Genomic DNA, 72,089 nt, shown 5'->3' on the forward strand with positions numbered 1-72,089 from the left:
ATGGGCAAAGCAATGCGAACAAGTGATCGTAAGCTTCGGTACCATCGGAAATCATAATTAGAGCCACGGAATTTTCGCAAACCTCCACACTGTCACACTGTGTTCGTGATTGAACCGCAGTTATCTGGACACGCCCCTCTACGACCGTGAGACAACGATGTCCAGCTAGGAGAGAAGTAAGCGAATCAGGTAGTGCCAAATAACAAGGATAAAAATGTTCTCGCTAAGAAATCAACCAATGGGAAAGTAAACATGGGTCGAGCACACATATAACTTTGAATTCTATCCTGAGGCCAGAGGAATCCGCGAAATTTCCGGGACTCTAATCATAATTCATTGCTAGAGACCATAAAAATTCGCGATTTCAATGACCTATAGGATGGACTCCATGATCGTCTATGCACTCGGGCGAATAATTGCATCTGCTCATTTTGTTACTGACTCGCAGCACCTGTTAACTGGGATGCTCGTGATTCGCTACTTCTTTTGTTTACATTTTTTTTTCAATGGCCCAAAGTCCTTCAGATTTACCGTGGCCCAATCACCGAAGCAGCAAAACTGCAAACTTTATGGATTCTAGCCTATCGTGAAACGAATGCGCGAATTTTTCAGGTCTCTATTCATTGCTCTATCTGTGTCGATCATCAACAATAGAGCAGTAGTCGGTGTATTTCCGACAGATTTTGTCGAGGGAAGTCATCGAAACCGTGTCGATAGGAGATGTTATGCTTTGGAGAATAATTATGATTTCAGTGTTCTGTACTAACCAAATTAATACAAGAGATAAATATAAAAATCCTGAAGTGTCAGTTAATGTGTGGGTATAAACTAAATAAGAACAATAAGGTGTGCCCTAATCGTGTTAAGTGGGACGTCTGTTCCGGAACTGAATTATTGTAGCGGACTCATCAGGTAGCATACTCTTGCAATGTGTCCATGATCGCACCACAGGTTATTTGGACACGCCCCTCTACGACCGCGAGCCAACGATTCCCAGCTTGGAGAAAAGTAAGCGAATCAGGTGGTGCCTGCTACGGAAAACAAAATGGTTCTCACTTAGAAATCAGCCAACGGAATCAGCTAAATTTAACGGTCCCGATAGCAATTAGTAAGCAAAACAAAACACTAGAATTTTTACATCTTGAAAGTAACGATGCTGTTGGAAGAATCGAAAAAATGACATGGAGTGAGTGTTGTAAAACAAAAACGTTAACAAAACATCAGCAATGAATTGGAATTAATTTCACTACGATGACAAAAAAAAAGTTTTATATCCAGATGGTTAAAGGGGGTGGCGGTCGCTCTCATTTTGACTTCAATGATTAACACGGCAGAGATTACATACACCCACTCCCTAACTTCTTGGCTCAGTGGACACAATGCTTTAATTTCAACGCAAAGGCCGTATCACAATCGGTAGACTTTACAGACACATAATTACACATTCCAGATTTTTTTTTTTACATAAATGATAATAATCTTTCGCGAATTGGTTTTTGTATTCGACGAGTCTTCCAAAACTAAAAAAAGGGAGGAATCCGCCATGTATTAAAATTTTAAATAAATGTATTCATTTTCGACTTATTTTGAAGTTACAAATCTGGCGCCGAAATCAAATGAATATAAAATATTGCAGTTACCCACGATAGTTAGTTTAATAAAGTACTAATATTACACAAATTCTTTGCTGATTTCTTGTTAACACAATTGTTTAACAATAGGCCTACTCACTTCATGGTGGCATTTTTAAGATTCTGCCTAGCGACTTACTTTCAAGCTATTACGACTCTGATTTGATTTCCTAACCAACTGCTAACCGGTTGACTTCAACATTAGAACAGACACCCGCTCCAGAGACAATAACCTCCACGGGAAATTATCCACGGACCAGTTACCTGGCAGTACAATTAAGTACTAATAGTTAAATTCACAGTTAAATTCACAGTTAACTCAATTAAACTCTTTCAGAAACATTAAGGTCCGTTCTAGATAGCTTTAAAACAATTGTAATCAATACCATTCATTTTTCACTTGCGTTTTAATGAATATTTTGGAAAACCCGGCATATGATCTACTCTCATCTTTCATCCTCTTATGTAAATGAATCAATCTATACAGAAAGGGCTTCATTCAATAATCTGGCATTATAGTGTTTGACTTAAAAAAAAAGTCTGAAGGTTAAAAAAATCAAGCAATATGTCTAATGCTCGAAATGCCATGTAGGAAGTTTGGTTGAGAAATAATCCCTTTCTTGTAGTTTTGTTTCTAGATTTAACTTTTACTGATGGCAGCCTTTTCATTATGGACCAATTCAAATGATGTTGCTGTGCGACAAGTCATCTAGAAATCTGCTGAGAAAGGTGTAACATATAAGTTATTTGTAAGGAACCAAAATCTAATGATATCATATGAAATATATATTCTGATATGTATGGTAAATAATTTAAAGATATTAACTCAGGGAAATTGATAAACCTTTAAATTACATTTTATTTTGCTAATCTAACTGGGCGAAGGTACGTCAAAACATGAAAATGTTCACTAATTTTCTGGTAATGGACAGTAATTAGTTCTACTGTTTATTTTAAAGTCTTCAGAAAAACTAATTATTGATATCCAGCATGGTATGGTGACAAGATATAGTATGTCCGTTTTTTTCAGCGCTGTGCTACACAGGTGTAAGTACAACATATTAAGTTAAAGGTAAGGCGAATGCTTATAGTGAAACTTAGGAAATTTATTGAGGATTAGGGATCGTAACATGTATTAAAATTGTTGATAACTATGCCAAGTTAGCGATACTAGATAACCAATAAAAAAGAAAAAAACTCATACATACTTAAGAAGGGTAAAAATTAAATTATTTTTAAACACAAATTCTTGCACCACCCAAGACAATCTAGGAATCTAGGGTTACAGTACTGGAAATTCACTTACCATTTTCTCTGGAGTTGTAAGTGTAACTAATCTCATTCTCGGCTGGATAGAATGTAGTTACGTTTGAGTCTTCACTTTCGTCATCGTTGGTTACAGTGAAAGACCGCTGCATTGTTGTGCCAGGAGTTGGTCGGATGGAGAATCTTGGAGTGTGGAATGAGTCAATCGTATTTTCGGGGTTCCTAGAAGGGAAGCGATCCCACGCTCCAGTTTTGGTAGTCTTGGGGGTGTTGGAAAGTATTCCTCGGTGTGAATTGCTCGATGGCCAAGGAGTACTGCTTGGTTCTGGAGGCCACGAGGATAGAGGGGTTACTACGTAAACTTTCTCTTTGGTGATGGGAGATATTGATACTTGGAGATCTTCCCATGAAGGCGACGATGTCACCTCGGTCACAGTTGTCGTGTCATATGTCGTAGCATCTGTGGTCGTTTCTGTAATTGCTGCTGGACTTGTGGTAGCTGTATGTACATTGTCTTTATTTATAATAGACTCCCAGAACAAAGAATTTTTGAAAAAAATTGATTGTTGATTACTTATGTTGGCTTCTTTTGGTTTAGAGATGTACTGAACTTTCGATGATAAAGAAACCAAGGAATTATTAATGCTGCGAGGAGTTTGAGTCACAAAAATATTATTTTTACCTGCAAGTCTTGGAACAGCTGTCGCAATCGAGTTTTCAGCAGACATAAAGTCATCAAATATGGACGGAGGAGTCGTCAAATATTCTGCTGGAATTTTTTTAGATGGTATCAATTGGTGCGATACAATACTGTTATGTGATTCTGGTGTAACACCAGACTGAACTTCGTTAGCTTTGCTTGTGTTAACTGAAGCATTAAAACTTGAATACTCGGAAGCTGTCCAATCATCAATGTACTTCTGAAGCTGTTTGAGGTCAATGCTATCTGGAATTGTAATATTTTCTTGCTCGCCGCGAAGTAAGTCTTGAATATTGCTTGCAAGAATGTGCTGCTGTGTAACTGTGAATGGCTTTTGTTTGTTACTACCCTCTCGGATCAAGGAATTTAAATTTGTTAAAGTAGCCTGGAAAGGGTTGCTTGTTGCAGAGGCTGTTGCGGTTACTGTTCTAGATTCCTGGTGCTGGTGGTAGTCTTCTTGTTGCTGCCACCACTGGTTCAAGTTTGTACCTGTATTACATTCTGATATTTGTCTTATGTTACTGTTGCTGCAATTCTTTGCGACACTTTCACCTTTTTGCGATCCAGTCATAGGATGCCAGCCTGTAGTTTCTATGTCTAAAGGCCTACCTCTTTGTGGCAGGAATGGGAGTGAGTCTTTACCAGATGTGTAAGGTACAATAATCTGTATTTGTTTTGTGTTCTTGGTTGGAACATTTGTGCGTATATGATGCGGCATGGGTGGTGGTAAAAGCCCTGCGCTATTGATGGTATGGATACTTTGGCCATGAACCGAATCTTGTGGTGGCATAGATGTAGTAGGTTTTTTCCATGCTGGAACAATCGGTGGTCTGGTTGGTATTGGAGCACTGGTCGATCCTGGGGAAGTTGTCCATTTAACGTACTCATCTTGGCCTGGTTGGGGATATTGGTTGAAAATGTGACCTTCATTTTGAGCTGTATTAAAGAAATTTTGTGGTAAATTGTTAATGAAAGGATTATGAACAGAAGCAGAGTTTGTTTGAAGATGCAAGGGACGCTTGATTACACCGATGTAATTAAATGGCGGGGGATACATATTCTCAATGTCACTGAACATGTTCCTGAAAGGTGCAGGGGGTGGACCTTGCTGTTGAATGGTAAATGCCCCCTTAGGATTTTTAATAACACTGTGGGGTGATTCATGACGATAAGATGAGAGAATCTGATCGTGAGCAAAGGAATGATGGTGCTGTTGGTCCAGGTTATTTATCTGACGCACCAATGAGGCATCATGCAAGGCAGTAGTTTGTATTGATGGTTGAATGTACACTGTAACCTTCTGTTGGGGTGATGCAGTAGACAAAGGATTAAAGTACGCTGCTTGCTGACTGGTGACGGTATGACTTTCTTCTTTTAATGTATCTGTGTATTTCTGTGTTGTAGCTTCATACTGAGAGTTATACCATACATTGTTATTCTCAACTGTTAAACGAACATTTGCTTCTTCACTGTTGTTTATATGTGACTTGAAATTATGATGAAAATCCTTACTTGTATTATTCCATACAAAAGAATAGTCTTCAGATCCTCCTGCAAATTCGTTTGAATTTTCACTCAAATAACTCGAGAGATTTTGTCTCAAATTGTAGTCACTAGCATCGAAGGAACTGTAGTTTTGATGTATGTTATAGTTGTCACTGTTTTCGAATTTTTGTTGTTCAAAATTAGGTATGCTATTTTGATACTCGCCACTTGTTGTGTTAAATATATCATAAGCACTACTTTCAAGAGTGATCGGCTTTCCTACAATAATATCAGATGTATCTGGATTAAAGTTTATGTGCGATGCATTTTCTGGTTGAGGAGTTTGATGCAATTCCTTTGTTTCATGAAAGCTTGTGTTTCGGAGACTTTCAATTGATGATGTGGTATTTATGTCTATATATGGTGAATGTACAAACTGTAAAGGATATTCTATGGATGAAATATAATTAGCAACTTGTACACTTTTAATCACCTCTAAATTTGAATCTGTTTGAGATGGAGTGTTTGAGTGGTACTGGCTTCCAACTGGGGTATTGTACTGTTCTTGAGTGTTGAAGAAATTCGTATTAGAGTTTTGATTGTTCTGTGAAGGTGAAATCACTTGGTCTTCTGATGGGTGCAATCCACTAAAACTTGGCTCAGTGATCGTAGTCTGACTCAAATTTTCGTTGAAATGTGTAACTTCAAAATCTTCTGAGACAGGTATAGAAGGAACTACATCAAAAACAGAGCCTCTTACATCCAGTAGTTTTAAATCATTGTCAGTACCATGAGAACTGTGCGAGATTTGATGTTGATGGACATTTTCCTGCTGCTCTGCTGAAAATGCAACATTTCCAACAGAAATTTCTGGAGGTACCAAATTTTCGGGCAAAGATACATTATAATCACCATGAGAAAACGTATGTGCTTCATGCAAGGGAGGAACTGGAAAGAAGTTGGCTGGTTCATAAAACTGAGTCCTGAGACTATGAGCTGATCGATTCTTGAAATAAATTTGTTCAGGTTGTAACTTTGCATTTACATTAACATAATGTGGGGGTCCTTGAGGACTAGTAAATGGTATCGCCTGCTGCACAGATAATGGAGATAGAGTTGGCTCAACAATCTTCTCGTGTTGGCGAGTTGTGTTTGATCTTTGAGGGATGAAAAAAGGAAGACCATAAAAAGTTTCTGTTTTTGAAGATGTTAGCGAAGAGGACAGTGAAGGTAAATATTTATTCTCTCCTGGGAATTGTGATGCAATTGGAGGAGGAACTAAATACCTATACATTGGTCCAGGATTATTATACTGAGGAACATTCTGGTTGGGAGGGCCAGTCGGCGTCCTTTCAGGATGAACCAGTCTAGTATAAACTTTTTTTGGTATCGACGAGCTGTAGGGTGTCACGTAACTGCTTGATTGTGGCCATGGTATAGGTGTTTGTAGAGCTGGAGGAAGATATGTGACACCATCCTTAGGTTTGTTGAATTTTAACCTATCAGAATTATCGGGAAAATTCAGCGAGGAGTCTTTAAATCTTCCAGGACCAATCAGACTGCTTGGTATTCCTAGAGGGGAAATGGGCAGGTCTCTGTGATGGCTGTAATGGCCGACAGAGTCTGAAACAGAGGTATCTATTTGGGAAGCATGGTGTTCGAGCAAAGGAATCCATGGAACTTTGTTGCAGGGATTGCAGTCCTTTGATGATTTATGACCGTGCGAACTTTGTGAAAGGAACTGTTGGTTTGGTGGATACTGCAGTATAGCTCTCTGCCTTTTCGAAGAACCAGCTGTCTCTTGCCTCTGACTCGAATTCAAGGGAAACAGTTTCGTCCTGGTTCCCGACGGTCGAGATGAACCATGGTTCTTCCGGTCTTTTGGAACTGAAAATGTATCTGTAGTGGCTTCTTTGCCGAAATTCCACCTAGGAACCCTTTGCACGCTTGAATCTTCAGCTGATATTTGACTTTTAACTTTCCCAGCTGAAGACAAGCGTAATTTCACAGCTCCCAACTTAGTCGTAGCCGAGTTACTTGGAGTTTTCGCCAATGGTGGCGGCTGAAGATAAGGACTCAGCTGTTTCAGCTTGATTTGTGTTTTTTCTTTGTTTTCAACACACGTTGCCAATAACGCTGCGAGTGAGAGTATTCTCACCACCTGAAAATTAAAAAAAAAAGCTAATTTTAGTTTCAGTTTTAGTGATTGATAAGTGCATTTTAATATATACAAAGAGTAAAAAACATTTATATAAGCACCAGAAACTCTAGATTTTCATTACATGCAGTACAATGACAAATATTTAAAACAGTGAACCTCAGTCCAAAGTGATTTTTTCTCTAAGAGCGCATTATAATTCTTGGCTGTTTGGATGATAACAGTACAGTAACTTCTATTTTTTTGTTGTTGGGGGAAGTGATATTCTTTGTGGAGATAAATATAATAATTGTATAATGACATTAACACAGAGAAAGCATATATATGAGAAATGCATAATATTATGTATATATATACACATATTGAAATTATATATTCACTTCTAATTAATCTTTACACATAATTTATAAACATATATATCTTTAATTAATTATAACTACATACTAACTATAATTAAGTATAACTATGTGACTCTTATGTTCTTGGGAAGTATGTTGCTGTACAATACAGAAGACCTCCACAGAAAATGAATTTAAAACTACTTTTCTTTTTAATTTGAATTTAAAAATATGTTCATTAGAAATGTTAGTAGTTGGTTACTGTAGTAACTATAAAATGTTTATATTATAAGGAACGATGAAGAATGCCACGATTTTTCCTCACAGATTTCGCAAGGGATCACAATTACGTACATCCTGTCTTTTTTGAAAATGCATCCTTAGCACGCAAAGCAAGACCAGTAAAACTGTAACCTACCACTACATATTGTCATGGTTGTAATTCTCAGAGAAGTCGAAATTTAAATTTTTTTTCAACTGTTGAAAAAGCTCTATTTTGAATATATTTGTAGCAGTTTCAACAGTTCTTCCAGAGAAATCTCACTGATTTGAAGTTTTTTTAATTTTTTTTTATTTTTTTTTTAACAGTTTCGCATTGAGAGTGTATAGCTAACGCAGGAATGTCTGCAGTTGAAGTGTAGAGATGCCGGAGATGCCTGTCTTCAGAGTGTTGTTAATTGAGACCAAGTGTTCCCTCCCCCCTCCACTCTCTCCTCACAGTGTACCAGGCCCAGTCACGCTCCCAGAAGAGATCGTTACGCTAGCAGTTTAATGGCGGCTAAAGCTGTGGGCGTGGGAGCGCCTTTAAACTGTCAGCCGGAAAAATACGACTTGGTGTTCGTACACCGGCGGTAGTTCCGCGCCTCCTTGTCTTGCCATTGCGACCCCTAGAGGGGGGAGGGGGGGGGAAAGAGCAGGAACAGTTCTGTAAGAGTTTTCCCATAAGTAGGGTCCATATTGTATGGTGAATTGCGATAAAACCGAGATAACACCGAAAAGAATTTCAAAACACCGCTTGACACAGAAATGTTAGTTATTACACCATGTATCGAAATGCAAGTTATGTATATAATTGAATTAAGTAGCATTTTACCAAGATTTAATTCAAATAAAAAAAAGTATTTTTTTTAAATGTTGGAAATTTAAGAAATATAATTTACGGACAAAATATAGATCACAAAGCAATGAACCAGAAAATAATTTTTAATTTGTTCTACTTTGCATCTATTATTGAATCATTTTTAAGTAAAAAATGCTTGCTTATTTGTTTTTATTGTTTTGAATGTATCTGTTTTAAATAATTTATTACAAATTATTTTTACGTAAAAATGCAGCTACAAATTTTACCACTATTTTTGCGGAGTAATTATTACAAAAATGCTTTTAAAAAAATTTAAAAAAAAACAATAAACAGAAATATTCTGTTTTAAAAACAAAATTGGACTAAAAATAAAACCATAAAATGGTGTCTTTACCCATAAATTGTTCTAAGTATTTTTATTCACGAATATTTCAATGGAATCATTTTAACACAGCACAGGTTTTGGGGTGGTTGTAAAACTATGTTTAATCAATGGTTTAATTTAACATTATCCATACTCAAAGTACTTTCTCTTTTATTTTCAATAAACAAGTGGTTAAGGTCCAACCCTAAAAAAAAAGCAAAGAGCATTGGGTAAACATGTAAAACCATAAGTGTTACATAAGTTTTAAATTTCTTTTTTTTTTTGTGACGAACCTGCAGTCAAAGTTTGTCGGTGGAATTCTGACTCACTGACTGTCAATTATGAATATTGCACCTGCTAACACAGTACAAATTTAGTCTGACATTCATTTTTACATTTTTGTAATAGAGTCCTCAATTGAAAATTCTACCAACTCCCAAACATTTTTTTTTTTCAATTTTGAATGAAATTAATTTATATTCTACGAAATTTGTAACTGTCTACTAGCTAGTTCTTTCGACGAACTAGAAACGTATAGTCTTCCTGAGCATAGACAACGGAATGGGTATTATTAGTATATATTATATTAGTACTATGTAATGCCCAGCATGCGTTGCAATGCCTCATTCATTTTTTTGTTGTAAATTCACATACACAAATCATCTCTCCATCTCTAATTATCCCTCTATCTCTCTCTATTTATATCTCTATGTCACTCTATATATCCCTATAACTCTAACTACATATATATCTACATATCTCTCTATCTTTCTCTATCTCGCTCCTCTATATACATTTATTTAACTCTATGTCTATATGTGCCTATATGTCTATATATCTATATATATCTTAATATATATCCCTCTAGCCCATTCTTTATGCCTCCATCTATATCTCTCTTTATCTCTATATTTCTGTATCTTTCGCTATCTCTCTATTTTTATGTATCTCTCTTTATAATATTAAATTTCTTTTATAGGTATTTAATACAATTCAATTTTGTAATGCGTGAGTACTCACAAACCGAAAACACACGAACTGGCCCTAAACTAAATAAAAATATACATTTTGTTGAAACGATTCGCACGCTAACTGTTGTAAAATGTAGTACTAATACAGAAACCTTCGCGGGAATATGCATACTGGTACCTAACAATAACTCACCAAAGTTTCATCGCAATCGTATGAATGGTATAGAAACAGATTCGGGACAAGCAAACAATACATTAATTTTTATAAGTATAGATTAGCTTTTATACAGCTACGATTTTATTTTTTATCCAATTATTGCTGTGTCTGCGCGGGTCGACCCGGGAGACGTCTGGCGGACGGCGTGCGAACCACGTCCCCGACCGGGCGGACGCTTGACCCGTGTCTGCGCAGGTCGACTCGGGAGACGTCTGGCGGCGGGCGTGCGAACCACGTCCCCGACCGGGCCGACGCTTGACCCGTGTCTGCGCGGGTCGACCCGGGAGACGTCTGGCGGCGGGCGTGCGAACCACGTCCCCGACCGGGCGGACGCTTGGGGAAGCCTACGATTCACTCATCCTTCTGGACATACCCGAAGACTCACGTTGGCAAGCCTTCTTTCAACAGACGAGAGAGCCAAACTCCCGATCGTGCATCTTCGGTTTTTTTTTGTTCATTGTAACTCATGATAACTAATGGTCAATTAGGTTAGGTTAGCTACATTATAAATACTTTAAAACATCGTGGACGGTTGATTTGGTTAGGATAGCTACATTAAAAATACTGTGAAATCATGTAAACGGTTTCCTAGTGCTGGATAGCTACATATTAAAAAGTTATTTGCTAAGCAAACATAAAATGATTTTACAGTAATTTTAATGTAGCTATACTTACCTAATATAACCAACCATCCACAATGTTTTAAAGTATTTATAATTACTTCTTGCTAATTTTAAGAATGACATCTTATAAGTTAAACCCGCGCATTTGGAGAATAAATACTCGCGAATTTCCCCCCCCCCCCCCCAAATAAATACACCTGTTGTGGTACGGAAAAAAAAGCGAGCATGAACTTGGCGAACATCGGGTTTGGCTCTCTCGTATGTGAAAAGAAGGCTTGCCAACGTGAGTATTCGGGTATGTCCAGAAGGATGAGTGAATCGTAGGTTTCCCCGACGCTTGACCCGTGTCTGCGCGGGTCGACCCCGGAGACATCTGGCGGCGGGCGTGCGAACCACGTCCCCGACCGGGCCGACGCTTGACCCGTGTCTGCGCGGGTCGAGCCGGGAGACGTCTGCGGCGCGCGTGTGAATGCTCCCAGGCGGCGAGGGGCGGCCTACTGCGACACTGACCCGGTGCAGCGCGCGGCGGGCACACTTCCCAGCGGGACTGATGTCATAGAGCCACTACTTGCCAGGACATGACATGCCGAGGACGTAGTTCGTCAATTTCCCACCTCATCTTCGCCACGAATCAACACCCAAAAAGTTTTGGGGAACGGTGCTTTGCCACACCTGGTGATGGCGTGCGAGTAAAGATCCGGTTTCCAGTCGTTTCGAGCAGTCAACGCCATAAAATACAGTTCTGTGAAAACTGTTTCTAAACTGCAAGCACTGCAAGTCAACAATGGTTTCTAGTTGTCTTGCATGCATGGCGCGGAACATGCACGCAGAATCCGCGTGGCTACCCAAGGTTTTAATTTTCGAAAATTCAATGGCTTGAAAAAATAGAGTCACGTTAGATATTTAGTAGGTTTTGTGTGTTTTTTTTATTAGTGAACCTTTTATTACTCATAATCATACTCGTGAGTTACAAATCTAATTGGCATCGATTTGGATCAATAACGCTTAGTCTTACGGATTATTCCATTTAAAAAACACCAGAAATATTCTTATTACAAAATAACTAGCAATAATTATCAAATACACGTGAAAATCAATTAATTTTTTTACCTAACTAAATTTAATAACTTAAACGTTGTATGCATAATGTGTGCAACTACAGTTCTGCCGGGGTCCAGGAGCAGGAGGAGACTCCGGCGAGTATGCTCTATCCAGGGCCGTAGCCAGGATTCTGAAAGGAAAAAAGGGGGTGGGGCACTATAACCATTATACCATTTGTTACGAGTAAGTATAATATTATAATGGCATTTTTGGAATTATAAAAAATATAATGATTTGGACCACTAAAATAGCAAGGAATAGAAGACTTTTAATTAACTTTAACGTTTACATATATACATTTTAAGTTATGATTTAGCTTGAGTGGAATTAACCTGGATATTTTATATTTTTGGTTATTTTTATTTAAATGTTTTAATTCTTGGTTTGATTTCGTTAATAAATACGCGAAACACACATGTCAAGTCTCATATGAAAGACATACTTACACATGTGCAAACTGGCATGAAATAGAGACTGTACTTGGAAACACAATTCCTGCTGTTTCTGTGTATGAGGGCTGTAATATGGAATAAATACGTGATACCTTCTTAACTATCACAACAGTATGTCCAAAACGATTTCTTTGTAAACTTATGTAGTTAAATTGCTGTCATTTTCTAAATCTTGTTTCGCATGTTCTTTATTTCTGTTAAATTCCGTAAGGGAGGGGTCGGGACCTTCAGGACTCTCCCCCCCCCCACCCACCCCCCTTCCTGACAATGGTATATTGTCCGGACACTTGGGAAACCCACAGAGCGAGGAAGATCAAGAGTCGCAATTCAATGCTATAACTAACGCTCTTATTTTCTTTGTAAATCAGCGAACTGTGCGGTATTTATCGGCAACCTAACAACCTAAAAGTCGTTAACTTTTAGAAAGAAACTATTGGCCACCTCGATTTTTTTGTTGTCTTTCGCTACTGGTAATATTCACCATAAATGTTTCAGATTACCTATTTTCCAATACGAAAACAACAAACACACTATTTTTAAGTGCTTTTTAGTTTGTTCCAAAACTTAAAAAATGCATAACAGCAAAGTCTGATTCTTGACAATCATAACTTTAGTTTCAATTCATAATTATATATATATGTCACACGAGCACACGCCTGCTAATGGCAGCCATGCTTATTTAATTGCCACCAAGATAATTCAACATTGTCAAATATTTTTCAAAAGTTTGCAATTATACTCAATACGTCACTCTGTTAATACAACATTCCATAAATTCTGAACTAATAATGTCTGTAAAATTACTTTTTTTTATTGAAGTCGTTTTGTTTAACTAAAGTCAATGTTTTCTTTATATTTGAAACTTAAATTTTGATGTTGGTATTTCTGAATTGCGCAACTTTTTTAGTGGCCGTATCCCGCCCTGGGGAAACCACCCGCGCGGGGAGCGGCTCTAACAGTACTCGCCAGTGATGTGTAGACATAACCTCACTTATATAAATACACTCGAAAATAGACTCGAAAAGTTTTTGAACACAATTCTACCACTTATATTCACAAGAAATAAATGTTTTTAATTATATGGTCCAGTACTCAATATCAATCACTAAAGTATATGATTTAAAAGCACATGTATGATTTTTATTCGTATTTAGCCTTTTTACAGCCTGTCAATTTTTGTAGCTTTCTGCGCGCGCATAGTAAAAATTTATAATCATAACTTTTTTCATAACGCGCCTAAAGAAGTCAAACTTCAAATAATCGTTCAGATTCGATAAAAAATTACGGGTTCGAAATTTGTGATACTGCTAAATCCGATACGATGGTGTGATCAGTATTTTCATACGTCTGACTGACCACGCTCAAAGTCTCGGCAAGTTTATCAGCGTGGAACTTAAATACAAAATAATGACCTGTAACGGGTCAATAATTTGAAAGAACCCAGTGTGTCCTTCAGAGACGTAATGCATCTGAAAGCACACAAGTTCTGTTGGTGCCGCTCTTTGGCGACATGGCCACCAGCTCAGCGCTCGTAAGGTCGACACTCGCTGGGCAGCTGGGACCGAACCAACGACCAGAGGACCGTCGAGCAGCCTAATGAACCTGACATCCTCGCCGAACGCAAAGCAAAACTGGTCGCGGAACCAGGATCGGCCGTTGCTACAGGACTTTCCACCGATGCGGTATATCAGGGGCGCGGGGGGGAAAGTTCCCCAAGAAGCGAGCCGACGAACGGGGAAGACTCGCACGCCAGTTTCCGAGCCTTCGCGCCTAGAGGCGACGCTGCGTTAAATGATCCAGCGAGCGTCGCCCTTATGAATTTACTTGATTCAACATAAATGTACCTTCTCTTTAATTGGGGTACGTATGCCCTTCAGGCATTCTGGGTTCAATTACAGGCGCGGCCAAACCCTTGATTTTTCACATGCGGAGAACGTGGCGAACATTGTCGTTAGTAAGAGGGTAAACATTGTGTCATGAAAAAAAGGGGGCTGATCTCCCCCTCCCCCCCCCCCCCCATTTGGGACATCATATACCATCGCTGCTTCATTATCAACGCTTCCTACTTCAGTCACAATAGCGTAGCGTTCCACGCATTCGTAGTGTCAGCGTGACAAAAATGGGGGATGGAACAGACTGTCCCGATTATAAATTATTCCTATTTCCGTCGCATCGCGAGCACGATATTACCGACACGAGAGTCAGAATTTGTTTTTCGAAAGATGCATGGGCAATTCTATTATTATTCGTGTGTACGTATTTCGTGTTTTTTTTTTAAACTTATATATGAACAATTTATAATGTGTTCACGCTAAGTGTTTTATTTACAAACAAATGTTTAATTTTAATCACAGAAATTTCTCTCATATATGTCGATTAAAAAAAAAAAAAACTGTAAACTTTAATGTTTGTCACATGCGTAAACGTTAGGAACTGATCATTATTTTGTACGAGCTCTTACTGACAAGTAAAGAGGTAAATTACTGTGATTCATTGTATCGACAAGACTGTAGTCAGGCCATGACTGACCTCGTGGTTCGGAGATGCCTGGTCTAAACGCCTGACATTGAATAACACCTGCTTAAATGTTCGTCGAGTATCGAAGAAAAATATATCTCGGTTCTGAGACGCTTGGCCTAAGCGCATGATTTTGTACATGAACTGTTTAAAATGCTCGCCGGTTATCGGAGAAAAATACCTCTTAGCTACTGACTGGATGTGTTTGGCGGGTCGTTACCACAACGCCGAAATACCATAACGCCGAATGTCAAAATTGACCACAACGCCGACAGCTAGAAAACTGCTGTGTACCACAACGCCGAAATAACAACTGAATGAATTTGTGTGTGTTTCTTAAATGTACCTTAACGCCGAAATACTACAATCACAACCTAACCTTACTTAACCTAAACTAACCTAACCTAGCGTAATATAACCTAACCTAACTTAACCTAGCCTATCCCAGCCTAGCCTAACCTAACCTAGCCTAACCTCACCTAGTCTAACCTAACCTAGTCTAACCTAACATAGTCCAACCTAACCTAACCTTTGTGGCAGTCATGCAATGGCATTTTTCGGCGTTAGTGTATTTCGGCGTTGAGGTGATTCGGCGTTGTGGTACACAGCAGTTTTCTAGCTGTTGGCATTGTGGTCAATTTGGCATTTCGGCGTTGTGGTGCGTCCCCGTGAATGACTCGCTGGCGTTTTTTTTTTTTTTTTTTTACTTAACTCATCAGGAAAATATAATTATTTCGTTGTTGGAAGTGAAAACTCGCAGGGTATCTCTTCTCCTCTTTCACATAAAAGAATCTCCCGTCTTTTTACGCGCGTGAATCCAGGCCGCGGTCGATAAACTCACGAGGTTTCTCGTGGATCGATGTCAGTGATTCATCGACCTCTTTCCACGCAGTCTTCGGTGCTAACGTCTCTTACGACGACAGACTCTCACTCCCAATCAAAATACTAATTACATTGACTCGTAAATCTTACTTCTCGCTAAGTTCTATGTCACGTTGGTTAATTGATTTTACTGTGTTCACTGTTTCTTGAAGGCTTTTCCTGCGCTCTTATCAAGGTAGCACTCTTACATATTGCGCTTAGACTCAAAATTTCTCAGCATATATTTACTAAATATTATACAATATAAAGTAAAGGTGCTTGACCTTTTGCAGATCCAAACAAAGCGATTAGTAAATAACTAGTGAGAAAATTTGTGACAAAAAAAAAGACAGAAAAAATTACAAACGTTTAAAAATTTAATTTTCAACGCTTGAAAAATAAATCTAAAATCGCAACGCTCCTTTAAAGCCAGTGCAGGCCTTATCTTAGATGGCCGATATGACATAAAAATACTGAATTCACCATCGTATCGGATTTCCGGTCTTGTGACTTTTCGTCGCATCTATAACCTCAGATAGAGTCACCTTTAGATAAAGGGAAAGATTTCACTTTTTTTTTCCGCGTAATGTTTTGATAATTTTTCACACCTAACGGACAGCTGCAGTATTTAAACTCGGCAGGCTTTTCTACGTTGCAAACATAAAGTAAAATTTTGGTCCTATAATAGTTTGTCAAATGTTTTCACCAATCTTTTTTTCTTTCGATTTTTTAAAATAAAAATACTTCGGTAGTTAAAAGAATAGCCTACTCGAGCAAGATGATACGCTTACCGCAGATGAAACAACGTTAATCTATCCCCGCTTGCTTATTCGTCCTTCATTGTTCAGGATTATCAACGTTGGCCCCCTTTCCTTGGTTATTTATATTACGAATACGCGCGCGGTTTTCCACTGCCAAAATTATTTTTTTTAACTCCTTGATATGCACGGGATCACTAACTAGAGAGTACTGCCTAATTTCCGAATCCAAGTTATCAACGACAAGCTCTACCAATTCTGATGCAGTTATGGACTACCTAAGACAACCACGTACTTCATATCACTCATGTATGCTACCGCTGTTTCATCTTTCCTTTGCGCATGGCAAAGAAGAATGATTACAAAAAAATATTCTTTAACTTTCGTGTTACTACTAAAAACCAAACATTTTTCTTTCGTTGCTTCCCACGTTACCATATCTACAATAGTATTGAAGTGATTGTATGAAAAATACCATAGCTTTTATTTCACTCGAGAAAAGACTAACTTATGCTACTCAGAATGATTCTGAGAAATCAATTCTTATACAACTGGAAAACGTAGGTAAACACTAAGGAAGGACTTTTGAAATTACATCCCCTAAGGGAGTTGAATAGGGGATGAAAGTTTGTGTGTGTCATAGACATACAACGTAACAGACGTACAAACAGTGTCATTTCTTATATGTCCGCCATGCAATAGCTGTGAAGCCATTACGTTTTGCTATTGTACCGATTAAAGTGGATAAAAATGAAAGCTCTTGATCGTTTTTCGTCGCCATATTTGGTGCAATTGTCATTATTAATTTGTACTTTCTTGTTTAATGTCATCATTAAAATAAATTACCACAGAAAATTAGCACAGAAATGCAACATATTATTTCTAAAGCAAATTACACACTAGCCCGCACACAGCGGCACACTTACTTTTATAGACTAACTTTTTCAAACTTTGCACACTTTCGCACACTTTCACACACTTCATTTAATTTATAATTTTCAAAAGTTTTTAACTTTTAATTTCTTTTAAATGTAACTGACAGTGGAGAAAGAGATTTAGAGATATTTAAGTTAAAATGAAAATATGCAATATGGTAATTAATATTCTTATTCAAAAAAATAAATAACATTTTATAATTGCCAATAGATTTTTTTCGTGCTAATCGCACACCTATAAACATATTGTTTCGCATATTTTGTGCAGATTCCGTGAATCAAGGATGTATTGGCTACCAAGTCTGGACTCAAAATGTGGTATATCGTGAAGTCCTGTAGGCGATTCTTTAATGTGTGCGGTCTAATTTTCCATTGCAGGGTTACAATGATAGTTTATTAAATTTTTTTTTAATCATTATTTGTTTGTGCTGAACTAATTCATTGCCACGACCAAATGGTAAAAAAAAAAAAAAAAAAAAAAAAAACGCATAGGCACAGAGCAGGTTACTCAAAAACTGTAACATTGGAGAAAAGTCGGACGGTTGCTGAGACGTTGCCGATGAGGAATCCTGAAGAACTGATCTGATGTGTAATGATGTATATAGCCCGGGAAATGCCGGATACTTCAGCGAGTACGTAATAAAACTCTAACACTGACTGACAGTCAACCCACAGCTTAAACCGGTGAATCTATAAGCATGCAATTTTACACAGGAGTTCCTTATACAACGTAAGTGAGCACTAAGAAATTATTTTTGTAAATTCGTCACCTAAGGGGATTAAATAGGGAATGTAATTTTTGTATAGAAAAGTATCACTTTTGAAGTTATAAATCTGTAAATTGGTTTAGGCTAATATTTATAAAAAAAAAAGTCAGTTGAATAAGCTATTTTGGTAGGTAATTCATAAAAAATAAGGATAAAACACTTTTGAGAAATCCGTAAAGGAAACGAGTAGAGGAAATTCACATTTCATGGTTTTTCTTCTTATTTAAGAAAACAAAATTCCTGAAAATCATATTTCTCAGTATTGTGTTCATGTATTTCTCAATTATGCCGGTTTGAAACCCGGCAGATAAGCTAGGTTTTGTTTTTAATTTCAATTACCATCGGGAACATGGTGAGTTATATATATATATATAAATTAGTACTTCGTAACCTTGAAATTCTATCTCAATGGTTGTCATATGTTACGTTTCCGTGCACTATGGAAGCAGCAGAGGCGATAGTTAAATGTCCCGGGAGATACGTCTACGTTTACTCGATCCATCTCCCGTTTCCGTGCCTACGTATCTGCACGCGGCTTGCGTGATACGTGTCTGTACGGCCCTTTGGTAAACAATGTCCTTCTTCCACAACCGTGCTCAATAACCTGTTCATTGTGAGGTATTACCCATTTGTAAAATTTATCAGTCAAATTTGAGAATAGGTAGGGGGCACCTGTATTTCGCGAATACATTTCGGGTCAAGGCATTTCACAAAACTTACTAGCTTTTTTTTTTTTTTTTTTTAGAGTAATGGCGAATTGTGAGCGTGCAGTAATTGGCGTGCCTGTTTTTTTCATTGGCGGGTAAACACCTTTCACCGACTACAGCCAATAAGTATAGCATAAAGCTACAGTGTTTTGTGAAATACCTTGACGCTAAATGTATCCGCGGAATACAGATGTCCCTAGCAATATGGTTCTAAATTTCATTTGGTTTATGAAATATAATCAATGGGCCCGAATAGCTCAGTCGGTAGAGCATTAGGCTTTTAACCTAAGAGTCCAGGGTTCAAATCCCTGTTCGGGCGTAATTTTCTTCTTGTTAGTTTTAATTTACTCTTGAAACTTGCATTTATTTAAATATAATTGTCTGAATTGTTAGTGTATATATACATATAAATTAAATCATGATTTTGTTTATTTTAAATGTTTGTAAGTAAATAAGCAATATAAAACCTGAAACATTTGATTTTGGCTCCAAATGAAATAAGCAACACGGCGTGTGCGTCGCGGTGAAACGTGAATATCATCCTGTATCACACTCGCAAAGGCAGGAGGAACAGGGAACAACCAACCCAGTTCGCAAGGAACCCGCTGAGAAAGGGGCACATGGCAGACGGCGCACGGGAATTAGTTAAGGTAATTGCTGCGCGCGCAGCTGTTGACACAAGGAACACGGCGACCCCCTCTTGTCTTGCGTCTGTGAGTCTCGCCTGGGGACGCACCACAACGCCGAAATATCGCAACGCCGAACGTACAATAACGCCGAAAACCATAACGCCGAATGCCAAATGGACTACAACGCCAACAGCTAGAAAACTACTGTGTACCACAACGCCGAATTACCACAACGCCGAAATACATTAACCCCGAAAAAAGTCATTGCAGGACTGCCACAAAAGTTAGGTTAGGTAAGGTTAGCACACAAATTCATTCAGTTGTTTTTCATTTTGCTCCTGCCCCCCCCCCCCTCCCCACAGCAAAATTTTTCGGCGTTACTGTATTTCGGCGTTGTGGTATTTCGGCTTTGTGGTATTTCAGCGTTGTTGTACAGTATTTCGGCGTTGTGGTAACGACCCGTCTCGCCCGCCTTATAAGTGTGTGTGCGCGCGCGCGCGTGTGTGTGTGTGTGTGTGTATTTGCGAGCCGAACTGCGAGCCAACTCGTTTGCGAATCGTTCGTTGAAATAATCTGCACGACGAACTTCCCAGGAAAAGGAAGTAAACCATTCGCAAACCACCAGCAGTCATTTGTCAGCGACCGGTATGAGTTCTCAAGTCATGTCTTCGCGTGAGGAAAATTACGCGATTTTGGTCGCAGATATATTCAACTCAGCACCTTTTCCCCTCATGGCATTTTAATTTAATTTTTTTTATATTGTACCTATGTTTAGGATGCCAGGGGAAATATATGGTTTTGTAAATATTATTATCAGTCTCAGTTAATATTCCTGCAGACCACTTCATGATTATATAAGAAAACTGTGGAACAAAACTAATAGGCACGTCATCAAATACACAATGTTTCCCGGAGGTTCGCGAGCAGTTAGTTCGGCGCTACATGGTATAAATATATTTTTTGTAAATGGAAAATAAATATAGATTTAAAATTACAGATAATTGTAGTTTTTAACATTTACCTGAAAACAACTCTATCATTACAAAATAGTGTTTGCGGTTACACTGGGTTCTGTTTCTTACCCGGGTTTGTATTTGCTCATTTCCTACAATAGTTAAAGTTATTTGTAGAATGTCCCCTGAATAGCTCCCCAGTGTTAAACTGCGCACATAATAAGAATAATACAACAACATATTGTGTAGATTTTTCCCATTAGATTTTTTTTCATGATTAAAAAAAACTATGTTTGAATGAAACATCAATTAAAATATAAAATTGTGTGCCAATTTTCATAGGGAATACCTACTCAGAATTATCTCGAAAAACGTATTTCATAATATAAATATATATATATATATATATATATATATATATATATATATATATATATCCATAGCCAAGTGCTGTACAAAGTTACAATATCTTTGTTGTAGAATTACAAACTATTTTTTTTTTTCGCAATTTGTTTCCAAAGGAATCTTTTGTAAAATTAGAACATTTCATTATACAACAAATATTATTGTAATTTAAAATTAATCATGTTTAAAAATTTAAAAATGCATGAATATAATACAAGTTAAAAAAAATAATTCCATCGAGAACTGTGATATATGATATAATTTCATAATTTAAAAAAAAATTGAAAAGTTTGAGATAGCTGATATCAAAATTAAACTTTGTTCTTCCCTCTGTGTGATCACGTTCATTGTAACGACGTTTCTCGGCCGCGTGGGGAAAGGAGGAGGGAACGCACAGCAGCCAGCGATCGCACTCGGGGGCGGTTAGACACGCGCAGTTCACCCCCGTCGCCTGATGGCGGGGGGGGGGGGGGGGGGGGAGAGGAAGTTCGTCGTGCCTGGAGGACGTTCCGCACGGCGAGGGGAGAGCGACAGCGAGATCACTTAGGCCCCGCGGTGACAAGAGGAAAGTGAAAGGCTCGAGCAATTAGACGACAAGGCGGCAGTTTCCGCGAGCGCCGGGAGACTTGGACGCACGAGTAGAACAGTATCGCTCCCGGAGAAGGGGACCCCCCGTTGTGCACAGAGAGGCAGAGAGCGCGCGGTGGCCTCGAAGCTAACGTAAACCTAACAGTGCAATTTGAGCGGGGCTTACCTTGAACTTACCTTTAAGGCCCTATCACACTGTTTATCTCCAAAATATTTAACAGCATAGTTGGAGGGAAAGTATTGGATGGAAAATGGCTTTCAATTTTCTCTGTCAAATATGTTTGGACGAATAACCTCTAATATGTTTTAAGTCAAGTCACACTATCAAAGTTTATTTTTGATCTCAGCTATCTCAAACTTTTCAATTTTTTTTTAAATTATGAAATCATATCACATATTTTTAACTTGTTTTATATTCATGCATTTTTAAAATTTTTAAACATGATTTATTCTAAATTACAATAACATTTGCTGTATAATGAAATAAATTTTCATATATTTATTTTATAGCAAGATTATTTCAATTTTACGCATAACATGCTTTCGCGTACGACATTAAAATTAATATTAATTTAGTTATTTAACTTATTTTCTCTTCGCCAGAATCGTTAAGACGAAAACGGATGTCATTTTTATTGGTCGATTGCATCCACCAACCAACTTATTTCAGAACCCGTCCTACATGAAAAATATTTTATGGAAATATTTTATGAAAATTTTTATTCATCCAAATTGTCAAAAAAACATAGCTGAGCTAGCGACCTTTTCGGTGACGTCATAACCCTCTAACTTCATTTGACATAACATACAGGAAGGTGTTAGCAGCGGAAATTTGACAGTGTTGCCGGGTATTTAGACAGATAAACTTACACGTGTTCCGTCACGAGCGCAACTTGAGGCTTGGGCTCACACGCCAAGCTGGACTGTGATATTCTTGTATTTTTAACAACATGGCGGTCGCTATATCCACTCAATGCTTTCCGATGTAAAAAAAAACAAACAAACAGAGAATCAGCTGTAACTACCACCCCTCTAAAATCCGGCTTTATGCTCTCCATGATTCGGACAGCCCTGGTCCATACAGCGGAAGAAAAATAATAAACAAAGAATTTTCGTGAGAAATTCAATACATTAACAAAGATTTTACGAATTATTAGGGGCACGTATTTTTCGCGAAATAATCTGCTCGAACATTAGACTATTAAAAGGTATGCCCGTGCTAGCGATTGTTCCCTTGTGATTGGCGGCCGTCTGCAAGAGGAACCAATTAGGTACCCTATTTGGTCGTGTCATTCAGGACGCGTTTACTTACACACTAGATGGCTGTGATTGGTGTGCTGACAGCATACACGTGCCTTAAATAAACCCAGCCAACCACGAAACACAGACAACGCTACATAGTTTTAAACACACAGCTGGTCTGGAAAACTTTTCGCAAAAGTACGTGGCCCTGCGAATATTACTGGAACTGAACAAACCTTAACAACTATTTCATTTTAGTTATGATCACATAGAGGCACTAATACCAACCCTACTTAAAAAAATTACAATAAAGAAGGAATTTTTGTGAGAATTTGATTTGAGTAACTCACTTACCCTAACCAAGAGTTTACGTTTCAAAGCAGGGAAGAAAAAAAAAAGAAGTAGCTTGAACGCAGATTTTTTCAAATGTTTGATCGGGGTCAATGTATAGCATGGGATTAGATCCCCATAGAAGCCAGGGGGGCCCGGGTCCCCTTGGAATTAAGAAGACCCTCGCTAAGGGGGGGGAGCGTGCTTGCATTTGTAAAAGCGTGACTATGAATCGGGTTTGATGTCAAAACTATGTCTTATGGAAAACTTTCTGTGCTTTTATTTAAGTTTTCTGCTTATTGCGTGCGTGTAGGTCAAAAAATGGGCGGTGTACAGCATACAAGCTCCGTATCCAGAGATGACTTGTCGGTTAAGGCCCCCGCCTACCCCGGGCACGCACACGATGCGCAGAGATACAGCAGGATAAACAACGCGATCTTGAAAACTACTCAAGATATCCTAGTGGGTTCTGTTTACGAAAAAAACATTTAAGAAATAGCCGAGGGCCGACAAGTAGTTTTGTTTACGGATTATGTTTTTAGACTGCAATTTTAGAAGTGTTAAAATGGCTAAAAGGTGTGTTTTCGGGGTAGTTTTTTTTTTTTAGGCATAAAACAACCAGTACAGAATTTTGAAAGCATTTAAGGGACTTGCATTGCACATTTGTCTTAACTTCTCCGCCATATAATGATACGATCACCGCTCAAATTTTAAAGTTGCCCTACGCATCGACGAGTAGACTGCGCGCCAGCTCAGAGGAGACACCGCGCTAGAAGCACCAGCGAGCGTCGGGCTTATCATCCCGCCTCACTGACACAGATACATACCTGACTAGGCGGACCTCTGACCCCACCTTCAGAACTATCGGTCCGCAAGGGCCACCCCCTGGAAACTTCCCGGCCCCCCCCCCCCCTCCTTGCGAATCCTACAGGTCTGCACCCTTGGTGTGTACCTACTGTGTTTCACCCTGGGGTATATAGCACGCACAGAGTTGAGGAGCTGACGGGAAACGGGCTTGTGGCGACGTGGGTGAAGCAACTTCCTTCCCTTCACCATCGGCGTATTGCAACGCCAGAAACATTGCGGTGACGGTGACCACGCCCGATTATGGTTGACGAGTTATGAATTAGAATTACCGTCCCGGTGATGTGGCCGTCCGACTGGGGAAGAACTCCATGTACAAACCGCTCAAGATTTCTTGAAAGTTCTATGGTTTCGTCTCTAACGTGTATTTCATTGACAGTGGAAAAAGAATAAAACGGGTGTTTTAACGGGCGTTTTTTTAGGCGTGAAAAATCTCAAACTAAGTACTGCAAATGGTACAGGGAAGAGCAGCGATATATAGAGACCTACAAAATTCACGATTTCAAATCCCTAAAGGATAGACTCCATGATCCTCTATGCACTCGTGCAAATCACATCTACTGATTGGTTACCGACTCGTAACACCTGTTGACTGGAATGATCGTGATTCGCTAATTCTTCTGTTAAAGATGTTTCATTGGCCCAGAGTCCTTCAGATAAACTGTGGCCCAATCACTGAAGCAAAATAATGTCAAAAGCATTAGGACTCTATCCTATCGCGAAATGAATCCGCGAATTTTACAGGTCTCTAGCGATATATTGTCTTTAATTTGATATCATAAAAAACATTGTCGCCGCTTTAGAGTCCCAAAGAGGCGCGTTACGTGTGGACTGCACGTGTGGAGGCGAAGAGACGTGTGGTGAACTAGCCATTGTCACCCTTAAGGTGCCAGCCTAGTCAGGAGTGTGTCTATGTCAGTGAGGCGGGATGATAAGCGCGAGGTAAACTGGTGCTTCTAGCGAGGCGTCGCCTCTGAACTGACGCGCACAGGGCAGCCATGAGATCTGAGTGGCAACCATAACATTATATGACGGAGTAAAGGTGTAATGCAAAGTCCTTAATTGTTTTCAAAAAAAATGTACCAAACGTTTCATGCCTGAAAATGTATTCCGAAAGTACGCGTTTTACCATTTTCTCTCATTCAAAATTACGGTTTAAAATTGAAATACGGAAACATAATTATCTCATCCGCCCTCACACTGAAAGGAAGGTTTGTTTGGTTATGGTTATGGTGAAATAAATATATTTTGTTAATTTAAACCAAAAAAAATGTTATAGTAGGAAAGATTATGTTGACCCAGCAAAATGATGTCGTCAAATCAACGGTATATTGTGTTAGGCGTAACGAAAAAAATTGGTTACTTACCAAATATTGCTTGGCCAACAAAATGTTTTTTCACCAAAAGTTAATTATTGTTTCACCACATATTAACAAATATTTGTTTATTTCAAACAAACTCTTTTCCATGCTGCAGGGATAGGCGGGTCGCGCCGGTTGGATCACGCCTGCGCATGTCGCCACACACGGCTTGGGGCAGACGTTATTGTTGTGCACCGCGCCACGGGAGTATATTCGCAAGGAAATGGCGTTCTTACAAGTACGTATTATTTTAATTACTAGTGTAAATCAGTATATTTAAACAGTGTTGTATGAGTATTGTTTTAGCTGTGTAACTAAATATTTATTGCTAGTATGATACTTTTCACGCTTTAGTTTGACATTGGTAATTATTTGTCATGAGTTATTATTCGATCAACTAAATCACACACAGTAATATAGTTATGAGCCCACGAACGTGTAAATATTTCGAGTCCAACAGAGAATATGCTAGTTAAAAGAAATTCAAACAAATATCGTGCGTAGAATATTATTAATTTATAACATCTGAAACAATCTTGTTTCCAATATGGCCTCGTGGCCTCGTGGCCGTGCGGTTAGCGTCGCTGATTACCGATCTAACGATTGACGGATCGAATCCCGGCCGCTACAATATCATCATTTTTGTACTTGTAAAAATAAATACGGCGCGCGCGACACTACAAAAGTAATAAATATATTTGAATTAATGAATGCAAATAAAAGTAAATTTATCAATTAAATTGTAGATTTCATTTCACTCCTTATTTGTATCCTTAAAAAATAGTGATAATTCAATAAAAATGATTCAATTTTATTCATAAAAGTATGCAGAGGTAGATTTTATCATACAAAAGATAGAAACATTTTAAAAAAAATTCTTCTTCAAAGAATATAATATTTTTAATGCCTAAATGGTTTGGTTGCAGAAACATTACGGCTCAGTCTCAGGCCGAATATATTTCATTTTCTTCTGGATCAATCATTTCATCAATGTTTTGTTATGACGTCACGTTAAACTATCGTCCGTAAACCTACTTTACAGACAACCAATTTTTTTTTTATTTCTGCAGACATTTTTTTATGAAATGTAAATTTTTGTAAACAGACACCTCTGTGATGGACTGAGCATACTTCAGATCACGTGGTTTCTTCTGCATCTCCGTGTGCCCGGGCAGAGACGCAGTGTTCTGGCCGTCCCGGATGCACGGCGCGGACCGTCACGTCAGCGGGACGAGGAGCGGGCTTCGCGTCCTAGAGGAGGACGTCTTCGTCTTCGCGCCGACACTTTCCTCACTTAGAGCCCGGACCGAGCTCCGCGGCGAGGTGGTGGGGACGAATCCAGGTCGAGGGACCGGAAGAAGTCCCCGCGCGGCGTGCCGGCGGGAAACGTGCGGCCGCAGCCTCCCGAGGTGCTGGGGGCCGGGGATACGCGGCGGCCATCTTGGATTCCCGCCATTTTGTTTCCTAGAACTTCCCACCATTTGCGAATCGAAACCACCCACCCCTGTGCATTGTTGCACGCTTTTCGTAAAAGTGACATCGTCATAATATGGTTTCGGTTTTTTTTTTTGAGACAGCCATCTTGTTTTCGTCTGGTGGAGACCGCCATCTTTCTTTCAATCTGATGGACGTCGCCGTCTTTGTTTCTTGGTTCCCTCCGCAAGCCTCTTCATCGCGCACCCTTGGGTTTACTCACTGGACTGTGTCTTCACTTGAGCTCCTTCGAACGCACTTGCTACTAACACCCGCCAGCTCCATGCTAGCAAAACAGGATGAGAGTGGAAAAAAATAACCTAGCGGAAAGAGGTTAACTACAGGATTATTTCATGGACAAAATTTTGAATGATATATTATATTGTCTGGTGTCAACATTGATTAATTTCTTTTTAAGGAATTTGAAGATCTATAGATTTATTCCTCCCCATAAATCTGAATAATACTCTTAAAAAAGTTTTTTTTTACAAGTGAAAAGAAAGTTATTCTAGTTGTTGTAATGTTGGTACCATGTGTACTAAACAGATACAATAATCATACTGGGCATACTTTCTGCCATCTGCAGGACTGGCGTGACAACAACGCCAGGTTTTCACACAAAATTCTTGTAGCTCTCCGGAATTAGTCAGTCTCTAGTGCATTTGGTTAACGGCTCGGGTCTCACACATGTTGATTTTATTTCCTCGTATCACTACCTGGGCATACATACTGTGTGCAGAGATTAAGAAAATAAAATAAAAAAATCACGTGATTTGAAAATGGCTTGAGATATCAGAGTGGGGTCTGCTTAAGCTAAGGGCGGATGATTATTGTTCTGTTTCCGTTTTTAGTTTTTTAACGGTAATATTTGAAGAGTGAAAATGGTTAACATTCGTGTTTTTATAATAATATTTAGGTATGAAATATCCCGATCAGACTCTTAAAAAAACCACTCAATGGACTTGCATTACACCTTTATCTTTATTTCTCCGCCATATAGCGTTACGGTCACCGCTCAGATCTCACAGTTGCCATATGCACGACGAGAAGACTGCGTGGCAGTTTCAGAGCCAATACAGCGCTAGAAGCACCAGCGAGCGTCGCGCTTATCATCCCGCCTCACTGACACAGATACATACCTGACTACGCGGGCCTCTTAAGGGTTAAAGAATGAAATTTCAACACGACACATCTGTTACAAATATTTTCAACAGATATTCACTCAGTATAAGATAATGGGAGCGTAAAAAAAAGTTGCCCAAATTATAATCACAAAAAAAAACTTGCACGACCTTTTACATCCATCCTACAACACTTGTGTGTATACATTTGATAGGACTACGAATGCAAGGAAGGCATCGAGTTTAAATATACGTTTTTAGCCCTTAAATAATAGTAATGACGAGAAGATAAAAAAATCCAGGATGTTGTGTAAGACCAATTTGGTTAGTCTTAAATTTTGTCAAAACATATTTACCAAATATTTTTAAGTAGTCAGCCCACTTGGTTTAGCGGCTAGCGTGTCTGACTGGTGGACCAAGGGACCCGGGTTCGATTCTAGACCGGGGAGGCTACCTGAAAGGAAAACACCGTAGCATCGTCTGTGTTTCGTGACTGGTTGAGTTTCTATCCGGTACAGGCCTACTGTTAGAACACCAATCACAGTAATTCAGCGCGGAAGCAAAGGTATCCTGAGTGGCCCGGCCGAATAAGACAATAGTTTCTCTTGCCACAGACGGCAGCCAATCACAAGGAAGAAACTGGCTGGCACGGGCATACCTTATTGTAGTCTAATGGGCGTTCTAATATTTTCCAATGCATGGCCCTACTTTTCACCCCAACAGTAATATAAAATCATAAATTAAAGGTACCGTAAATAATGAATATTTTACAACACAAGCTTTAATTAAATTTACTGAAAAGTAAAAAATAAATAAAAATAACCCTAGGAGTAACTGACATCCGAAAATGTTGGGAAACTCCCCAAAAACATATATTTTTATGAGTAAATTCTAACTAGCCTATATATGGCTTTTAGTTTGGTGTGTTTCTTCAGCAATAGTAGGAAGTAACATTAAAAAAATTAATCATTAAGTTGACGTTGGATGCGATTCAAAAAGCTTGTCGCGAGAAGTTAACTAGGTTATATTTTAAGTAAATCTTGACTAAAGTAATTTAATCTTATATTTAGTTCTCATAAATAGTGCTTATTTAATTTTATGTAATTTAAAAAAATTACTCGCTAGCTCACTTACTTATATATGTTTTCAAAAATGTAACTAAAAATTTATTTCATAACGAAATTACAAAAATAAAATAAAAAATTTAATGAAAATACAAGTTCTTGATTTTTGTACAAGAATTAAAAATGTTATTAAATAAAAAATAAATTTTCATTAAAATATAAATCATTGATTGTTACTAGATATTCTTGATTTTTCACAAAAAACAAAATTCCATGGCAAAAAAAGAACCCTTTGATATTTTTACTCGGAATTCTTGTACATTTTTAATCGAATTTCCACTGTGCCCTTATTTTTGCACGTATACTTGCAACTGAAAAATGCCAATGCGCGGTGAATGTTACATATGTAGCAATAAGACGATTAAAAAAACAAAAAAACAAAGCGACCAAACGACAGTGAATGCCTGTCTCCCCCGCCCGCACCCCCTGGCTCGTTACGTGTCCCGAAGAGAAACGAGACACTTCGCCATCAGCATGCGCGCCGCGCGTACGGGACGTGTTCCGACACGGACTTACGAGCGTACGGCCGCTCCAAGTATCACGGAGAAAGCTGCCGTCCGCGCCTGGACAGCGGGGCAGGGACGGACGAACACAGACCCCCACTCCCCCCACCCCCACCACACCGGAGGTGCTCTCTGTACACCGCGTCCTGGCAGTTGTTTGGAGAGCAAACATTTGTCTTGCCCGCTCTCTCTCTCTCTCTCTTTGTCACTCTCTCTGGGCGTTTCTGTAGTCAGACCCTCGTCTGGAGTTGGGAATCTCCATGGAACATCCCTGGGGCTCGGGCACCATAAAAAAAATTGGGAAGGGGGGGAAGTCAATTGAGTTTCAAAAGCAGGATCGTAAGCATAATTATATTTGGGGGGTTGGGGGGGGGGTGGGGGCAAGAACCACTTTGCCCGATGTATGTTTACGAATTCTTTACATTTATTGATGTGAATAATAGAGTTTTACGATTTCACAAAAATGTGGGGGATATATCCCTCCTCCCCCTCCCCACCCCCTTTTGGGTACGCCCCTGGCTGAAAGATGTACGAAATAAAAAAAAAAATATTGCTAATAGAGAAGTTATGCATTGCGCTCAGTTTACATTTACAGTTATGACCACGGTAACGTTTACAGTTTTTAATTATATTTTTTTAAATTGCCTCATTTGAAAAATTGTACATTACATAAGTAAAAGTGAGGGTCCAGATAAAATTATTTCTCCCTGAGCTCTTAGTTTCTTTCGAAGGAGTGCGTGTATGGGAAAACAAAAAGTAGCTGCGTAGATGATAAAAGCTAGATAATAGCTTGGAAATAACTCGCTAGGAATAAAAGTAAAAAAATACCAACATGAAGTCAGTATTGTTAAACAAGATGTCAACAAGACATCAGCAAGGACTTAAGAGTGCTATCTAGATGGGGAAAAGGTATAGGGGTCATTCATTGGCTTTTGACTTCAATTATTAACATGGCAAAGATTGCGCGCGCGCACACACACACACACACACACTGACTTCGTATCTCCGCAGGAATCTTCAGGCCCTTACTTTGCTTCACCTTTACTTAGCGAACACGATCGTATGATTGGTAAAGTTCACGAACAGTAATCCTGCGTGAAATTTTTCCAGTTAAAATGAAGACTATCTTGCTTCACAGCAATGTAGAGGTAAAATAATTGGAAATAGAGCACAATATTTGAGGGGCCTATTTACGGATGTATCTGGGTTAGTGAGGCGGGATGATAAGTTCGACGCTCGCTGGTGCTTCTAGCGCGGTACTGGCTCTGAACTGGCGCGCAGTCTTCTCGTCGTGCAACTATGATATTTGAGTGGTAACCATAACACATGACTAGAGACCTGTAAAATTCGCGATTTCAAATCCCTAAAGGATATACTCCATGATCCTCTATGCACTCGTGCAAATTACATCTGCTGATTGGTTACCGACTCGTAACACCTGTTGACTGGAATGATCGTGATTCGCTAATTCTTCTGTTAAAGATTTTTCATTGGCCCAGAGTCCTTCAGATAAACTGTGGCCCAATCACTGAAGCAAAATAATGTCAAAAGTATTTGGACTCTATCCTATCGCGAAATGAACCCGCGAATTTTACAGGTCTCTACACATGACGTAGAATTGAAGATAAAGGTGTAACGGAAAGCACATGAATCCTTTCAAGAATCTCTACCGGATGTTTCATACCTAAAAATTACTCTGATAATAGACTTTTTAGTCATTTTCACACTACTAAAAATAAAATTCAAAAACGAAATCCATAAAGAAACCTACTCATACGTCCTCAGCTTAATCTTAAATGCTTTTCGTAGACTCCACTCTGACATCTTGAACTGGAAACAAATATATCGACAGATAAAGGAGTTAACTAAATGCAAATGCAATGATGTTAATTTTTGAGATATCAACAAAAACTGAATGAATGTAACTTCATAGCGGAAGTGTGAAAATAAATAATAAATACATTGTAATAATATAAAATTATTAATCATAACTAGGGACCGGAAAATTTCGCGGGTTGAATGACCTCTAGGATGTACTCCACAGTTCTACGTACACTCGGTCAAATGTCACCCACTCATTGGCTGCTGTATTGTGAGACGTCCCAACGTAGCAGCCTGTGATTCGATAAAGCTTTGGTTGGGTGTTTCTCATTGGCCCAGAGTCATCCAGGTGAGTTGTGAGCCAATAACAGAGGCAGCACTGAGGTATAACTATTTGTATTTTAGCCTATCGCGAAATGAACCCGCGAATTTTTCCGGTCTCTAATCATAACGTAAAATCGAACGGACACGTATCTTTCGCCTTTTGAACCACACTTTCTCATTCATTCCTTCGTCACACTGGGTCTTTTACAAAAAAGGAAGAAAAAAACAGGTGTAAACTGTATGTGTATAACCGCATGGAGCGGGGGAAAGCTGCAGAACAGCAATAAAAAGAGTCAGAAAGGGAGACGTCGGTAGTACAGAAACTCGCTTTACTTACAATGCTCCGCGACAACAGGAACTACAAAAAGCCGGGTCGCTCCTGCGCCATTGTTGCGCTAATGGCTCGAGTTACAATGGACTCCGCGCTATTAAAAACTCTCCGCTAGAAGGTAAGAGAATGCGTTACAACCTGAAGGCGGGCCATTTCCCCTTGCTACGACAATAACCGTGATGGATAGGTATGTTATGACTTGGCACGAAAAAAGCTCGTAAAAATAAAATCATCAATTTTTTTTAACCTATCTGGTATCTATGGAAAAATCCAATAACAGAACAAAAAGAAGTGGCAAAAAAAAGGTAAAGATTTTTTTTCATGACATGATCCAACAATAACCACGAACTACTTAAAGTAAAAAAATATATATATTTTTAAAGTATAGATTATGTCAACAGAGTTATTAAACAAATATTCATTTCTCATCAAAGTGAAAACTCTCTAAAACTTTCTGCACGTCTTAGATTTTTTTTTATTTTTTAAACTAGTATAACAAAATTGACGACGTGAAGAGAAGCCAGATCCGGCCACATGAGTCAGAGCTGGGACGAGTCGCGACTCTCCAGCGACAAGCAGTCGAAAAACACAATTTTCTAACGTTTATCACGCTCGACATTGTTTTAAATATTTATACTTTAAATTTCGTGTCCGAGTTTCGTATTATATATTTATTTGCAATATGAGAACACACATGAATTTGCTCGTTACCGAGGTTGGGTGTTTACACATCACTGGCGAGTACTGAAGGACTTGTGCGCATTTCATTTTGTCCGTTCTTTATGTTTTCTCTGTGGCACAGTGTAAACTAGCAATGGCGTATGTCCAACGTAATGTTTTATATGAAAATAAGTTAATTTTGAAACAGTCTTCAACCAGCTTCCTTCCGACGGGTTTTGTTAGCCTTTCGCCTCGCTAGTCGCAGACTGCGGATGCCCCAGGTGACGAGCGCTGTGGTGGGAACTGGGTGAAAAATCTCGTGAACCAGAGTCACGCGCCGAAAGTCTCTGCCTCGCACCTTCCCCCGCCCCTACTCCTCGTTCTACACCCACCAGGTCTTTGGAGCGCTAAATCAAGTTATTGAAAACAATATGGCCACCAAACAAGAAAATGCACAGGAGCTGCAGAAAAATGGAACAAGTGCCAAATCCACATTATGAGCACCTAAACAACACTTTAAGTTTAAACAGGTGCATCATATTCACAAAAAAAAAAAACACAAGTCCAACAGATACTACACACACTATCAAAGTTATTATCATCAAAAATTCAAACTCTACTGGCCATTTCATAATTACAACCCTACCAATACTTAGCTCTCCACAACACCTTTCTTGCTGTCGATCTCTCTCTCTCTCTCTCTCTCTCTCTTTCTCTCTCTCATGCCTCATGATGTTGAAGGTTCCCCCGCCCCTACTCCTCGTCATACACCCACAATCATTTCTCCTCAACCGTTAATCTTTCGAAACGACCAACCTTGCGCTGCGATGCACATGCTTGTCTGCATCAGCCGATTGTGACGGTTTCGTGGTGAAATCGCAGACAAATGACAGCCATCCAATGCGCACGAGAAAATAATCTGTCTATTTCGTCATAAGTCCAACATTTCGAAGCCATTTCCAAGCTTGATTTTTTTCCCCCCATGCTTTAAAGTGGGCACTCTAATAAGAGTCAAACTACTTACCACTGACTCAACAGCAGTCTAGCTAGTTTTTACTAATATTTTTCCACCATAAATGTAAGGACAATTGGAGTAAATCCTAAACATGTCACCTTAAATAATCATGTTTTTGATTTGATTTTCTTGTTGCAATGATATTTATGAGCGCTTTAAAAATTTTCAAAAAATTTTTACCGACGATTAATTTTTTTCCATAATAATACAAAAAATTTATTATTAATGAAAATGTACTACTCACTTAAATTTATTGTGGAATTATGTTAGTTAAAATTTTCCTACGATACTTTCATCAAGGAAACGGAGACCTCCGTGGCCGTTCAACAGAAGAACGTTACGCTCATGCGGCGAGAGTCGTCGGTTCGTTCCCAACATCCCGACACGACTGAAATTCATGAGCGCCGATTCGGTACTCGAGCAATAAATTAGGAGCTCACTAACAATCCTGGAGATACCATAGCCTTAAGCCTCTATGCGTAGCCGTGCACATAAAAAAAAAAATCACGAGAGACTTGAATGGTTGAACAGAAAAGTAACTCATTTGCGTTTTTATTATCCGCTGGGAGATTGATTCAAGCGGGGAGATGAAGGTTCCTTTCACCTTGCTTTTCAAGTCATTACTAAAATAAAAATAAAAAATAAAAAAATAAAAAAAGGAAAATATTCTTCCTTTCCTTTTTTTTTTTTTGTGTTCTTTCGTGAGCTTTCGGATCCGCTACTGTTTATCTGAAGATGTTTCTCTTTCTCGGCGGGAGGTCAGAGCGCCCATGTCGCGGTGTACTTTCGCTGTGTCCCACTCGGGCATGCGCAGTGCGTCAGGAGGGACGTGCGCCGACGGCGACTCTCGCGCGCATGCGCGCTGGGTGCGGCGCGCGGACCCTCCTCCAAGGGACCCCCTTTGGCCGGGCGCCGCGGGGGTTTCTCTTTCCGCGGAGGCATCCCCCGTCGGCGCCGGGTCCTGCGACCTTGCCCGACACGCAGCCTCAGCGGACCGCTTACGCCCAGGCCATTTCTACTACCCGAAGCTGCATTCATTTAAAATGCTTGACATTAACTTTAAATTAATATTACACTAAAATATTTCATCATAGTTTTTTACGAGAAAAAACTCTCCGCATTCAAGAACAAGTTGGACGTGAAAACGTTTTACTAAAAAGTTTATTTTTTTCAAAATTTTTCGGAGGAGTGTCTCTGTACACCTCTGCCTCTGGGGGGACTGTTTTAAACCTGCCCAGGCCTCCATTAAGGCCCCTCGCAAAAGTAAATGGCCCAGGGCCCGGAAAAATTTAGGGCCGCCTCTCTAGAACTAAAAAAAAAAAAAAAAACCCTTAAAAGATTTTTAAAAAATTCTAGGGCACCCCTGATCTTTGAAGACGATAAACTTTTTTTTTTTGAAAAAACGTGCTTTTTTACAGTTTTTTTTAGTGCTACTATACTATATGCAGCTTTTTTTTTAAAGATTGAGTGGTTTGAAAAAAATTCGTATTCCAACCATAGTTTTGATTGTGGTTTTTTCAAGACTTCAAAAATGCGCAAAAAGAGCTTTTTAAAGTGCTACTATTTTTTAAAAAACAATTTGGGAATCCCCATTTGACTAGAATATATTCTATACCATTCAGAACCTCAAATCGTTGGTTTTCCATTCCCCCCCCCCCTTTTCCCTCCTGAAATTACAACCTAGGTCCGCCACTGCTCCGAACATGCATCAGTGCTGTCAGTCACTGATATATTTCTCGTCGATGCTCAAACGCGAAACTGGTAAAGTCTGTGTCACGTAACTAATTTAGAACTTGGCATTTCTCGAAAGTGGTACCAGTGATTACCTGTCGCTTGCATCCAAAGCAAAATGCTACAGAATTGATTTATCTTTTCATTTTTATCAATAACTTTCTTATTAAACTAGTTTGATAGATTATATATATATATATATATATATATATTCAACTGAGACAAAGGATCCAGCATATCTTAACATTATAGTAATGCCCATTATTCTTAAATACTTAGTGAAATATAACTAGCGCACTTTTTTTCTTTCAATTTATAGGGCCGCAGTTGCTATGAATAATGCATTCATCCATGAATAATATATGGAAACTTTTTACTAACAAACGTAGATGTTCAATTACAGAGTTATTTTTTCTGTTCATATTATTTATTTTTACTATAGCCTAAGTAGCAAAAAAAGGACTACGTAGTATGAAAAAACTAAACCAACAGACAGATCTATGTATTAAAAGTTATTATAGCAATCAGATATACCTACACAAAATTAAAAAAAAATTATAAAGCATTTTGCTTAAAATAAAAATTTTATGCTGCAATATTAATTTATATAAAAAATGAAAAAAAAATCATTGATTATATTTGAACCAAATAAAAAAGAACTGCAATATTTCTGTGCAAAAGTGGCGCAACATTGACAGACGAATACGTACACTACTGTTACTACTTTTTGAGAACTGTCTAACCGGAGACAAGTTTCAAAAGACAGAATATAGAACGCGTTGGAAATGAATACCTGGAATGGGAGATAAATGGAAAAAAGTTTTCCTTCCAGCTAATTAAAAATATATGCATATTATTTTGGGTATTACGACTCCCGAACAGCGAGATCACCAAAGTCGGTATAGAAACACGGACGAAAACCTCAGGCCAGGGATATTGGGAAAGAAAAACACGGCCCATCAACTCAGATCAAGGAACCATTTCCAGCATTCGCGCGGAGTTATTAAAGGGAAAGCGTGGAAAATCTAAAATAACGTGGACAGGCCGGAACTCGAACCCGTGTCCTCAGATATGCTGCGCACTGCGACAACACGCCCAAGGCCTTGCAGCTGTCGTCCGTACATTTCGGAACACCAGTGAGTGTAGACGTGTGTGTCAAGAAGGGAATGTAATGTAGAACTCGCTCTTGCCCCTGTCACGTCTTGTCAGTTGGACCTGGAGTAAGGTGGTCTATGCCAAATACCATCGGGTTAATCAGCAAACCTATTAAATCCCTGATATAAATTTTACAGGAGAGAGAGAAAAAAATTGGCGTGTGTATTTCTGTACGCGCGTTAGAAGTCTTAATTACTTGGCGTGATAAGCTCCCAGCTTTGGATCAGATTTTAGACAAAGAATTTTAATAAAATACCGTCCATCTTTTTAAGATTCATTATTCATTTGTCTCTATGAACTTAAGTTCGCGCCATCCGTGGTTACACATTTCCGTTCCATTCAACGATATAACTCCGAACAAATGCCGTATACCGAGAGCTAAGACGCTTAAACATCAAAAAGACGAATACATAAACACATAGGATAAACAAGCCAAAAATCAACTGATGTCAAACGTTAAATGCATATATAGCACAGACAATATTCCGTATAGAAGGAATTTGTCAGAACAATACGACAGACAAGCATACGAACACAGTGGGCCGACAGCGACGGGACATTTGCAACAATATCGACAAATGAAGACAAATTAATACCTTGGACAACACGGCGACAGAGGAACCCAAAGAAAATTCAAAACAACACAACGACAATACAGTGAAGCAAATGCGAACCCAATGATAGAATTAAAAATACATAGGCCCTACTGTGCGACAAAACGAAAACAGTAGTATGCTTCTTAAGACACACCAGTTACGACGTTGGCGTAACATACAGCAATGGTGTATATATATATAAATGTTTTAAATTAATTTTCTTTATTGCAAGAATTATTAAAACAAAACAAAAATTCAACTGGTATAATCTGTGTCGTGTGACTTGTCTCAAATTTGACCGTTCTCGAAAAGTAGTAGGCCTACCAACCAATGGACTTCGCATTCTTCTGCCACTGTGTGTTCTTACAACGATGTTTGTAAACAATTATCCACCCACGGTTCAGCCATGGCGCCCTTTTCTTTTTGTCTAGCTGATTGTCTGCGCCATGTCTGCCGGACGACAGAACACAGACTTGTTCGAGTGTAGTGTTTCCGGGTGTCCCGCAAACAAAGCGCAGACTATCGACTGGGGAAAAAAAAAAAAAAAAAAGAAGCTGTTTCACCTAGTACCCACGTAGTAAAGCGTGCGTTCCACCTCATGACTGGGCGATCTTTTCCCCCCCCCCCCTTCTCTTCTATCCTCGGCCGCTCTGCTTGGCCGGCCAAGCGACAAAATGGCGCCCGCCGGCACGGGCCACTTGCCGCGACACTTGCGCTGCCTGGCGCGCTGGCCGGAAAGCTCGGCGCGCTCCGAGGCGAACGTAAACACACGCGGGCGAATCTTGGGACTACGCAGCAGTGTAACCAAGTCTGGGCCTCGTCAGTCCAAGTGAAATATATATATATTTATTTAAATTCTTTGATTATTAAGACGAAGCTTTCCTTAAATGAGACTGTAAGCGTTATGCATATAGGAAGGGACTGGAAAAATTCGCGTATTCATTTCACGATAGGCTAGAATTCAAAAAAGTTAGCATTTTTGCTGCTTCGGTGATTGGGCCACGGTGTATCTGAAGGACTTTGGGCCAATGAAAAAAATGTAAACAAAAGAAGTAGCGAATCACGAGCATCCCAGTTAACAGGTGCTGCGAGTCAGCAACCAATGAGCAGATGTAATTCGCCCGAGTGCATAGAGGATCATGGAGTCCATCCTATAGGTCATTGAAATCGCGAATTTTTCTTGTCTCTACATATAGGGCCGTGTACGTTTCGCGACGAGATTTACATAAAAACTGTGTGTTAAAACTGTGGTTGGCTGGGTTTATTTCAGGTGCCCATGTCTACTATCAGTAGGGATACGGAAATTTCGCGCATTCACTAAGTCGTAAGTTAGAATGTAAACCTTCACACTCTCGAACTGTGTTCATGATTGGACCGCAGTTATTTGGACACGCCCCTCTACGACCGTGAGCCAACGACGCCCAGCTAGGAGAGAAGTAAGCGAATCAAGTAGTGACAATTAACAAGGATAAACATATTCTCGCTAAGATATCAACCAATGGGAAAGAAACCATTAGTTGAGTACACCTATGACTTTGAATTCTACCCTTAAGGCCAGACGAATCCGCGAATTTTCCGGGTTTCTATCGCGGAAACAAACGCGTGCGGGCATACCTTATTGCAGTCTAATGAGAACTCAGATTATTTAACTAAAAATACGTGCCCCTAGGTATGCACCACGCAGCTTTAAAAACAAGGACAGTGACCTTCTATATATAGAGGAAAATCCAAGGAGGAGCCACTTTACGTATTTGTTAGGAAAAAAACTATAGTTTCATAACACATTCCCCCTCCCCCCTTTCACAAGCTTTTGGATCTGTCATTGGGTGTGACCATGACGCAATTAAAAAAAAGTTATGAATAGGGTTTACATAACTGATGTTATACCAATAATAAATACTAGCAGCATATTTTTTTTTTTTTTTTGCGTAAAAATGAGGAAGAATTAAAAGCGGGAACATTATGGCTAAATTAGTTTATATTTATCTTGATTGATGTTCAAACTATTTAAAAAAAACGCTTAAAAGTGTATTATTAAAAATTTTAAAATCAAACCGCAAAAGAAAAAGATATTTAACTGTAGCAACTGAGATGATACTGTTACTAGCGTGCTGGAGCAAGGCCGCTACCTGAGTGGGCCTTACAGCTGTGGTCTGGCCCGGCGAGACCCCGCGGCGACGCACGGCCACTGACGTCACTCGCGCATACTTCTGGGGATTATGGTGGTCCGACCTCGCCACTCCCCTGCCCCCGCTCCCTCCCTGCCCGTCAGTGACCTGGGGGTTCTGCGGGCTTAAGGTGGGTTTACGATTGAAAATTAAGAATTACGAATTAAGACTTAGTCGTGTACTTACCATATGACTCTATGTAAACTAGTGGATGGTTTATGATTGTCGTGTGTGAATTTTGACGGGTCGTGTGCGAACCATATGATGACTTAAGACTTAACAGAAATGGTTATATTTTATATTTTTCGTTAAGACTTAAGGGAAGCGACCAATCACAACAAACCGGAACCTTTCAACCGGAAGTTTATGTCTTATTATTGGACCGAGCGAGGCAGTATTTTGGGTTAGAATTCGTATATTTGTAATTTGTAATCATCATCCATTTCGAAAAATAGATATCCCATTTGTCAATAACCTATTTCAAACCTGCTTCTCCATTTCGAACAATGGCCGACCATGTGTTTTGTGCTGTGATTGGTTAGAATTAACGACTTCTATGTCAATCAAAAACTGGAAAATGTAGTTTTGACTTAATCGTGTGCTCGATGTTAAGTTATAATTCTTAAGGAAATCAATCGTAAACCCAGCTTTACAGGGGCCGCCGCGTGGAGTCACGTGACTCCAACGCTGTCCAAGATGCTTCGAGAGTCGCGTCGAAGCGACACGTCATCAGCGTGCGAGGCCGTTCCAATGGCGGCTCCAGGAAGACCTCTCAGGCAGGGCTCTCACACACAGGAGGATGCAATTAATAATCATGACACTGCCCTTGGGGATATTCACAAAATATAATGGTCTCAAATACTGAAATTTAGTATTTTCGTACAACATTTTTATTGAAAGAAGAGTTTAGCACATTAACGAAAGTATTTAAGTTAACATTAACATTCCATGCAAAGAAATAAGAAGTAAAATTTGGGCTCGGAAGGGGCTATCGCCCCCTGCACCCTTCCTCTGGAGCCGCGCTTCGGCCCAGGGCCGGATTTAGAGGTCTGGAGGCCTCGGGGCAACAGAGGAGCGGAGGCCCCCTGGCCCCAAATTATTTTACAAATAAAATGAACAATTTTTTTCAGTCTAATTTTCCAATAAATAATTTATTGTGAAATGAAGTAGATTCTCTTAGTATTTAAAAAAAAAAACATACATAAATATAATCGGAGACAAAAATTACATGAAATTAAATTTTAGTGTTAATGAATATTTCTGTTAATATTTAACAATAATATAATCATGTATGTACAAAGTACTGTAGGTAAAGGTAAAACAGCGAAAAAATAATATCAAAGGAAAAGATGTTTACTAGTGTTTACTTGTCGGAATTTGAAAGTTTTTTTTTACGAAGTCTCTATTGTGGGGGGGCCCTCCGTTTGTGGAGGCCCCGGGGCTTTCGCCCTGGTTGCCCTCCCCTAAATCGTTCCAGAAGCACGGCCGAGGACTGTAGAAGCAGCGAGAGAGTGCGGTACCGGCGAGTGAAGGCCTGGCGAGCGAGTGGGCCGTGACGAGTGGCGCGAGACCCGTGTGTCGACCAGAGTGCGAGGTCAGAGGCGGCCAGCGAGAGCCACTGTCCAGTGGGGGAGTGTGAACTGCGGACTGACACAAAAACAGATTGACTGTGATCAAAGATCTCGAGTGCAGTAACTTGCGTGATGGTGTAGTCATATAGTAATAAATAAAACTGAATTTAATTAATTCGGCTATCCTTTACGAACCCACTTTTCTCCCCCACATTTCCGTAACAATACTATAGGCCTACTGTATATGAATATGCGTGAAAACTGAGTGTCCCAGATCGTCTTCAACAATTATAACTATAACATAAGAGCGAAATGCCTCCAAGGTGAAGAAAAGTCTCAGTGGAGACGTGGATCGACCTTGTTGTCATACTCGTCGGTAGAAGGTCGTGCCAGACTCCCAAAAACAGCCATGTGTTATTCTCGAAATGATTTCGAGGCTAACTATTTGTTGAAACACTATAAAATCAACTGTATTTCGTAATTCGTTGAGTTTCTTTTAGACACGTGTACAGCATCCGGAATCACAGAAGTTCAGTGCGGGAGCAAACGCGTCCTGAATGGTCTGGTAACATAAGGCAATCGATGGCGTCTCTTTCTCTCAAGCCAGAAACCGCTGGAGCGGGCTTACTTTATTACTGTCTAATAGGTAGAGACCGGAAAAATTCGCGGGTTCAATGACCTCCAGGATAGACTCTACTACACTCTACACACTCGGGCAAATGCCACCTGTTCATTGGCTGTTGACTTGTGAGTCGTCTCGACTGGGTGGCCTAGTGATTCGACACTTCTATGAGTGAGGGTCTCTAATTGGCACTCATTACTCCAGATTAACAGTTAACCAGTGGTAGAAGCAGCGCTAAGGTATAATTATTTGAATTGTAGCATATCACGAAATGAATCCGCGAATTTTGCAGGTCTCTACTAATAGGCGTTCAGGATTTTTTTTTTTTTCGCGAAAAATACCATCCTCATACTTATCAGCAGACAGGATAAATTCGCGGATTCATTTTGCGGTGAATTATAATCCATCGACAGGATTGGACAGGAGTCCGGCCTGGAGTGGAATGAACTCGGGAAATGATCGCGGCGCTGGCCAGGGGGATCCCTCGCGCCGCAAGAGTTCCTCGGCGGTGCGCGGTAGCGAGCAGCCCTCAGGTCCGCCCCAGAAGGAGGCCTAATTACGCCGGGTCGCGGCGGCGAGAACCCGCGAACACAGGGGCCGTCGCCGGATATACCCCCCCTCCCCACCCCCACCTCCACCCTCATCGCGGGCTGTGAGAACAAAGACCCTTCCCACCGCTGCGGGATCTCATCGCGTTTCCCGCGGGCACACGCCCTCGCACGAGGCCGCATTTCTTCCGAGCGTTCCGTTTTCCGAGCAGCGGCGCCTGCAGGATCCTCGTTGCGTTTGCCTTCCCTTTGCGTTTATTACTTCTTGGTTATATTTCAAAGCGAAACTTCATCGCACGTACGAAGTGTGGGGCGACTGAAATGCTGCCCCTTAGAAGGGCAGCCCTTCAGGATTTTTCTGACAGTAGTGTTTTTGAAAGGTTGTATGAATTGTTGCCCCTTGGATGGGCAGCCCTTCAGGATTTTTCTGACAGTGGTTAGTTTGTAAAGTGGCCTAACCTAACCTAACCTAACCTAACCTAAACTAACCACTGTCAGAAAAATCCTTATGGGCTGCCCTTCCAAGGGTCTAGTTTTCAGGATTATTTAAACACTTAAAGAAACATGTTTTCAGAATTTTGGATGGGCTGCCCTTCCAGTCGCTGTACAAACAAACCATTGCCAGAAAATTCCTGAAGGGCTGCCCTTCCAAGGGGCAACAATTCAGCTCCACCCGAAGTGTGACCAGAAAATACGGCGAACGAATTTTTTTACAGCAGTAACTGCTGACGCTAAATCTGTTCGAAGAAATAAGCCCGATATACTGATCCGATGAAAAAGTCAGTGTCAAGTTTGAACAAGTTGTGACTTGTCAGTCGGCTTCCAGAGTTAGGTTCTATTTACCAAGTCTATCGCGCGTCATGGAAATGACCCGGAAATTTCGCGGATTCGTCTGGCCTCAGGGTAGAATATTCAAATGTCATAGGTGTGCTCGACCCATGCTTGCTTTCCCATTGGTTGATTTCTTAGCGAGAACATTTTTATCATTGTTAAATGAAACTACCTGATTCGCTTACTTCTCTCCTAGCTGGGCATCGTTGGCTCATGGCGTGTCCAAACAACTGACGGGCCAATCATGAACACAGCGCGAGAGTGTGAAGGTTTGCATTCTAGCTTGCGACTTAATGAATACGCGAAATTTCCGTATCCCTAATAATTATAAACAGGAAATATTCGCAGATTCATTTCGTGATATGCTGAACTAAAAATACGTATACCTTTGCTTCTACTGTTGGCTCTCATGAATGTGAAGCGCTCTGGGCCAATAAGAAACCCACAAATAAAGAAGTTCCGAACTACAAGTTATCCAGTCGAGACGTTTAACAAATCATCAGCCAAAGAACAGGTGACACACGAGTATTTAGAGGATCGTAGAGAGTCTAACCCGGAGGTCATTGAAACCGCGAATTTTTCCAGTACCTACCTACTAATCATGGATTTCAAACAAAGCGTAAAAATTAAGTTTTCTTTGCGAAACGGAGAAAGAAAAACGGGTCGTGCTGAAAGGAAAAAGGTTTTGTCGCCATTCCCGACATTGAGAGCGCCATGACGGAGCAACTGAAGACCCCTCCGAAAACCTTCCATAAAATGCTTCCAATCATAGGATCGACATTGGGATGAGTGCGCATCGCTAGCTATGGAGATTTTTTTTTTTTAAAGAGATTAGTTCAAATTTGATGCAAGCTTATTACTTTGTTCGTAATTTTCGCGAGAAAAAAACCCATCTGATCGCTCTTTAGACTGAAATGAGTTATGCCTGAGCTAGGGATTGCTCCTTTGTGACTAAAGGCCGTCTGCAAGTGAAGCCATCGCCCTGTTCGGCCGGGCCATTCAGGACGCGTTTGCTTCCGCACTGGATGGCTGTGATTGGTGTATTGACAGTAGGCAACCAACCACGAAACACGGACAATAACACTCAGCTGGTCTGAAAATCTTTTCGCAAAAATTTTATGACTTTACTCGTAAATAATGTAACTAAAAGTGCAACTCTCTAAATGGCTGAAGAGGGTTAGCGAGATGTAAAATAACGAAAAGGTAAATAGGAACCGGAAAAATTCGCGGGTTCAATGACCTCTAGGATACTCTCCACTGTAGGTACTCTGTGCACTCGGGCGAAACCTCCTTTCCCCTCCTCGCATTCTTATAATTATAATCACTTGAATTTAGCAGGAAAAAATTAATAATGCACATCTATTGTTTCTCTATTTGTTACGTTATTTAATGTTTTTTAATAGTTTTTGTAGTATACCCCATAGTACACAGAAAAAAATCTATATATAAGAGATTCCTTTGGAAACCAGTTGCCAAGAAATAGTTTTTAATAATACAAGAAAGATAAGATATTGTAACACTGTACCCAATAGCCTATGGTTATTTTTGCATACATAATATATGTTTTTCGAGATATTACTGAGTCTTTCTTACGAACAATTAGCCCATAATTTTACATTTTAATTAATGTTTCACTCAAGCATATATATTTTTAAACCATTGGAAAGTTAATGAGATTATTCAATAATTTTATTTTATTTTGTTTTCTTATGCTTATTAATGTGTGCAGTTAACACTGGAAAGCTATTCAGGGAACGGTTTACAAATAACTTTAACTATTGGAGGTACTGGGACAACACAAATGCCCGGTTAAGAATACGAACCCATAATTACTGCGAACAAATTTTTTATAGTTTTTGTCTGGATGTAAATGTACAAATTTACATATACCTATCGGCTAATTTAAATAAATATTTATGTTCCATTTACAAAAAAAATATATGGTGCTTTAATTTTTTTTTTACCTCCCACAGTTAGGGGCGCTGTGGCAATTCTTTTGGGAATGCTGTGAGATATGAAATTTTAACATTTTGGCGTAAGCAATTTAATTTGAAAATTTTACGGTACGGTGTAATAAGTGTAAATAAACTTAAGGCCTAAGCCAGTAACAGGTACGTATGTTAACTGTGTTGTATGTAAATAAAAAACAATTTAACATAATCTTATTGTTTGCAATTATTGCTAGTATTGTGTGTTCATAGTTTCTGGGTGCACCGTATTTAAAATATGTAATTATTCACAACAGGCACGCTTACTCTCTATAGCCTGTGCCACGTTACTTGTCCCAAATTTGACATCCTCAAAAGTAGTACCGGTGGTACCCATTTCCCCAACTGTCACTAGCGAAGAAACACGTGTTGGAGTTGCTTGGCTTCTGGGTTGTACTCCCGCGTCGAAGGCGAAGATATCACCGACGTTTTTTACCGACGTTGCAGTCGCCATCATCAGGATAGCAATTACCTACAAAGGATATTGCAAGTTCTCCGGTCTCCCCTGAGAGGGCAGTGTTTACCGAATAGCTGCAGCTGTGGGCCAATCAGAGCCTTCCTTTCTTCTGGTCGGCCACCCTCAGGCGAGAGTGTTAAAAGGGCAAGAGAACTGCAATAACCTCAGCAGGTAACTGCTACCCTGACGATGGTGACTGCAACATCGACCGAAACGTCGGCGATATCTTCGCCGGCTACAACCCACAAGCCGCGCAACTCCGCACAATGGGCGCGAAAGCCGGTGATATTTATTAACACGTGACGAAGTTAGTTTGTGAACACTACCGATGACATGACGTTGTATACAAATACTCTTTGCAGAACAACGGTGGTAGAATAATACGTAGACCATTGGTACTATATTTGAGAACTGCCAAATCGAGACAATTTTATGACACAGACTATAGTAAGCAAGCGTGTCATTAAAAAAAATTGGTGCGTGTACTTATTTACCAACATTATAAGTTATTCTTATTTGGCGTAATAAAAACTAACTTTAAATTTGCATGCAAATGATTAATATAAATAAAATAACTGAAGTTTTTTGGATACGGTTGGTAAAGTATAAATTCAATTAAGATAAAATTTAAATAAATACTCAGTTATCAATATTTATATAAAACGTTATAAAACTAATTTTTTAATCTAATAAAATAACCAAGATAAATATTAATTAATAATGAAAATAAATAAATATGATGCCTTTTTAAATTTGTTAATTTTAATTTTTTAAATAATAATGTAATAATTTTATAATGCAAATATATTGTGCATACGGGAATATAATCTCACAAACACTCCCATGAAAACTGCCAGGGGACTACTAAACCTTCCACAGACACTCTCTGACAGCGACAATGGAAGCTTACAATTAGATGGACCAGTATTCAATGCTATACATTCAAGTATATCTTAAAGGCACATATATAATTTTTATTTGTATGTAGCCTTTTGTTCACCCTGCGAAAATTTCGTTGCATTATGCGCGCACATCATAAAAATTCACTCTCGTCATTTTTTTTTTCACAACGCGACTAAAAAAAGTTTAACTTCAAAAATATTGGTGTGATTTTGATCCAGTTGATATGAAATCCCACCACCCTCGGAAAAAAATATTAGCAGTCATAAGGGGTAACATGGAAGACGTGAGGGGAAGCTGGGACTTTATGGACAGTCACGTGAAAATGAAGAGGAGGAGGGGGAGGAGGAGGAGAAGGAAACAGAAACAATTCTCTCCATCCCCTTCCCCATCACATATGAACGTGAAGGAGTGTCTGCTACACAACGGGCTACTGGGAAAAAAAAAAGTACAAACTTTTCTTTTGTAGTGATGGCAGTTTCATTATGAGTGGTCACTGGCTTTTGCTATATCCGTAAATATCCACAAAGTTTACCAAAAAAAAAAATTTTTCTTTTTTCATTTAGAAATTAAACGTATCCTGCCCAAAAAAAAAACTAAGTTATTTTGTGACTCGTTCCTCTAAACGCAGAAATATTAATTTTTTATTATAGTTTTCCTTTGTTCGTCGATTGCAATTTCATTAATACAGAGAAATACAACTTGTTCTGTTATGAAATGTGACAAATGTTTAAGACTTAATAATTTGTATAAACATTGCATATTTATGAATATATATAAAAAATAATTACCTATATTACTATGGTGGCAATTACCTTCGAATCAATACTCTGTTTTACAAAAAATAATCGTGTTAGTATTGATGTTAGGTTGTTTCCGGATGTAACAAAATTCAGTTCTTAGCCTAAAATTCTGGGTAGCGGTACCAAAACAGTATGTGCGTTGAGGAAATGGGTGGTTAGACGTGACGAGAGACAGGCCTGGCAGTCGGACCACGAGGCCCGAACAGAAAGCATGTTTCTGTACTTTTACAAAAAGATTCACTTGGAAATCAGTTGCCAAGAATTAGTTTTTAATATTACAAAAAAAAAAATTGTAACTTTGTACAACACTTGGCTATGGTTATCATTCAATATATGAAATACGTTTTTTCTGCTCGAGATAATACTGAGATTTTCTCACGAAAATTGGCGCATAATTATAGATTTTAACTGATGTTTCATTAAAACATAATTTTTTAAAGCCATGGCAAATATAATCAAATATTCAATAGTTGAATTTGTTGGTTTCATTATGCTTATTAATGTGCGCAGTTACAATTTCAAGAAACAGTTTACAAATAACTTTAACAACCGCAGGTACTGGGACAACACAAAGCACGAATGTCTAGGTAAGAATTCTAACCCAGTGTTACTGCGAGCACTATTTTGCAGTGATACAGTTTTCTTTTATGCAAATGTACAAATTACAAAAATTCATAAAAATTTTCATGAATATTTTTGTTCCGTTTAGAAAAATAAATTACAGTATGCTACCGATGTGATGATAACACAGTTTGCGACTCACACTGTCCAAGTGATATCTAAGCAACTGGTCTGGAACACCCCCCCCCCCCCCCCCTCCAACACCTCTCCAACTAAACGTTATAACTAGTGACATGCATATTTCGCGAAAAGATTCCGCGACTAGCTGAAAGTTAAAACACTGTAGCATCATCTGAGTTTCGTGGTTGGGTGAGTTTATTTCAGTTTCACGTCGATTGTTAGAATACCAATAACAGTAGTTCAGTGCGGAAGCAAATGAGTTCTGAGTGTCCCAGTCAAATAAGGCAACGACTTCTCTCGCAGACGGCCGCCAATCACAAGGAAGAAACTGCTGGTGCGGGTATACCTTGTTGCAGTCTAATAGGCGTTCCGATTTATTCGCGAAAAATGCCTGCCCCTAGTTATAAATCTGCAGGCTTGGAGTCAAATGCGGCGGGCTCTTCAAAATAACCGACACGTCATGTCTTTGCACATCTTGGAGCCGGTCGCCGCACGTTTCAAGTTTTCGCGAAGGATCACACTTAATTAGTCTCGAAGTGAAATGAACTTATTCGTAGGAGCAGGTATTTATTCGCGGATAATATCTGGACGCTGGCTAGAGCACGATATGGTATGCACACGCCAACAGTTTCTTCCTTGTGATTGGCGACCGTCTGCTAGAGAAGTCGTTTTTCCTTATTTGGCCGGGCCACTCAGGACGCGTTTGCTACCGGTTATTACCTAGAGACCGGAAAAATTCGCGAATTAATTTCGCGATAGGCTAAAATACAAATAGTTATACCTCAATGCTTCCTCTGTTATTGGCTCACAACTCACCTGGATGAATCTGGGCCAACGAGAAACACCCAGACCAAAGCTGTATCGAATCACAGGCTGCTACGTTGGGACGTCTCACAATACAGCAACCAATGAGTGGGTGGCATTTGACCGAGTGTACGTAGAACTATGGAGTTCATCCTGGAGGTCATTGAACCCGCGAATTTTTCCGGTCCCTACTGATCGGTGTGCTGACAATAGACTTGAACATGAAGGAAACTCACCCAATAACGAAACACAGACGATGCTACAATGTATTAACTTTCAGCTACCCTACTCTCAAAATCTTTTCGCGAAAAATTGCATGGCCCTACTTATCCGCATTTACAATAACATCACAGCCCTTTTTATATTAATCTTACATTAGTAAGTTTTGGTCTCTTCTAACAGTTCTGAAAGTCTTGAGTATTTAATTTTTTTTTTTACGACCGGTGAAATGTTTTGAAAACATATCGTCTAAAAAAAATATCGTCTAATCTGCTATAGTTTCATCGCAAAGTAGATTTTTTCTAGTTATTGACAATCGTGAACAAAAATTAGGTGGTTTTATATAAAAAAAAAAAAAGGAGAGGTATTTACTAGAAAATAAACCACAGTGATTTTTTTTTGTCTTTTAAGATAGGGCTACAATATACTTTTAGATCGCAAAGTTTCAAAAATAAAACGACTGTAAACAATCAAATAAATCACTTCAATTATATGTTACAATCACCCAATCTAAGTAAATTACGTTAAAGGGGCACTTTATCTTGTTTCTATGACTTTTTTTTATTATTGCCAGTGATTTTAAATGGATTAAATAAAGCTCTATATTTGAAGGTTTATGAATGGTTTGATCAGATCAAGTAAATGTTGATTTAGTAATTTAAAAAATTTAATCATAATTATATTTATATTTAATTATTAATTAATAACATGAAATCGAGTGGTATACAGTTTCAAATAAACAGTTTGTATGTATAAATTGACTTAGAATATTTTTATTTGTTGAGAATCACTAATTAATGATAGCTTAGTTTATCTAAAAACATTGAAAATTCCGTTTCTATGATTTGGGGATTCTAAATGATTATTGATTTATTAGTTACATCTTACAAATAAATATGTTTACGACAAACGCTACATACAAACGGCTAATTCTAAACTCTACATAACACGATACCACTCTTCTAATTCATGCTAGGATTAAAATATAAATTGGCCTTCAAGTTTTTTTTAAAATAATTAGATAAACACTTATTCATAGGCATATGATGAATGTATTTACAATTGTGAGCCAAAAAAAACACCAAAATATAGAAACAAAATAAAGTAGAACACTACCCTCATTAAGGGAACAATATCTTAAATTATGTTTCTTCTAATATATCCATGTTTGGGTACAGTAACTTAAATAAATCTATAGTATAAAAACATTTTATTGTTTAAAAAATATTTGTTGTACTGGACAAGTCCTTATTTAATGATTTTTTTTTTATTAACTTAAAGGCAAATCTTTATGTCAGTCCTAGCATGTACTGAAAGCAATAAACAATGTGGTTTACAGTTAAGATTAGGCGTGCGTGTGTAACCTTCATCTTAAAACTTTTTTTTTTAATATATCATTAAAAAAATTGATAAATATCAGGTTTTCCAAAAAAAAAACATTGAAATCTTAGTTTTTCAGTGTTTTTTTTTTTTTTTGGAGAACCTAGTTTTTATTTATTTATTGAATGATACACTTTTAAGACGCTGGATACATACAAACTGTTAGTTTAAAAAATTGTATACCACACGATTTCAAGATTTAAGTACCAGCGACACAATTTATTTGATTTTATAAAAAACCGTTGAACAAGGGTTTTTCGATCTTTGAACGGTTTCTTTCAACGAATTGCTTATTTCCGAAAACGACATCTCGACTGAAACAAGGACTTGTTCTGTATAAGAACTATATTAAGTGTTTTAAGTGTAATTGATGTTTGTATTAAATAGTAATTTTTTATTGAGAATAATGAATAATGAATAAGTGTTAAATTAACTATTTTATTTATGCCAGATCTTATTGTTAAATGTATGAAAACATTTTTAAGTGTTAAATGTACAACTGTAATGCTATTACCTGCGAAACTTATTATATCTGTATGAATTGTGTTATGAAAAATTATGTGTCATATTTAGAGACCGGAAAAATTCGCGGTTTCAATGACCTCTAGATAGACTCCATGATACTCTTATGTACTGGGACAAATTGCACCTGCTCATTGGATACTGACTCGTGACACCCGTCAACTGGGATGCTTGTGATTTTGATAAGTCTTTTGTAGAAGGTTTTTCATAGGCTTAGAGTCCTTCAGATAAACGGTGGTCCAATCGCTGACTCAGCATAAAGTTTTACGAGTTTGGAGTCCAGCCTATCGCGAAATGAACCCGCGAATTTTTTCCGGTCTCTAGTCATATTATGCCAAAGTGACGTGCGTAGTTCCAAAACAGAGCCATGCTCTCCGGAACATTGTAATAAAATAAATGAATAAATAAAGTAAGGACGGGCCGCCTCACCTTGGTGCTCATGGCGACGTCTTCGTGCGACGCGCGGCTGTCAGGACGAGGACATGCCGCCCCCGAGATCCTCCGGCGAGCCGGCCACGCGAGAGGCAGGACGAACAACAAACAAGCAGCCTGGTCAGCCCCGCTGGGTTCTCACACGCGACTGGAGCCCGCCAAGGTCGCCCGTCGCCTCGCTCCACTGGACAGACCACTACTACCTCTCCCCCCGCCGGGCGCTAGGGCTTTATACCCACTGACCCAGTTCCTGCGGCGCTGCCTCCCCGCCGCCTGGTACCTGCCCGGGTCGTCTGCGAGCCGCTTCTTCTCCCGTGTCTCCTCCTCGAGTCTTCTCTTCCCCCCACCACCGACACAAGTCATCCCCTCCCCTTTCATCTGCTGCGGGCTCGCCGGCCAGTTTTCACCCGGCGCCGGCGGGGGGGGGGGGGGGGGGTTGCTGTCATAACTTAGAAACACAACTTAGAACTTAGAAACACATAACTTAGAATTTTCTAAGTTATGACTTTCTACGTTATGACGTTTCTAAGTTGTGTGGTTCTGCGTTGTGTGTTTCTAAGTTATGATATTTCTAAGTTGTGTGTTTCTAAGTTACGTGGTTTTTTCCAAGTTTTCTAAGTTATGACAGTTCTAAGTTGTGACTTTCTAAGTTATGTGGTGTTCCCGCCGAAGAGCGAGTAAGTTTTTTCTTCGGCACATCGCGACCATTCTCGACACGGATGTAGTGTCTGTGGGAGGGACAATATCCAACCCCTACCCTTCCTACTTTACCCAACAACTCCCGTAAATTTCACTCATTCATTTTAATTAGCGGAATGGAAAAAAAAATCGGTTCTAGGTTGAAAAAGACCCTATTCAAATCGAAACCTGCGTTACTCTTAAGTCGTTTAGCATGTTTTGTGTGGTGTGTGTTGTGTTGGCAAAATTTTCCCTTTGCGGTGACTTTTTTTTTTTCTTTTCTCTACACTGTGAAATACGCGGTAATTTATTTTATTTTATTTTTAGCAAATGTAACAGAAATATTCATGTTAAATTAGATATATTTGTAAATTTGAAACTGCAAAATCTGTTCATAGTAATACTGGGGTCGGATTCTTACCCGGACATTTATGTTTTTGTTATCCCAGTACCTCCGATTGTTAATGTTATTTGTAAACCTTTCCCTGACTAGCTTTCCAGTATTAACTGCGCACGTAATAAGAACGATACTTCAAAATAATGTATAATTATTCAGTATTAGAATATCTTTTCAATGACAGAAAATTATGCTTGAAATAAATTCAATTAAAACGTAAAATTATGCTCCCAATTTTCGTAAGAAATGCTTAGTATTAACTCGAAAAACGTATTTCGTGTATGCAGAGACGTAACTAGACTAGATTCTACCCGGAGCAAGAACAACCAACCAAACCAAAACCTTTACAGACGACACCATATCGCCACCACATATTCATTCCAACATAATACATATTCTTTATTTAACTTAGATGGTAAATAAATATATTTATTTGCTGTAATTTTATTTTTAATACATCTCAGGTTGGATAGTAGTCAAAAAATTACCAGTTTTTAAATATTTGACGATATACATAAAAGTATCCTTCAATGCAAATAATTCAGTTCAACTGCCCTCCAACCTTTTTATGTTCTAACACTGCGATATTCAAGTAAATATCTGTAGTTAAGATTACTCTGCCAGTTTAGTGTAACCCCCCCCCCCCCTAATGCGTCACCCGGGGCACAAACCCCTTTTGACCACCTCTAGTTATGTCCCTGCATGTATGCAAAAATAACCATAGCCATGTGTTGTACAGTGTAACAATATATATTCTTGTAGCATTAAAAACTACTTCTTGCAACGGGTTTCCACAGGAATCTTTTGTAAAAGTGTATTTCTGCGTATTTTGATGACTTTTTGACGTGACGTCTAATAAATCGATGAACGCCGGCTGCTAGCACGAAAAAGTGTCCCATTACACACATTATCCCGTTACGCTGTGTCCCGTTACGCTCATTGTACGCTTGCGCCGCATCTATCTCTCTTCCACTTGATTGGAACAACCATCGATTTGACTTTTTCCAGGCACATTAAACTTGAAACACTCCCATTCGTTTCCTACTTTTCCTATCATCGTCCTATCCTTAACAGAATAACACAGATTGAAAGAAGTTAAATAGCAAACATGTATAAAAGTTATAGTTAAAATAATCTCTTCGTTAAAGTAATAAACATATTTGAATTAATGAGTGCAAATAAAAGTAAATTTATCAATTAAATTGTAGATTTCATTTCACTCCTCCTTTGTATCCAAACAAAATAGTGATAATTCAATAAAAATGAATCAATTTTATTCATAAAAGTATGCAATCATTTCATCAATGTTTTGTTATGACGTTGTCACGTTAAACTATCGTCCGTAAACCGACTTTACAGACAACTAATTTTTTCATTATGTCCATTTAAATATCAAAATTAAGCCATAATACCGAAAATTAAAACATTTAAATGGATGTAGTTTACGTGACCAACAAATAAACTACTTTTTGAGTAGATGTTATTCATCAACATTTCTGACCCCCATTCACTTGACTTTGGAGTGTTCCATTCCCCATACCCAACCCCTCCAGTCATTACGCCATTGGTCCTGGGTAGCCGTGATCGCTAAGGCGTCGACACTCGCGGACGAGTTTACATGGACTTTACAAAACGATGTGTTGCCGTTTCTGAGAATCACATAAATAATTAGGGTCCGGAAAAATTCGCGGGTTCAATGACCTGTAGGATGAACTCCATAGTTCTCTACGTACACGCGGTTAAATGTCACTCATGGTTGCTGTCTTGTGAGACATCCCAACGTAGCAGCCTGTGATTCGATATAGCTTTGGTTGGGTGTTTCTCATTGGTCCAGAGTCATCCAGGTGAATTGTGAGCCAATAGCAGAGCCAGCACTGAGGTATAACTATTTGTGTTTTAGCCTAACGCGAAATGAATTCGCAAATTTTTCCGGTCTCTATAAATAATTAAATATTCGGAAAACATCTATTTGAGGATAATAACACCTCTTTAATACAGGTATTTGTTTTATGAAACAGTGCTATGCGGTGTTGCACGTCTACGTACGAAACCCCGAGCACTCTGAAGACCCGTGTACACTCGCATGCTTTTTCTACGTTCTGCCTTCGAATACAATCTACCTCAATTAACAAGCTTTTCCTTGCATAGCCATAGATTTTTTTTTTAAATCAACAACAAAGCTGGAAAATAATGACACATAACGTCATCGCAATGAAATATAACAACATTTATAGCCCTCAAATTATTGCAAAAGGCCACGAAATGTGCTGGGTATACAAGCCAGCCTACCAACCCAGTACAAGTGAAGACATTCGCACGACATAAACGTCAAATGCAATTTAAGAACAATGATATACCGTCAAACAAATTGCAGTGAATACAACCAACTACCATTAAACGTTTTGTTCCCAAAGAGCATTAATGCCAAACTGTTAAGGGGCCCGCCTCATCAGGGGTGTATGTGTGTTAGTGAGACGGGATGATAAGCGCGACGCTCGCTGGTGCTTCCACTGCGGTATAGCCTCTAAGCGCAAGGCTCTGAACTGGCGCGCATTCGTCTCGTCGTCACAGGATAACTGTGAAATTTGAGCGGTGACCGTAACATTATATGGCGGAGAAATGAAGATAAAGGTGTTATGCAAGCCCCTTAAGGCTTTCAAGAATCTGTACTGATTGTTTTATGCCTAAAAATTACTCTGAAAACACGTGTTTTAGGCATTTTAACGCTTCTAAAAATACTGTTTAAAAACTTAATCCGAAATTAAAAGTACTTTTCGGGCCTCAGCGAACTCTTAAATGCTATTCGTAAATAGGCCCCACTCGTATATCTTGAGTAGTTTTGAAATCGCGTTGTTTTTCCTGAAGCTCTGCGCACCGTCTGTGTGACCAGGTAGGCGGGCCCCTTAACAGTTCCAACATTAACATAACGAGACGTGTTCAGGATACAAAATCATTCCATAAAATTACGTGAACGGCCATGCGGTTAATTAACCATGCTATCTTATGATCTTTGGTGAAAATCTGACTTGAGCCCTGAACGAGAGCATGCTTCATTCATTGTTAAATCAGCGTTGGTGACATCTGCAAAATTACGAAAATACTGACGGAAATTCCAAAAGATAATTTCAAAGGGCAGGCCAAAACAAGTTTTGGAAAATATACTCAAAATTTACTTCGTAAGAAATGTAACTTAACGTTATTGCTGCCCACACACCCCAAGGTTCAACACTAATAAATGCCATAATTTAGTACACATTGACTCTTTTACCGCTAACTGTGGAAGAACGATACATCTTCAAGAAATATTAACATAACTGACGAGCGCGGCGCATGCGCGGAGGGGTAGGGACAGCTAAGGGGAAAGGAGGGGAGGGAACCGTAACCATTTGGAAGGGAAAGGAGAAGTCTCTGACCGTAAGGTGACATCACGACGCGGCGGGAATTTCAAGTCCGTGTGCCTCCCTTTCCTGCCAGCACATCATCACTACTTTTATTCAAGGGCTATCTCTGAAATTTAACTCGATACCTCCCTTGCATGTCACAAATACTGTCAACATATATACACTTATTGTAATATCATGGGTGTAAAAGGTCGTGCATAACTTCGTAATTATCATCACTTACGCGACGTTTTTACACCGAATTTCTGTAGAAAATATTTGTGGCAGAACAAAAAAAAAAGCAAGGGAAGTATCGAGTTAAAATTCTAGAAAATGAGTGACGTAAAACTCCACCTTAAGCAATAAACAAGCTGCTCTGGAGTAATTACTGACTTCTGCACACGCAGCAAATCCTGGCTAACGATTGGCATATAGAACTGCCGGCTGATGTAAACAATAACGTTTGCGTTTGGTTAAAACTGTTACTATTACAGACAGGTCCATTTTTTTTACATTATCAAATGTAAAATATTATTTGACACTCTGGCTGTTTTCGAAAATATCCACTTTAGCCTAACGGTTCTTTGAAAATGCATCTTAAAAGATGTCAGGCATTATAGCTGACATCCCGAATAGTTGTAAGAATCCTCGCAGACTCACCGATGAAAAGATGAGTCACGTCTTTTCATGAATACTTGAGGCATTTTATGGGTTGTAATACATAAGTAAAAATAGTCTACTGCTTAGCCAGCCAACTGCTGTCAAATGATTCACTTGAACGAGTAGAAAATGGAAAATTTCGTTAAAATGTGATAATTTTTTTTTAAAAGAAATTAATTCGCTGCCGAAAGAGTATTTACCCGTTGAAACGCCAAGCTGGGTTCATTTCGAAAGATTTCTGGTATCCTTTCATGGCTAAATTCTCACAGAGAGTAGCCTCGACATTGAATGATCTTTTCGCTAATGCTGCATTCTTACAGTTCAGGAAAAATCAACCGATTTTTAAAATAATTTGAAAAACAAACACTTATTGCATTGACATACGAAGTGCTATTACCAATTATTTACAACTTCATAACTTAAACGACGAGATAGCTGCATCCGCCATGACCCAAGTTTTTAACTTTTTTGACTGGAAAATGAGTTTTTAGATTTTTGGGCCTCAACTGTTTTTGCTGCGTAACTTCTATGACGCCGTTCATTGCTGGACTTATGCATAGCTAGTGAAGCCTTAAACAAAGGATCTTTCAAATTCAAGGCTGCATTCGGCAAGAAACCAATCGTGAATCAGTGACGTCACTAGAAAAGGGAAAAAAGGGGGGGGGGGGGAGACGGGGCTAGTTCTCCGGCGCCGCATTTGGATCGGAAAAATGGGGTGCACTAACCTGGAAGTGAAATTTTTACTTTAATTTTTTACTTGAATATCGTAGTGTTGGAACACAAATAAATGTTGAAGGGCAGATGAACTGAATTATTTGTATTGAAAGATACATACATGCATATCGTCAAGTAGGCCTATAAAAATCCTGGTATTTATCTCCTATTATCCAACTTGCAATGCGTTAAAAATGTAATTACTGCAAATAAATCTATTTATTTACCATATTGGTTGAATAAAAAATATGGAATTGTGGAATTAATACGTGGTGGCGGTATGAGGTATTGTCGGGAAAGGGTTTTGGTTTGGTTGGTTTGAAAAAAAAGGACCCGGGGGGGGGGGGGGATGAGTTCCTGCCCCGAGTGGAAACTGGTCTAGTTTCGTCCCTGACCCACGTACTTTCGACGCTAACACAACCTGGTATGTAGAAAGCGAAGTACATGTTTGGCGGGCATTTCTTTGCATTTTCAGATTCTCTGCGATCTATTTCCAAGCAATATATATCTTTTTTACGGGGTTAAAAGTTAGTTAATTCGCGATAATAAACATGGCCAGCAATTGGCTGGTTTAAGTACCGATTATTATATTAATATTCACACAAAGCAAGCACCAAAGACCGTGAAAGGGCTTGAGCTGCAACGGGGCAGGGCAATTTGGGCAATAGCCCCGGGCCCCATGCCTGTGCTTTTCATTTTCATTTATTTTTGCTTGTCTAGTGTTCTGTTCAAAAACATGGAAATTAATGGGAAAGAAATTAAATATTTATAATCTTGTAACTTAATGTGTTGGTAAATACCTATTTCAATTCATGATTTAGAATTAGAGAAAAAAAATTGTCAAAGATTTTATTGCTACGTAGATGCAATACTGGTAATTTGATCTTAAGCATTTATAAAACTGATCCGAGGATAAATTATCAGGAAAGAATATAAAAAATATCCTAAGATAAACTAGCAAAACATCTTACCAGGTTGGGTTAAAAATTAGTTTAAATAGTAATTTTTTAAAATTTTCCAAAAAAAGTAAAAAGCCCCGGTACTCGCAAAGTCCAGGGCTGCTACTGAACACGAGCGAATCGTCCTTTTGTGATAGGCTGCACCGGCGATTCTGTAAGCATCCTTGTAACAACACTATGGAAATCACAGTACATTGATTGAATCGTTAACGAAATATATAACTCAAATAAGTGAAGAGTTCTTCTGAATCTTCGTAAAAACTACGCTTTTTTTTTAGTTTCTGAGTTGTGATTCTTTTCAAACAAAGATAAACACACACATGGACAAAAGAAAATTGTTCTTGGTGTAAACTTGACCAGTTTTCGAATGTTTTGATACTATGCCCCAAAATATTATTATGAATTCACGTTCAAAGTAAGTGAAATCAGCGTTCGTAAATTTACGAAGATCCTTGGGTAATTTGAAACCAGAATTCTTCGTATATCGAAGGTGAAAATTGTTTTAATTGTATCCAAAAGGTCACTGAGGTTATTTACGATGAACTCATCAACGATCCTTCAGGCTGAAGTGCTCTTCAAGAAGGTATTCGGAAACAGCCTTTATCGGCGTTAGTCCACGGCAGCAGAGGACAAAGTGGACGCCGTTCTTATCAGAGGCAGTGGAGACAGTTCACGCATCACCCACTCACATTCTTACGTTCGCTGCACCTCGAAAGGATCAACAGGAAGGATATATTTGACTAACGAACGAATGTGTCAAAGCAAAAATAATTTTATTTTCAAATGCAATCTGGACATTGCACACGCTCTCTTTTTACCACGCTTTTATTAGCTTAACCTGTATGAATGTATGAATGGACTACGTAATAAAAATTTTCCATTCAATTTTACCCACTTTTCGACGTCCGAATGTGTTGAAATTTTGCATACATATAAAGAACATCTGACAATACAATATTATGATAACTTAAGACCTTATTGATAAGGGGAAGTGAGGAGGGTGGTCAGAGGGTCAAAAAAAACACAAATTTCGAGCTATGGGTAATAACCATGCTTTTTGTGTATCCACGAGGTCGGGGCATAGTAGAAATTTTCCCCCGGGGTCGACTATACCTTAGAGGGGAGGGGTGAAGGGAAGACCCAACATTTCGAAAATTAAAAAAAATCAATGCTTTTTCGATTTGGAGTGTTTCCGATCCAAAATGGTGAAAAATGTGCCGGTGGAGGTGTTAAAGCCCTAAAATCATTAACGCTCTCGTAACCCGCCTTGGAGGCTGATTTCAGGAAAACTCCGTGCTCAGTGAATGTGTATGTAATATAAAGAACACCCCTGCCGAATTTCAAGTCTGTAGACATATACTTGAAAGACGGTCAAGACCTTTAATTTTACTTAGAACTCACAAATTTAGATCAGTCTTCCTTTAAATTATTTAAAAAAAAATGTTTGTTCAAACAAAACAAGAAGACAATACATTTATTGACATTATAAACTCTTCAACAGTTGTAGAAATGACCTCTGAGAAACTTACAATACTTTTAGGAAAGGTTTCTACAGATGTACTAATAAATTCTCGATTGAGAAAGCATTAAGAATTTACTAACTAACGATCAAGCGGACAATCACAATCATAAAATACTCCACTATTTTCAGAAAAAAAGGGAAAAATTTATATACTATAAAAGCACAAGGCTAGATTGCTGATGCTACACGAAATTTAGGTAACAATATTGTGGATTCGGTTATACCCGATGGTATCAACAATAAAACAGGACTTCCTAAGCTATTAAGCATTTTTGTTGGAGATAAAGTAATGTTAAAGTCGAATATTGATGGGGGAAAGATCTCGTAAATGGTAATATGGGTACTATATATATAATATGTATATATATATATATACATATTTGGCCACGGTGAATATACCAAATCTCGATCTCAGCCAGTTTGCGATGGAAGTTTGCGACAGATCATTCACAAACAGAGTGAAAACCGAAAAATTTACATGTCCGTCACTCAAACATCTTCGGTAAGTTATTCACGTGACTGCTCTATAAAACAAGGAGTGTAATTATATACAAAATGTATGTGGCAGAATAGTCTCAACCGATTAGTGTAATTTTACAACTACATGTGTTGGTGTATTTATACTCTTGTGATCAAGTAAAGAAACCACGAAAAGTGTAAAAGTATAATGCTATGTTTTGGTAAATGAGTAATAGCTGTTGATGTATTTTTACTCCGTGGCATGGGCGCAAATCTGTAGGATTTCCAGGGGGGGCCCGTGAATTCTGTGGTTTAAGAATTTTGCGCTAGAGGTCAACCGAAACAAGTCTTCTCTGGATGATAAGCTCGTATGTTATACACTTTATTTTTACGTAAGTGATATTAACAATAAAGCAGAGCAACATATGTTTTAGTAATTATTAATTAATGATTATAAAAAGTGATCTCTCAAACATGTTTGAATAATTTGATAACCTAAATACATAAAATATCCATGAAAAAATCTATAAAAATAATATACGTGAATGTAATGCAAATAGATAACACCCCACCCATACATTACCATTTTCCAAAGGTGTTTATTCTAATTTCAATTTAAAAATAAATGATTAAATTAAAATAAAACAAATATTTAAGGGGGGCTCCCATACAACAAACGTGAAAACAGAAGAAAATTTCACAAATGATGTATTTATGTTGCCGTTGTTTCTGTTGAACAAGAAATACTAAAACAGAATAAAATAAATATTTAAGTGGGGCTCCCATACAACAGACATGATTTTTTTTTGCCGTTTTTATAGATAATGGTACGGAACCCTTCGTGCGCGAGTTCGACCTGCACTTTGTCGGGTTTTTTTTATGCCAAATCACATAATTACTGCGATTCAAATGCTGTTCGTAAAATTCTTTGTTCACAGTTTTTTATGCGCCCCAAAAACCCAAAATGCCAAAGCTAATAAACGGATCAACATCAAATGAACGATCGAATCATATTAAAACCCTTAAATACTATTTTATTTAGTAAATGCATCAACCAGGTAAAAAAGAAAAAAGACTTAATGACACAAATTAAAATCTCGGAGATAGAACTATGAAATTTATCCTACAGCTAATTGAACCACATACATTTCTCGGCTTATATTTAGTATAATCAGTATTTTGGCAGTGAATTGTTTAGTTAAAATATGCCGCTTGATTAGTTATTAAAGAGACGCGTTTGCTTCCATAATAACTTAAATACGGATGTGTAACGTTTAAATACTTCTTTCTCACTCTTACTTCTGTTTACTCGTGCAGTGTTGATCAAATAACAAATGTTATAAAGTGATTATGGGCCATGAATTGTGAAAATTATCGTTTGATAATAAAATGGGAGTGATTTTAAATTCCATATTGACGAGGAAAAAAAAAATATTCCCTATATATTCACATGTAACGTACAGAGCAGCTAGCCTTACATAATGGAGATGAGCTAAAAAATTCCAGAACATGGTATATAAGTTCAGTTCGTAAATAAACTAAATTCTGCTATAATTACTGTTAAAGTATTAAGTTGTTTATTTACTGGAAAAAATAACGTTACATAATCACTTAAATAAAAATATATTACCTAAATAATAGTCACTACTTATAAAACAATCAAGCTTACCAGGTGAGAATCAGATTCTGTTTTCCGTTTCTTCCGCGTCACGAACTTATCCATGTTGATGTTTGCCAAGAAAGCAGAAGACTGGCGCACACGAGAGCAAAACCACTTTAAAAACAGACTACCTGAAACTTATAATACTGTCGTTTCAGAGGACAAGGTAGTGTGGGTAACAATGGGGAGGAAATTAACGGAACCCTACCCTAGCTTCGTCCTTTGGAATGAACGGTTTCTAGGAATTAAGGGTTTCAAAGTTCTCACTGGAAAACTCATCCATACCATGGCTTTCGCAGAAGGGGTAAGGGAAAATAACTACGGAACTCGAAGGTAGGAATGTAAAGCATGTCAAAGTGTCTGTCGTCGTTGTAAATAATAATCTGATATATATATAATATATATATCAGATTATATATGTTGTGTACAACATTAACTTTAAAATCACGAAGTGGGGCCCCCCAAGGAGGGGCCCATTAATTCCAGGGGGGGCCCGGGCCCCCCTGGCCCCCCCGGGATCTACGCCCATGCTCCGTGGTATATAAATTTACATGTGCATGTATGTATAAATAGATTAAAAATGCCTGTTAATTTTACTGAACCACTGAGTAAATTTACAGCAACAATGAACATGTTAGTTTATCATTCTTCCAACAATATATATTTTTTATTGTAGCATGTAGCTGTTAGTGAAAAATGCGTACCTACGTTAACATTTATTGTAATCTGAGGGCTCTTCATGAGTAACGAACCCACGATCTAAGGAACACAACCTCGTGTCTTAGTTCTTTTTTTTGCAAATTTACCGTGACAAATATTGTGCAGTTTCCAATGACGTAGGTTTGTATGTACAACTAAAGTGAACTGATAAAAAAATAGACATTGATTATCTTAAGCCTCGTTGTATGAGTAATTTCACATATACATTCAGATGTGTAATTTGACACGCTAGTTATTGAAATAAAATATGCATATTGGCGTGATTTTTCACCAAAGCCTGTAGTAAAATTAGGTTTATTTTTTTTTATTTTTTTTTATTTTTAGAAAAATCTGTATAATTGTTGTACAAACTGAACTAGTTTTTTTTCAATACACCAAAAATATGTTTCTTCACTAAACACTTTTATACATGTAATTTTTTTTTACAATGCACGGTAGTTGAGAGTAGTAAGTAATGAGCATTGCGTGACACGGCAGTTCGTGGCTACAGAAAGCACATACATGCCTTAGTTGTCTTTATTTTGTATGTAACTGACCCAAATAATGACTGTACACATTCAATGACTGAGTAGTAAGAATCTCCTCTTCCGCCCCCCCCCCCCCTCAAAATTACTAGGTTTGCCCCCAAATTTCTCCTAGGAAGGATTCGCTCCTAATCTTCCATTTCTTGGGAGTTTCTCATTCAAAATTTCCCTGGGGAAAAGGGGGAGCGGATATTGGGGAATTCCCTAGAAAAGACTCTGCCTCCAACACACTTATTGTGTTTTATATATAAATATGTACGTGGATGAATAAATTTAATTTTTTACTAACTTAATGAACATTTAGAGTCATAAAATTCGGCAAGCACATTGTCGCATCTATCAGATATAAGCGTGCCAATTTTGATGATTCTAGCTGCACAGTACGTATGAAAACGCACAAGCGAATGTGTTATAATCTTGCTATAACTTAATCTAAGGCATAACCGAAGGAAATATGACAAAAGGTTGTATAATAAAATTATAAGATCTTTGAAAATTATATAGTTTGAAGACTTTAGATTTACAATAAGTGTAAAAAAATGTAAATTAGTTAGTATATTATATATTAGATAAGATGTAAATGTAACTATTTAATACCTGTAGGGCAGCTAGAATCAACCAAATTTGCAGGCATATTTTCATCCTTATTGGCTCACAGTCGTAGAGGGGATTGTCGAGAGAATTGTGATCCAATCATCAAATAAATGCAAAGGTTTGAATTTTTGCAGTCTACGTCAAGACAAAAAAATGTTTTACGCATTTCTCTGATCGAGGCTCTAGTCATTGCTTACGCCAGTTCTACTGCACAGTAATATATATATACACACATACACACAAATATTAATGTAAAATTATAGCTATTTGTGAATTTATACATTTACACGAAAACAACTGTATCACTACTAAATAGTGTTAACAGTAATTCTGGTTTCAGATTCTTACCCGGACATTTATGCTTTATTGTTTTCCCAGTACCTCCAATAGTTAAAATTTATTTGTAAACCGTTCCCTGAATAGATTTCCAGTATTCACTAAGCACATAAAATAAGCACAATAAAACAACATAAAGTCCCAAATATTCAATGTCAATTATATTTTCCAATGTTTTTTTTAGCATAAAATAAAAATAAAAATAAATGATCTCGGGAATCGTATTTTTTTACAAGCTTTCTTGGCAACGGTTTTTCCGAGCTATATATATATATATATATATATATATATATATATATATATATAGTACAGAAACGATTGATTTTATTTTCTAACCTAACTAAAACTAAGTGTATTTTAGAGGGGTCCAGGTTAGGGAGGGACCTAGGTGCGTCACAGGCCGAAGCCTATGCGCCTAGTCATGCTAGGATTAGCCATGCAGGGAGAGGGTCGCATGCATCATGTGCTAGGAGGGGATTGGCCAGCCATGGCAGCGATTGGCGCCATGACTAACTCCCCTCACTCTTAAATCTAGACTATAACTAAAGATAGGTTGGGCCCAGGTAAAACCTGCATAGACACAGGGAAAACCCTGGGCACATTCATGCGGGATGCAAATTGGCATGCATTACGTGTAGGAATTTACAGGAGACAGAGGATGGTCCGGACGAAGTGTTTGACAGAGTAGAAGAGAGTCTACCATGCGGGGGTAGGGCACTTGCGACTACAGAAACCTTTCCTTCTGCGTGGCCGAGCCGTGAGCAGAAGACAAGAATCGGGGCCCGCCGCGTCAGACGGAGAGGAGTCATGGGCGGCCGCGACTCGGCGGAGAGAGGAAAAGGGGGAAAGTGAAGTGTTCGACGGCTGAATCCGCAATGCGGGAGTCGTGTTCCCCGCCGGAGAAGAGCTCTCCCCTTGGGACCGGCGGCTGCCAATAGGATTTCTTCAACCCAGTAGCCTCGTACACGCGTCGCCACGCGCAGTCCCGCAGCCTGGAATACCTCCGCGGTCTCTCCTTGGCCGCGCATGCGCGGGAAGCCTGCAGCCCTCGGGCTACCAGACACACGCCCCGAACGGTCCCGAAGTACTCCGAGGTTTGCCGAACACCACATAGCAAGCATTTATATATATATTTTAAGGTCATTGATAGGGACCGGGAAAATTCGCGGGTTCAACGACCTGTAGGATGAACTCCATAGTTCTGCGTACACTCGGTCAAATGTCACCCACTCATTGGCTGCTGTCTTGTGAGACGTTCCAGCGTAGCAACCTGTGATTCGATAAAGCTTTGGTCGGGTGTTTCTCATTGGCCCAGAGTCATCCAGGTGAGTTTTCAGCCAATAGCAGAGGCAGCACTGAGGTAAAACGATTTGTATTTTAGCCTATCGCGAAATTAATTCGCGATTTTTTCCGGTCTCTAGTCATTGAGTATTTCAAATAACGCTAACCTGAAGTAAACAACATCTCATTTTAAGTTACGGTAACTTAACCTACTAAAAAAAAAAAAAAAAACTTTCATTTATTACACCTACCGAACCGGGTCTGAAAAGAACAATATTTTAGGTAATAATTTTCGCAAGGCTGTCACGGCCATTGCCTGAAGTAGCTTGGCTTCTGGGTTGTAACCGTGTCCTTGGCGATAAATTCACCGACGTTTCGGTCGATATTGCAGTCGCCATCATCAGGGAGAAGTTACCTACTGAGGTTAACTGCTTCTTGATGATGGCGACTGCAATATCGACCGAAACGTCGATGAATTTATCGCCAAGGACACGGCTACAACCCAGAAGCCAAGCTACTTCTTAATATTTTAGGTAACTAATTAGCATTGAACCTCCATTTTGTGATTTATAATTATGATCGAGAATTCTAAGTGTATTTGACTTCTGCGTCAACCTCCTCTCTTCGTCGTGTGAGAGGGGCCTGGGCAGGAGCGTGGACGCATTCCTCGGCTTGCGCCGCGGAGACCCCCCCCCCCCCCCAGAGGGCCACCCGGGAGGCGACGAGGCTGCTACCTGCGCCAGGTATCCGAGGGAGAGTCGCCGACACCTCCCCCGTCTCGCCCGGCGACCCCCGCGTACACTCGCGTCCCGAGGGCAACGGCGCAGTGCTGTGCGGCCCGCCTCGTCAGGGGTGTGTGTGTTTGGGGTGCTGTCATAACTTACAAACACACAACTTAGAAACACACAACGTAGACACACATAGCATTTTCTAAGTTATGACAGTTCTAAGTTATGTCTTTCTACGTTACGACGTTTCTAAGTTGTGACTTTCTACGTTATGACGTTTCTAAGTTGTGTGGTTCTGCGTTGCGTGTTTCTAAGTTATGACAGTTCTAAGTTGTGTGTTTCTAAGTTGTGATAGTTCTAAGATATGATTTTCTACGTTACGACGTTTCTAAGTTGTGTGGTTCTGCGTTGTGTATTTCTAAGTTACGTGGATTTTCCCAAGTTTTCTAAGTTATGACAGTTCTAAGTCGTGACTTTCTAAGTTATGTGGTGTTCCCTGTGTGTTTGTGTTGGTGAGGCGGGATGATAGGCGCGACGCTGGCTGGTGCTTCTAGCGCGGTATTGGCTCTGAACTGGCGCGCAATCTTCTCGTCGTGCATATGGCAACTGTGAGATCTGAGCGGTGACCGTAACGCTATATGGCGAAGAAACGAAGATGAAGGTGTAATGCAAGTCCCTTACGCGTTTTCAAGTATCTGTACTGGTTGAAAACTCTGAAAACATGCGGTTTAGCCATTTCAACTCATATAAAAATACAATTAAAAAACTTAATCCAAAATCAAAAGTACTTTTCGGTCCTCAGAAAACTCTTAAATGCTTTTCGTAAGCAGACCCCACTCGGATATATAAAGTGGTTTTGAAATCGCGTTGTTTTTACTGGAGTACTCTGCACACCGTATAGGCCTATGTGCCCGGGTAGGCGGAGCCCTTATTAAGGGCAAACCTTACATTTCAGATCTTTATTTTATATTTCAGTAAAAACACTGGTTAACACACGTTCTTTAAAAGATTCGCGCAATGTGGAATTTTGATTTAATACAATTTATCGGACATACGTCATTGCAGTTTTGCACTGTTTGTCATGGATGTCAACAGATGCCAGTTCCCGAACGTTGCGACTGTTTTGTCGCGGGAAACTATCTGTGTTCGTCGTTTTGTTGTCCGTAATATCTGTTCATTTTCATCACTGTGTTCGTGTATTTGCTGCGTTCTCCAGGTTTGTTGTCTGTTTGCATTTCCTGTTCTTGTTGAAACTGTCTCGTCGTTCTCAGACCACTGTGTTCGTCTGTGCTGTTATGTTTTCGTGACTCAAATTACTTCCACGGAATTCTTGTGCTGTTTTATATTTTAAGTTGGGATGCGTTCGTATGTGCTTTCGTCGTTGTGTTTAGGTTTATTGTTGGTTACATCTGTTCGACATCATTTAGGCTTGTTCTCTGTGGGTTTATGTTCCCATTTTTGTTTCTCATTTTGCATAAAAAAAAAGTGCAAAACTGCAATGGCGTGTGTCCAAAAAAAAATTGTTTAAATTACTGGTAAACATGTAGACTTTTTCAGTGGTTTTACTTCCAAAAAATTAACCAAATGTACATCGGATACTTTTTGCATAATTAGCTGTTAAAGTTTAGTTTTCATTTTTTTTTGGGGGGGGGGGAGGGGGAAATAAGAATTATCTTAAAATAAAAAGGACTGAAACTTTTGGGTTTAAACGGCAATGCTGCAGGCTACTTCGAGAAACTGTTGGAAATTCTTTCAGAAAATGTTAGTTGATTTTACCTGACCTTACAAAAAAAAATTAAATTTGTGAGGTTTTTTTACAGCGAAGCCTGCCCAGGCGTCGGGTTGGAGTTGAAATAAAAGACGAATATAAAAATATACAATAACATATATACATTATATTTTGATTTTGCTCAGTATCAATAATCATGCTTTCATTGGAAATTATTCCGTTTATATTGTCTGGTACCTTTATTTTGATTATATGTGGGCTTTTTTTTTGGGGGGGGGGGGGAAGGGGAGAAGTGACTGAAAATAATTTGTGCCCCTGTGTGCTCGATGAATGCGTGTGCCGACAATTCAATTCAATTCAATTCAAGAGTTTTTATTTGCATATAGTACACTTTACATGGTTTTGGTACAATACATATATTGCCATGCCAGCACTCTGTGCTTTTTTGCCAAAATTCACATTTGTTAAATTATATTTATATAACATGGATAGAAAACAATAATAATTTAATTTATTAGAAGGAAAATTAAATTTAAAAAAACGGTGGTCGGGACTTCACTCCGGTGCGACTCGAGCGCCCGGCGCGCGGCGGTCAGCGACCTCTGCGGGTCGCGCGCTTTCTTCGGCGGTCCGCCGGAAACCAGATAACGCCTTTGGTGGCTGTCGAGGCCGGGCCCCCTCGGGACTTCTCGCGTGTCTGCGATCCTTCCATCCTCGCACGTCGCTTCTGGAGTCCCGTCGACCGGTCATCGGAGACGCCCGGGGCGCGACCACGCGCGACAAGGATGTCGGGAGAGACGCAACGCGACGGCGAGAGGAACCGAGCCCAGGTCCTCCGGAGCGCGAGTCCAGCGGCCTTCCACTCGAGGCGTGTATTTCCCGCCTCAAATTACGTGGCGTCTAATAAAGCAATGAACGCCGGCTGCACGCACGAAAAAGTGTCCCGTAACGCACATTGTCCCGTTACGCTCAATGTACGCTTGCACCGCATCTATCTCTCTTCACCTCTCGATTTGGAACAACCATCGATTTGACTTTTCTCGAGGCACATTAAACTTGAAACACTCCCATCCGTTTCCTACTTTTCCTATCATCGTCCTATCCTTAACAGAATAACACAGATTGGAAGAAGTTAAATAGCAAACATGTATAAAAGTTACAGTTAAAATAATCTCTTCGTTAAAGTAATAAACATATTTGAATTAATGAGTGCAAATAAAAGTAAAATTATCAATTAAATTATTGTAGATTTAATTTCACTCCTTCTTTGTATTCATACAAAATAGTGATAATTCAATAAAAATGATTCAATTTTATTCATAAAAGTATGCAATCATTTCATCAATGTTTTGTTATGAAGTTGTCACGTTAAATTAACGTCCGTAAACCGACTTTGCAGACAACCAATTTTTTTTAGACTAGGATTTCTTTTTTTGTTGTCATTTGTAATCTTTATTACATTGGGTATTGATTCTGCCTACCGCAGTTGTGTTTCGGTTCCAGTTTGGTAGCGCTAGGTAGGTTGTGTTGGTACTCGTGGGCACCGTGTCTATGGCGCGCCCTGGTTGTTTCGTTCCCTGGCCGCTGCGAGGCGCTGCGATCAGCGCGGCGGACGTCGCGGTACCGTGGGCACTTGGCCACGAGGCGTCGATGAAGAAACTTGGCTTCGGCCGCCTGCTACTGGCTGCTGCCTGATGCGGCGTTTGACTTGGCAGCATGGTCAGCTGCACCGCCCACACGTGGCCACCGCAGACTAGAGGCGTAGATCTCTATCTCTCTGCACGAGTCTGAGGGCGGCGTCACAAATACGCTCGGGCAACTGCATTGTTGGGACACGACCGTAACCTAACCCACGGGCCGTGTTACAGTGTCACAGAATCCCAGCAAGGGAACAGATCGGCAACCGTTTTTATAAACTGTGCCCTGCGCGTGACCAAATACTAGCTCCAACGCATTCTAGCGGATGTTTGGCATTTATCGATAGATTGTTGTGGCAAAAATAGCAGCACAATCGCACAAATAAATGGAACCACCGTTTTGATTTTCTCAAGTAATTTTTAAGATGCTATTATTTATTCTTATGACCATTTAAGTGTATACAATGTATTCCAGGATAGTTTCGCTAACATAAATTTTCGTTTGTCCAACAAACACGTTTGATATGTTCCCCCATGTTCAAGAAAGTGGCTATATACGAATGAATAGTGTCAGACGCAGTTCCACCAAATGGACGAAATCACCGAGAACGAAAGCTCTGCGCATGCGCGGAATTTGGACTACGTATAGGTCGCAGAAAGGACACCAAAATCCGTTCACTGAAAATAAGGTACTGACCGTGTCCTTACTAAAGGTTCGGGAGCAACACTTAAACCCTTATTTTTGTGTCTTGGAATATCGGCCTTAACATCATTATGTCACGTGAAAATCTTCAGTAAATATCGTAAAGTCATATTCCTGGAATACTGATAGTGACACCACTCAATCGGAATTTCCACTAAATAAATTAACGCAAGAAAACATCACATAACGCACCCTGAGTACAAGACTATAGTAACTCAAAAAATTGAGTTTTTGAGATATTTTTACCATAAGCAGGAAAATATCATTATCTAGGCACTGCAAGAATATCACTATATTATATTTACTTTTACGGGACTTATGGCAAATAATGAAGTGTTGCACTCTGGAAAACATTATATAAGAATATGTGCAAGACTATGGCATCTGAGTTGTGATAGTGTTTCACTGATTTTTGAGTTACGATTGTCTTGTACTCAGGGTGCGATAATCTAATCGTAAATGCCCCAATCAGCTGTTTAAACGGTTTGTATGCTAAATTATTTTGCTTCCAATTTTTTGCGCATGATTTTAAATAAATTCGTGATATAACCACGACGCATATGTGACGTCAGCGTGACAGGCTTCCCGATTACAAATATTTTTATTCCCATCTTGTCGCGGGCGCGAAGTTACTGAAATGAACGTCTGAGTTTGTTTTCGAAAGATAGTTCAAATGGTGCGTTGGTAATATTATTATTAATATATTTTAAGAGTAGGTTTACTAATTTTATTTGTGAAGTCTTTGATATGTGTTCACGCACGATTTTTTTAAATTTTTTTTTTAAATTTGAATGTTAAATTTGAATGAGACATGTGTATCTCAAACATGTCTTAGAACAAAACTTGCAAGCGTTGATGGTTGTCATATGTTTTTGTTACGTTTGTATTGTCAAGAAACATGTCATTGAAGTGTAACATCTTAGCTCTCGGTATACGGCATTTATTAGGAGTAGTTTCGTGAATGGAACGGCAGTCGATTTGAAAGGAAACGTGTAACCATGGTGCTGCTATCTGTGGCGGATGGCGCGAACCAAAGCTCACAAATCCAAGGAGAAACTATATAGTTTAATTAATTTTAGCAAGATGAACAGTATCATAATGGAATTCATTTTCGAAAATCAGGTTTAGTATTTTTTTTTCCAAGTATTTTTCACTTTTATCGGAACGGTTTCATGATATAGTTTAAAATTTCGTTCTGCTAATCAAATGATGCAACAGTGTACTTAGCTGCTACGGCAACGAATTCTAGCAGTGCGATGCGGAAACTAAGCGTGCTTTGCGTCAAGAAAATACCGTAGTTGAAACACAGTTTTCGTATATTTATCACGCTCGGCTTTTTTTAAAGAATTTTGCGTTAAATTTCGTGTCCGTGTTTCGTTACGGAGGTTATATGTTACAAATCTCTGGCGAGCACTGAGAGACTCGCTCACTTTTTTTTCTTTCTTTTTCAATTCGTTTTGTTTTCGTTCGTCGCGCGGATGAGAACTTCGTCCTAAACAAAAACACGACGCTTCGCTGTCGCATCGCGTGCCGCGTGCCACGTGACAGGTGACAGTCGTGACGGCGAAAGTGCCCATGCGGCCTGCCGGGCGCCCGACAGCTGTGACCGTGTTTCCCTGCCCCTGGATCCTGGCGTTCGCGACGCACACTGGGTGGACGCCCAGCCTACAGTCCGCAGCGACGAGAGACACACCAGATCAGTTCCGAAATCTCCCACGTTTGCCGGTAGCTCGCGAAGAAACACCACATTGCAAGAATTTATTTATTTTGCAGTCTTACAGTATCGTAAACAACGCTTAAATAACCTACCTTACCGGGATAAAAGTTTGCTCTCGTCTGTGATCGATATGTTGTTTGCTGCGAAAATGTGTAGAGAATTATAGCGTATGGCTGTATCTATGGTTAGTGCGTAATCGATTTTAGACTAATCCAACTTGAGTTTTTCTATGATGCACGATGATTTTGAAGTATGAAGATAATTTTCATAACTTTGGAGTAGCACTTTATGTAGAAGAAAATAATTTCCAATAATTAGACAAAACATGCCTAAGTCACCCATTAAAACGTACACAAATTAGAATTTCGCCCGTATGCTTAAAGCTTACTCCACTAGGGGCGCCGTAGTTGCGCGTGTTGTGCTTCTCCCATGTTAACAGACCTGAGTTTCCTTTATTGCTTCCACAATATTGGCTACAGTTCACAGGGATTAAAGCCCCAACCACAAAAAGAAAAATTCTTAATTTTACCGAAGTAAAAGGCTAGGT

At 39.1% G+C, this 72,089-nt stretch overlaps 1 protein-coding gene and 1 non-coding gene across 2 annotated transcripts; one reads left to right on the forward strand and one right to left on the reverse strand.

The window, feature by feature from the left end:
• Nucleotides 1-3,575: 3,575 nt before the first annotated feature.
• LOC134532289 (uncharacterized) lies at nt 3,576-51,347 on the reverse strand. The gene is made up of 3 exons (XM_063368707.1): nt 51,142-51,347; nt 3,624-7,243; nt 3,576-3,579 (listed from the first exon to the last, which is right to left on the reverse strand). The coding sequence occupies exons 1-3, from the start codon at nt 51,151-51,153 to the stop codon at nt 3,576-3,578; spliced, it is 3,636 nt and encodes a 1,211-aa protein (XP_063224777.1). The 5' UTR covers nt 51,154-51,347.
• On the forward strand, nt 19,179-19,251 carry Trnak-uuu (transfer RNA lysine (anticodon UUU)). Its single transcript has one exon. It is a non-coding gene; the product is annotated as a tRNA-Lys (tRNA).
• Nucleotides 51,348-72,089: the final 20,742 nt, after the last annotated feature.

Source organism: Bacillus rossius, chromosome 5, assembly GCF_032445375.1.
Source record: "Bacillus rossius redtenbacheri isolate Brsri chromosome 5, Brsri_v3, whole genome shotgun sequence".
In the NCBI taxonomy this organism is placed as follows: domain Eukaryota; kingdom Metazoa; phylum Arthropoda; class Insecta; order Phasmatodea; family Bacillidae; genus Bacillus; species Bacillus rossius.